Source organism: Nuphar pumila, chromosome 1 (assembly GCF_984573655.1).
Source record: "Nuphar pumila chromosome 1, dmNupPumi1.hap1.1, whole genome shotgun sequence".
Classification (NCBI taxonomy): domain Eukaryota; kingdom Viridiplantae; phylum Streptophyta; class Magnoliopsida; order Nymphaeales; family Nymphaeaceae; genus Nuphar; species Nuphar pumila.
The window spans coordinates 49,907,514-49,979,602 of NC_143249.1; the positions used below are offsets into that span (position 1 = coordinate 49,907,514).

Consider the following 72,089-nt stretch of genomic DNA (forward strand, 5'->3'; position numbering starts at 1 on the left):
GGATCGTAGAGCCAATGAGTTAACCCATTCTTGACCCTGTTGTTCCAGGGTATAGAGCACAATCCCTTATCATCCTCAAAACTTTTTTTGTTTTTTTTTTCAAGTTATTTATTCCTAGATCCTGTTATATTTAGTGTCCGGTGCGTAATCAATCAATTTCAAGGTACGAAACTTGTAGTAGCTCATTTTCACACCTCAGTACATTTGAACAACGATTGGTTGCTAAATTATGTTGTAATATTATGTTATTCTTGTCCCCTTATATTTTTGAATTGGTGATTATGGTTTTATGTTTTGATGGTGCTTAACCATGCTCTACACAATAAAATGCTGTTATTGAGCTACTTTTTTTGTGTTTTAACCATCTGCCTTGGATTGTACCATCTCCTTCTTCAGAATGATCAGACGATTACTATCTTGTTTTTTGATTCTTGTCCCACCGTTACATGACATCTTCTTCTAGTTTCCCTACCTAAGCACATCCTGCTTCTGTGCGTCTGAAAAACAGTTCTAATAATCTTTAACATGATTCAGACCTGTTCATGAAATGCATAGAGCATGTGCACTGTGCAGTGACCAAAATGCAGAGAACCCAATTAATTTCCCCAACTGTAGGTTCTGAATCATTCAGTCTTGTGTTTTAACTGTTGTTTGTACAGAGTGAAGAGCTACCATATGCCTTGAATCTGCCCTTTTTCTTTTGTCCTTTTTCAAAATTATTTCTTGCTGTCAGTATTACACATTTTGATAATTTTATACAAAGTAATGATCGATGAATGTTGGACCAGGCTTATTAGAAGTACTACATGCAACTCAGGAAGTGTTTTTCCTAATGAAGGGACGTGCATCGAAAGCATGCACCTCATTAGAAGAACTATTTGGATAGGAAGCTTTTAACTTTGTGAAAATTTTAATAATAAAATGGTACAATCCATAATTTTTATTAATTGATGAATTGTTCTACAAAACATTTATGAGGGAACTTTAGTAAGAAACTTGTTAAGTCTTGATTCTTAAGATTTATAATTGTACTATTGGTATTCATGTAAGAGTTTAGTAGTATAGTTTGATATGAGCAGAATCATTGTAGTGTTATTTTGTTGTATTTTTGAGCCATTTTTAGCATTTGAAATAAAAAAAAAAACTTTTCTGCTTTTTAGGAATTTCACAATTTTCTTCTTGTTTTTCATTTCGCATGGGCCTAAAAACCACTAGCTTCTGGCTCACAGTTCTGATTGTGCCACCCATCATAGCAACCTTGTATCAGGGTCAACCATTCATCCAGTAGGAAGGAAGCCATTAAAAGTAAGTAGATTATGGTGATGAGTAGCTTATGTGGGCCTCTTGACATACACAATTTGGCTGGTTAGTAGGGGGTACATCCAAATGTATGGTACTTATGGTAAAGAGACTTTTGCAGTATTCACCTATAGATTTTGTCTGGCATATAGCGGTAATGTTATATGGGTATTCTTGTTGGTGTATTATATTAATCTATTCTTCTTTGTTGAGGGTGTTCCTTTTTTCCATTTTTTATGTGTTTACGATGCACATATGGGCTTTTCCCTTCTGTACTCGTTCTAAATAAGAGGCCAGTTTACTATATTCATTGGAGTCAACCTCTCATCTAGAAGGAAGGAAACCATTAAAACTAGTAACTTATATGGACCTGTTTGAGATATACCCTTTTGGTTGGTTAGCAGAGAGTTATCGAAACCTACTTAGATAGGTGGGAAGCACGCTGTCTCAAAAGCTTGTTTTATAAGTGTGGTACTCTCACTTTCAGAAGATTGGAATCTCACTTCTCCCACTCTTCCATACCTGCTTCTCTATATCCTTCTTATGCTTCTCACGTTTTTCATGTGCATCCTCTCATGCTTTTTACTCACTTCACATGTGCTTCCTCTAAATTTGGTAACCGTCATTTTTAGATTTTGTGAAAATTTTAATTCTTACAATAAAAAATTATGAAATTTAAGAATAGTCCTTTTTATTTTATTTTTGAACCAAATAGTATATATTTGGAAGAGAAGGTAAATAGTAGTCTTAATTGAAAAGAATTAAAGCTATTAGAGAATAAAATTAATTTATAGTGTTACATTCTTTCCCCTCTCTTCCTGTTATCTTCTCTGGGCATCCAATTATTTCTGATTCCATTGTCTAATGTGCTCTATCATATCTGCATAAATGCTAATGGTCTAACTTGGTATGATGATTAATTATTTTAGTGATGGCAATGCACTCATCAAGAGAAAAATGAGACACCAAATAGCTATTTGCCATTCAAAAGTCAAATGGTATTGTTATATAGTATTATAGTTGTATACTTTATTTAGTTTTAACTTTTAACTTTTAACTTTTAAGATAACTTTTTTATTTTATATCACAAGAATAACATCAATCATATCTTTTAATAAGTTAAAGAAACATAGTACATATTTCTTTCTCGTTTGATTTTTATTTTTGCATCCAGTTTCTTTCTTATTTTACTTCTAGTTTGATTCTTAATTTCTCATTTGATTTCCTCTTCTCTTCCCATTTGATTCTCATTTTGCTTCACATTAGACTCAGTTTCGGGTGTCCGCACCTAAAGTGCTTCTATTTTTTCATCATCAGCTGGTGGTTCTCCTGGTTTGTCTAATGAGAAATTGTTGTCATCACCATAAAGTTCAGATGCTTCTATGGAGTGCTTAGGGTATGCATGTTTTCGTCTTGCTATATTGTTCTCCTAGGTGTGATTTATTGGCTTTTGAACTTTTGGAGCATCATATATCTTCCTTAGTTTTTCCATCCTTTGTTTCCTTCTGACAGTTCACCTTTAGATGCATGCAGAGCTGGGCCTCTTGCTCCTAAAATTCATGTTCCGTTGTCTGATATTCTAGAGAGTCTTTCATATTTGTAGATGCCGCTCAGTTTCTCAACTGTTCATCATTACTGTAATTTTATGTTTTCTTGGAATTACATATTTGGTTCTAGATCATCCATCTATGAGGTAGATTATGATCGGCCATAGAATTAGAGTTCTCTTCCATAAGATTCTTGCACCTTTTTGTACAACACATTTGTTTTTGTTGGTGCACTCTAGATTGGCCATTCTTCATTAACCAGATTGAAATATTTTGAACTCTTGCAACTTTTTGTATTTAAATTGACAATTTGAGGGAATTTGCATGTGCTAATCCTAAAATGGGGGAGTTGTGTTTCACCTTGCTGATTGAGACTGCTATTTTGTATAAACTATTTCTAAGGCTTCTCTCCTATTTTGTCCAAATGTTGGACCTCTTAACATATAATTTTTGTTTAATGAATTTCACTTTATATGTGTCTTTATAATGACAAATACTGGTTCAACCCTTCATATCTTATTCCCCCGTAATTTTGTTAAGAGCCAATGATGTTTATTTGTGGATTGCATATTTTTTTATCTGTGGGAGCATCTGTTGAATTTTAGACACATTGTTCTAATACGGGGCTGTCCATCAAAGCTTATTTTCTTTCATTTAGCAACAAAATGTTGTTGCTGAAAATTGTGGTCTAACGTTCTCCTTCTTGCTATGTTCTTTTGAAGGTAATCTTGGTAAAAAATATGCTTGTATCTTTTTGCTTTATAATTAGGACGGCACATGCACCTTTTGTAAATTTCTCTTAAAAAAAACTCTTGGATTGATGACTTTATTTTTACGAACCCAATCTTGATGCCCTTCCCAAATCCAAGAATGAATTATTGACTGGCAAGATAGCTAGACTTGTTCTATGAAACTAATAAAAGTTAGTTAGACGTGCCTTGGATGCAGATAATAGGGAAGTGCAGCGGTGCATTTGCATTCTCTCTCTCTCTTGCGCTCATGCCTGCACATGCAATATCCATTTGATTTTCATGTGCCAATTATGTTTTCCTTCTATTCTCATGTTTGCTTTGTATTTGACATTCTTCCTGTTAGATGTTCGCTTCTTTGAGCCATTTTCTATAAATAGGTAACCGTGTAATGTTGAGTGGAATAAACCCATATGTTTTATCATAGTGTTCATTGAGCTCATGCTATCAGATTGACTCTACAAATGACCTCGGATGCCTTGTTGGGACTCTCACTTGAGTGGCATAGAGAAAGACAAAGTTCATCTAGAGCCCTCTTTTGCCAGTGCACCCAAATCTTTCTTTCTTATTCTTTGCTTTTAAGACCTTATCTAGCTTAATCATTCCAAAGAAATTTCAGTTTGAGAGGTTGAGCACCTCAGTGGTTCAGGGCCTTCAGGCTATACATCTTTTGACAAAGCTCTCTTAGATCATCAGTCCAACATTGTGGCAATTCTGTTATATACAGATCTTTTTCACTGAAATTGATGAAGAGGGTGAGATTGATTATGATGGAACATCATACAGTGATTGAGATGACACCTCTTTGGTTCTTTTGTTCTCGAAAGACCATTATTGCATATTCACCGGGCATATCTATTATAACAAATGGGCGGTCTTAGATTTTCTACTCTGAATCATTTTCATGATAAAATTGTTTATAGTTTTTCTTCTGAAAGTCTTGTAACACATTCTGCCAACGAGTCACTTTCATGTCTCATTCTGTACTCTGGAGCACTATAACAATTTTCACAGCCAAATATCTTATATGTTTGTATAGTTAGTTTCAGCCTGCTCCATGTCTGTGCTAGTGTGGACTGTACGTGCATGCATGTGTGTCTGTCTATCTATTGTGTTTCTGTCCGTGTCTGTCATAGAATACTAGTTATTGCAGCAAACAAGTGGTTGCTATCGTGTTTTCCATGAAGATAAAATCAAATCACTTTTATCACTTCTTATCTTGCGATTCTTGACCTTTTTAAGACATTTTAACCCTTTGCACAAGCGAACCTATTGGTGTTTGTGCTGTAATATCTTGTAATTTTTCTTATATTTTTAAGTTTGAAAATACAATTTTTAATTAAATAATTATATTTAATATGACTAAAATTGAAAATAATAATTTATTATATATATGAGATGACATTCATCGACGAGATCTATGAAATGTAACACCTATGAATTTTATTTATTTTAACTTTTAAATTTGAGTAAAATTTAAGTTAAATTCATATTAAAATTAGGTTAAATTCAGGTAAAATTTAAGTGCTTAAGTGAAACTAAGACTCTAGTTAGATCTGTTATGAGAGTCGTAGATCTCATAGGAGATCCAATTTGATGATTTTGGATATGGGTTAGTTTAGAAAATGTATTTTTCAAATTACACCGGCTTCTATTTTGTTTTTTTTTACTTGGATCGACCGACCTATATATAGGTTGACGTCAATATAAATATGGATCTGGTCTAAGATCCATATTGACTAGTACCCATGAATGGGTTGAAATCCAAATATATTTGGATTTGGGTCATAGGTTCAACTCATACCCATAATTCATCCATAAACTTTTAAATTAAAGAGAAATTTAAAAATTTGATTTAAAAGAAATATATATAACGTAGTTAGGATATGATAGAGTTCTATCAAAGGTAGAACTCTCCCAAATAACATACTAGAAGAGAGGGGGGACCCCTATAAAGTTGTTTCTTATATAAAGAGAGGAGAAAGTCATGGAGGAAAAGAGAAAAATAAAGAAAGAGAGAGAAAGGAAAAAAGGAGTGAGAAAGAGAGAGAGGAAGAGGAAAAATAGAGAAAAAAAGAAAAGGATGTCATCTTCTTCTTCTATTCTTTTTGCATATTTTCAGCAAAATAAGGTACGAGTTCTTCTATTTCCTAATGGAACAAAGGTTTAGCATGTCTTAAATCATATTGTTTAAGGACTGAACATGTATACAAATTTTTGCATGTATACATTGTGTATTTTTTTATGTTCTTGATGCTTAAAATTGATTTTATGTATCTCTGAACATGTCTACAAATTTTTGCATGTATATATTATGTATTTTTTATGTTCTTGATGCTTAAAACCGTTTTTCTGCATCCCTGAACTTGTCTGTAAATTTCTGCATGCATATTCTATGTATTTTTTGTTTTCTTTATGCTTAAAATTGATTTTTTGCATCCCTACGTATGACTTGCAAATTTTTTCGTGTTTATACAATATATTTTTTATGTTTTTAATGATTAAAATTGATTTTCTATATCCTTGAACATGTCTAAATTTTTTTGCATATTTATACTATGTAATTTTGGTGTTCTTGATGCTTAAAATTGGTTTTCTGCGTCTCTGAACATGTCTGAAAATTTTTACATGCATACCATAAATTTTTTTAGCGTTCTTGATGCTTAAATCTAAGTTTTTGCACCCATAATCCTATATGAAAATTTTTGCATACATATTATCTATATTTTTACCGTTCTTGATTCTTAAATTCAATTTTCTGCATCCTTGAACGTATCTGCAAATTTCTTTATGTATATTTCATGTGTTATGTATTCTTAATGAGATTCACAGCAATATAGTGTACACACATGTGCTGGCTGTGTTCTTGATGAGATTCACAACATATATTTGCGTACACATATGTTGTCTGCATCATGCATAGATTTGCCGCAACATATATATATGTTGTTTGCATTATAAACAGGCTCACAACAACATATATATACATATATATGTGTTGTTTGCGTTCTGGACAGGTTAACAACAATATATATATATATATATATATATATATATATATATATATATATATATATATATATATATATATATATATATTGTTCGCCTTATGGACAGATTCGCAGCAACATATACATATGTATATATGTTGTCATATATTGTTTACACATGCTGCCTTTGCATGTGTTGTTCGCATATGCATACTGTCTATGCATGTGTTGTTTGCACTTACCGTTTGCACATGCTGTCTGCATACGCCGTTTGAATATGCTATCTATGTTATGTTGTTCGTATATGATATCTACATTATGCTATGTTCTTGATGAGATTCGCAACAACATATATTTGTATATACATATGTTCTCTGCATCATGAACATACACCACTTGAATATGCTATCTATGTTATGTTGTTTGTATATGTTATCTACGTTATGCTGTTTGCATTACTGTTTACGTTAAGTTGTTTGTATTGTGTTGTCTGTGTTCTTGAGCAGATTCACAGCCTAACACACACACACATGTGTGTGTGTGTTGTTTGTATTCGAACATAAAATTTTGATTAATTATGTGTGTTTTTTGTTCACTGAAAAATTTGCAATGCTAATTTATTGTAGTAATGTCCGATTCACTGACGGGTCGTTGAGGACCATGAGCATGTGTTGCTTATGAAATATTAAATTATGATTTTTGCATTGCAAAATTATTTTGTTCAAATTTGATTTTTCTGAATTAATTACACTATTAATTTGACAGGGCAAGAGATCAAATTTGTTATTGCATGTGAATTTGCACAATTGTTTTTGTGTAAAGAAGTCTAAATTAATTAAGATGGTAAAAGAGACTAAAAAATATAATAATTTTCTTCGCTGATATCTCTCTGAAAGGGTGAGAACCTTGGATGACGGTCATGGAAGACCATGATGATATTAAACATCGTGTACATTTGTTGTCCCCAAGAACCTGATGTGTGGTTCGTATTTTCGACCACAGTTATAAAAAACTTTCAGCCACTTTGCCCAGGGGAGGTGTTCTTGATTCAAATGTAGTTATCGATATACCAAGAAAGTTGCGTCAATGGTTTTGGATTTTCAATGATGTTTCAACATTATGTGTAAATTCCTAATGTTCCGATGAATAATGTGGATTTCTGATATTGGCCAGGGAACAAGTGTGTAACCCAGTAATTAAAATACAAATTGTGTGTTAAGTTATGACTGAAAACTACCTTAGACCTGAGAAACTCTACCCGTTTTGAGTATCTGTGGGTTTATAAGAAAGTAAAAATTAAATTTGTGTGCATTAAATAAGGACATACATGCAAAAACAATTCTAATAATTTAACTTAAAAAGTTATTCATTTATGTTGCATTGATTCATGCATTTCTAAATGTTTAGCATTGATTTCATGCATCCCTAAATATTTGATTTGGCATGAAATTGTTGAGTATTGAACTGCTTAGATGGTAAGTTTGTTCTAATAGTATGTTACATGTGACTCTTCTCCTCTTGATTTACTTTATGCTATTTTCTTACTGTTGAAAATTTAGAAAGTTATCATACGAGAACTTCAGTTCTTACTCATTTTCTAAAAATATTTTTTTCAGGTATTGAGACTTCGTGATGATGGGACTAGCTAGCTGGAGGACACAAGGTTTATGGTTTGGTGGCTCGAGTTCTGACGTGCACGAGATTGGCTACATTTGATTTTTAAATTATTTTGAAATATTATTGATAATATTTGATTAAATAAATAAAGTTTATTTCATGGTTTAAATTTATTCTATGTCTGAAATGATTGATAGGTTGTGAATATTAAATTTGTAATTTGCCCCTAGTCTTTGAGAGGTTTTTTGTAATTATTTTAAAAAAAATTATATTTTTTCGAAGGTCAGTTTGAGGTTGTTACAGAGTTGGTATCAGAGCTAGTCAGAACCATCACTATAAAGATCATAAACTTATACTCCAGAGGCGGTCTTTACATCAATGATAAGGGGTATCTTGTGAATTTTTGTCTACTTGCTCTCTTGAAATTATAGAAATTTTTAATTCTGACTGAATGGACAATTATATTTAAATTAGTCTATGATGATTTAAATTGTATGCTTGATATGATGTATTGCTTTAACGAGATCAATCCTAAGGAGGTTGGCTTGATCTTGGGGTATAAATTGATGATTTAAATTGTATGCTTGATATGATTGTATTGCTTTAACGAGATCAATCCTAAGGAGGTAGGCTTGATCTTGGGGTATAAAATTTAACAATAATTTTTGGTTGATTTTATAGATATATACTCGTGGTTGTTCTAGCGCTCCTGAGAACTGGTAGGAGTAGAGAAATTTTCTGACGAATGCCCTCAACAGTCTGGTCGAGACAGTGACTACGCATATTCAAGAATAAACTGCTTAGACTGCACTATGTGCGAACCCTGCATCAATTGCGACTCTTAACGCTGGTGTAGTGACCTGCAAGAAATTTCTAAAGTTGGATTCACTGAATTTCTCTAGGACGGTCGCGGCCCTAAAGCCTCTGAGAACTGGGTTGAAGAGATTGAGCGTGCTTTTCGTGTCCATGTACCAGAGAATAGACTGACTGACTTTGGCATATACCGTCTGAAGGGTGATGCCAAGAAGTGGTGGGACACAGTGCAAAGTAAAGTACGCTACTAAGAAGACCATTCCTTGGGAGACCTTTCGAGAGGAGTTCTTGAAAGCATACTTTCTTTCACCAAGAAAAAAATAGTGCAACAGTTTCTTGAGCTGACGTATGGAAAGATGAGTTTGGTGGACTACACCACCAAATTTCTAAGCCTAGAGAGATACTGCCCCAACATGTTTATTGACGATAATGCGAGGGCAACGAAGTATGTGAGAGGGCTCAAGGGCGGGCTACATGTTTGAGTGATGATTAGCCATCCTACGACATTCAACAATGCCATTGAGTCGACTTCTATCCTGAATTAGGAGTGAGGGTAATTCAAATAAGGACAATCAAAGAATGGTGGCAACAATAATAGTGGAACAAGGAAGAACCCACCTACTGGTGGCAAGGCATAGGGGGCGTAGAGCAAGAAGCAAAAGAACCAACAGGGGAACCACGAGAATCGTCCTCAAAGGCAACAACAGTAGGGGAAGGCACAACAGATGTGCAGGAGATGCAACAAGAGTGTGGGTGGTGAGAGAGAGGAGAAAGAACATCAGAATAGGGAGGAGGCCATGATTGAGATGGAGGAGAGGGTAGAGAAGGGGGAAGATATGCCTCAATCAAATAAATGAGTCAATGTTGAGGTAGATAGTCATCAGAGTGTGTGTAGTGAGAGCACGGAGGAGGAACCCTAGTAAAAGAAGGAGGTCAAAGCTGAGGTGGAGGGGAGGGTGGAGAGAGAGAGGATGGCCGAACGGAGGAGGAAGTGCATGTTCACATAAAGAGGTCGTAGCAGGTAAAAAGATATATTCCACAAATTGGGGCTCGTAGACATGTACTTTCTAAATATGTTGATGTGTATACAATAATTGATCGATTATTTATTGATGCATGTAGTTGTAACTAATATACTATAATGAATTAATTTTTATGTTGATTCAATGATTAAATTCTGATATGTGAATGTATATAAAACATGTTTATAAGAAAATTAATTATATATTGCAATTCATAATCATGTATTTAATGTTTTAAGTGTGTAGTAGTTGACAATTGTTTGTTGATATGTTTAGTTATAACTAATATACTACAATGAATTAATTTTAGTATTGATTCAATGATTAATTTGTGATATGTGAGTGTGTATGAAGCATGCTTGTAAGATAACTAATTATATATTGTAATTTATAATTATGTATTCAATGATTTAAGTGTGCAATAATTGTGACAATTATTTGTTTGTTGATGTGTTATGTTACATAAGTGCGGATGCATGCGGATGTGATGATGCGGCACTTTAAAAAAACTTGGGTGCGGGGAGTATATATATATATATATATATATATATATATATATATATATATATATAAATGGATCTCAGTGTGGTTGACTTAACCTAACACAAAAGAAGCTATGTCCAAGTGTCGCACCCGCCTGGGTGCAAGTACGACGTGGGTGTGATGCCCTATTAGAAGTGTCTGGGTGACATAGTTGATGTGTGTAGTTATAACTAATATATTACAATGAATCAATTTAAATGTTGATTCAATAATTAATTTGTGATATGAGATTGTGTATGAAGCATGTTTGTAAAAGAGCTAGTTATATATTGCAATTCATAATCATGTATTAAATTATTTAGGTATGAAAATCAATTTTGATATTGATTCAATAATTAATTTATGATATATGACTGATTTCACGAAAATTACATTGTCATTATAGGATTTGCAACCACAAATAACAAAGAATCTACGGTTATTAACACATTGATTCTATTGGTTCTAAGGACAGAGGTGGTTTGTAATGAAAGAACCTGACGGGTTCAAATGCACTTTTAACAATTCTTGAAAATTGCACCATGATTTAGTGATCATAGTTTTGTAGATGCCACCGAGTAACCAGTGGCTCATCTCATTTCCTAGCCGTACTTAACATCATCACCGATATAGAGTCAAATGGCCAAACGACAGAAGTAACAAACTAGACGAAAATGCAATTTAATTTAAATAGCTTATTCTGCTAGTGGGTTTTTGTAGGCCTGAGGTTGAACCTTAGATTCATATCCCTTGACCCACGTTTGAGAGAGAGAGAGAGAGAGAGAGAGAGAGTTCATAAGGTCCGGATCATATAACTAAAATATTCTACCAGATGCAAGTACTATTGCCATATGCAAACACCACCTCAAACAAATGATTAGAATTTCAACTTTCCAAATCTTAAATAACCATCAACTTGGTCTCTTCGGCAAGCAATGTTGCAGCAGCTTGCTGACCAATCTAGATTCATTCCTCAACCGACGCCTGCATTTGATCATCATTCTCGTCCTAATCATTGCTTCCCACCACCATTATTAGTATGATACAAAAGATTAGCGTAGAATTGAAAACTTAAGGTTGAACATGTTGACAAAAACCTGCCGATACAGAGAACAATCCAACCATTATACCCGACCCCCTCATGAAAGAATTGCACTAGGCTGAGAAGAGCCCGCAGCACAAGTCTCTTGAGTGCACATGCTCCCATGACAAGTAGATTATATATTTCTTATCCTCCACAGAGAATCAGTTGATGCCATTGGACATATCATGGTGAAATCCCCTTAGTATCTGGAATTCCTTAATACAGGTACCTGGTGACGAGTAGCCATTTCTTCCTTGACTTGGGAAAGCTGAAGTCGTAGACGGCTAATTTCCTGCAAAATGGTTTAGGCTTTAGAATCCAAAAAAGTGACAAGTAGATTATATATTTCTTATCCTCTCTCTCTCCCCTTGAGCTCGAGCTCTCTCCCATCGCCGCCACCCCAGCTCCGCCTCTCGGCTCCTCCTCTCCTTTCGCAGGTATGTACCCTCTCTCACTCTCTTCTTGGGTCGGCAGGGGAGGGGCTGAGCACCCCCCCCCCCCCCCCCCGCTCTCGGTCTCTTGTTGGGTCGGCAAGGGAGGGGCTGAGCCCCCCCTACTCCCTCGTTTTTCGGCACAAGAGGGTTTTTTTTTGGGTCGACAGCCCCCATCTGTTTTTTTTTTGGGTCGACAGGGGAGGGGCCAAGCCCCTCCCCCATCTGTTTTATTTTTTGGGTCGACAGGGGAGGGGCCGAGCCCCTCCCCCATCTGTTTTTTTTTTTGGGGGTCGACAGGGGAGGGGTCGAGCCCCTCCCCCATCTGTTTTTTTTTTGGGTCGACAGGGGAGGGGCCGAGCCCCTCCCCCATCTGTTTTTTTTTTTGGGTCGACAGGGGAGGGGTCGAGCCCCTCCCCCATATGTTTTTTTTTTGGGTCGACAGGGGAGGGGCCGAGCCCCTCCCCCATCTGTTTTTTTTTTGGGTCGACAGGGGAGGGGTCGAGCCCCTCCCCCATATGTTTTTTTTTTGGGTCGATAGGGGAGGGGCCGAGCCCCTCCCCCATCTGTTTTTTTTTTTGGGTCGACAGGGTAGGGGCTGAGCCCCCCCTTCTCCCTGTGTTTTCGAATTGATTTGAAAATTGTAATGTATTTTTTTTTGTGTTTTCAGGATAAAAATGACAGATAAAGGGAAAGGACTTGTGTCATCCTCATCCCATCATATGAGTTCTGCTGCTAGTTTTGCTGATAGTTGCAGTGGGATTGATGATGTGGGGCCACTATGGGTACATGTAGATAAATTTGCAAAAACTGAAGAAAGAGGTGGTGGAAACAAGAGATTTCGATGCAAGCTCTGCGAAAAAGATTTTGTTGGGTCTTACACAAGAGTGAAGACTCATTTGTTGAAGATACCAGAACATGACATTTCAGCTTGCAGAAAAGTTGATGAGGCAATGCGAAGACAATACAAGAAAATACAAGAAGAATATGAGAAGAGAAAGGCAATGGTTGATTCTTCTGCAGTCAGTGTGCCATTTGCAAGCCACCAAGAAGATGCTGAAAAAAAAAAAGTCAATGTAGGAGGTAGAGGAACGATACAAGCAGCATTCAATACATATGGAAGATAAGAATTTGATAGAAAAGTTGGGAGGTATTTTTATTCTGGTTCACTCCCATTTAATGCGGCTAGAAATCCTTATTGGAAGGATTTAGTAACATCCTTGGCAAATTGTAATTTGAGTGGTTATGTGCCTCCAAGTTCAGAAAAAATACGAACCACACTTCTTGCAGAAGAGAGGGCAAATATAGAGAGGTTGCTAGAAATAAAAAAATATTCATGGGAGCAAAATAGAGTTTTCATTGTGTCTGATGGATGGACAAATATTCAAAGGCGTCCATTAATCAATTTCATTGATTGTTCGCTTAGTGGCCCAATATTCTTGAAAGCAGTTGATGCATCTGGGGAATATAAAAATGCAGAGTATTTAAAGAGATTGTTTATAGAAGTGATAAAAGAAGTGGGTGATCAAAAAGTGGTACAAATCATTACAGACAATGCTCCAGTTTGTAAAAGTGCAGCATTGAGATTGGAGAGTGAGTATCCTCATATTTCTTGGACTCCCTGTGTAGCACACAAATTAAATCTAGCCCTAAAGAGCATATGTAACCCCAAAGAAGAAGAAAATTCACAAACATATGCTTTATGTTCATGGATTGAAGATTTAGAAAGAAATGTCAAAAGCATTAAGAATTTTGTTGTTAACCACCATCATGCTAATGCTATATTTAATAGGCACTCTGATTTGAAATTGTTGAAGGTCGCTGAAACACGTTTTGCGTCCATCATTGTGATGATGAAGAGGATTAAAAGAGTGAAGAATGCTTTGATTAACATGGTGACTGATGAAAATTGAACATTCTATCGTGCTGATGATGATATGAAGGCTCAAGAAATTAAGAAATTCATTCTTGATGATGAGTTTTGGGACAGAGTGGTATACTTCCTTCAATTTACGCAACCTATTTGGGAAATGTTAAGAGAAGTTGATAAGGATGAGCCCATGCTTCACAGAGTTTATGAAATGTGGGATAATATGATTGAAAAAATACAAGTTATAGTTTTCATGCATGAAGAAAAAAATCCTGCATTGGATGATTCAGATTTTTTTAATCATATTCATTCAATTTTAATCAGAAGATGGGATAAGAGCAACACTCTTTTGCATTGCATGACACAATCTCTTAATTCAAAATATTATGCAAATAAGTGGCAGACTGGTGGTATTGGTCGTGTCCCTTCAAATTTAGACCCAGAGCTATCAAGACATAGAAATATGTGTATGACAAGACTTTTTTCAGAAGCATATCTTCTACATCAAGTCACATGAGAGTTTGAAAAATTTTCATCTTCGAGATTATATGCACCAACATTATTCGTGAGAGAAGAAGATAATATAGATCCTATCACATGGTGATCAACATTTGGATCAGAAACACCTCTTCTGCAACGTCTTGCATTAAGATTGCTATCGCAGCCTGCTAATTCATCTTGTTGTGAAAGAAATTGGAGCACATATTTTCAAATTCACAACATGAAGAGAAACAAACTCACCAGCAAGCGTGCAGAGGATTTAGTATATGTTCATTCAAATCTTCGATTACTTTCGCGAAGCAATGATGAATACAGGTACTAATTTGCTCTCTTAGTTATTTGATTATTTCTTAGTTTTCATTTAAATATACTTGTATTGTATTTATCATTTTCAAATTGGGTTTATAATGCAGACAAGGAACATCCAAATTTTGGGATGTAAACCCAGAAGAGTGTGACTTCGAGGGAGAACATGAATTCAACGTAACAAACATGGATTTAGCTGAGCCCAGTATTCCTTCTAATGATGCATTTGATGATGAAGAAGAAAATTATTAGCATCCATTACTTCATCAGGATATACTTTGGTATGTAATTTAGTTCTTTTATGCAATACTTATTTGATTGATATTTAGGTCGATTTATGTAATTGCTTTACTTATTTGATTGGTAATTTGATATTTAGGTTGATATACTGCATGAATGATGAATCATATTATGAGTTTATGATAATGTTTACTGTTAAAACTTCAAAATTATATATATATATATATATAAATTTTTTTTTACATTTTTGCCCCTGCCGCACCCCCGCACCCGCACCCGCACCCGCACCCATGTGACATAGCCTTAAATGAGAGAGACTAGTTTTGCACATAATAATGCCCAAGACAGTATATTGCAGAGCCTAAATAGTTTTGGATCCTGTTCAGTTAATTTACAGCTACAAATTCCATCTAGGAGGAGCAAAGAATGAGCTCAGGGAGATTGTTATGCATCTGTTAGGGAACGACTCACCACACTATCGATAGGTCAAAGAAACAAAAAACGAGAAGAGAAAATCAATCACACAAATAACAAGGATTTTTCGTGGTTCGGCAAGAGTTGCCTATGTCCACGGGCGAACTGAGATCCATTATTAAGATTGAGATAAACACACTGATTACAAAAGATGGATTGCCCTCTTTTAATACACACGCTCCTCCAACAGCATCAATGTGGTTACTGAAAAAAGACATAATCAGTTACCAAAGAGTTTTTGAAAAGAAGGGAATTATATATGGTGATAACCTTCAACCGAATCAACAAATAATGTCATTTCTCAAGAGACAGAGACAAGGTACTTATGATGGAGAATTAAAAAACAAAGCCCACTGTCAGAAAGATGAAGCAGCATCTCTATTTATCTCCTTTTACACATTAGGGTTCTGGTAAGATGACCAGAATCCCTTTTTACACAGACAAGGAAAATAAACATTAAATTAGAATTTTGCTTCTGAATGTGAATTTCTAACAGCTTCTCTCAAGCTCTGCATGTTTTCTTATCATGGATAACTTGCCTTTTAAGATCCAAAATCATGACTTTATGCATCCTTTTGCAACTATTTCTGCAACCTAGTTTGGCTGTCAATATCTTCTTATAAAGTGTCGAACTATTTATATATACTTCGTATATAGGTGATACATCATATCCCTCTAAGGATGATCTCCTTTGGCTGCAGTAGTGTTATCATCGCAAAATTTTTCCCCTCCCTTGCGAGAGAGAAACGAATTTGCGAGTCAAACTCGACCAAAGTTTTGAAAATGATTTTGAAAATTTACTCGCCTCCGTTTTTAAAATTTACGGGAAAATTCCGTGGAATGGGATCCGCCTGTCGGTACGAGGTTCAACCGTTCCTGGCGCCTTTACCAGGGGTAATTGAACCAAGGATCAATTACGTGCTTTAATTTGACTCAAATAGCTAAATTATTCTCTATTTTTCCTAGAATGCACAAAGAATCAGGCTTGTGCTATGAAATTTTTAAAAAATGCAAGTTTGAGAAACTATGATGTTTGCTTTGGAAAATTGAAATGCATTTGGAAAAATGATTGGAAAAGTGCTTGAAATTGGAGTTTTTGGGAAAATCATTGAATTTCATTGGAAATCAAAAATTTGCATTGAAAAGTGATTTCTCAGGAAAGCTTGAAAAACTGAGAAAATTGGTTTTGAGATTGGAAACTTGGAATTGCTTTTATGAGAAAATGGATTTGAGAATCTTGAGAAAATCTAAGAAATTTATTGGAAAATGACTTTTGAAATGGAAAATGAATTCTCAGGAAAACTGGAAAATATGAGAAAATCGATTTCTGAAAACTTGGGATTTTGAAATTTGAGAATTTGAAAACATAGGAAAATCTTGATTTGAACTTGGGAAATGCTTTGAAATGTCATTTGAAAACTTAGGATTTTGAGAAAATCAGATCCTGAGAAAGACTTGGAAATTCTTGAGAAAATTGAATTTTCTGAAATTGAAATTGGAAAATGAGTTTGAAAATAATGCAATTTGAATGATATGAATGAATGAATTTGAAAAGGGAATTTCATTGAGGAATTGGAAAATCCTTTTAAAACTTTGAAAAATGCAGTGCATTTTGAAGCTAGCCTAAGTGTGTAGGCTGAATGTGGCTAATACGAAGATCATAAATCTTGGTTTTCTTCGTATTCTGACTATGGCCATAAATATGAATCCCACCGAGTTTATAAACTCCATAAAAGCTTGTGCACGTGCCATTCGTGTAAACCATAGTGGATTTGAAATAAATGCACATGAATCATACATCAAATATCGAAATTTGCACAAATTAAACTATATGCAATGCAGCCCTATTCTAAGCAGAAAAGTAACTCTTATTCCAAATTATTACATTTGAGATTACATTGAATTGAAATAAAAAAAAAAAAATCTAAGTCTTCTTCTTGAATGTTCCTGCAAAACTAGAAAACAAGGTTAGCACAAAAATGTAGGTTTTTCTGAATTTATCCGAAAATATGGGAAATTATCGGATATTATTCAGATATAAACCCAAAATCATACCCCCTTTGATATAAACATGATGAATAATGAATAAATTTCGAAAATAAACTTGAAAATTCGAAATTGGGGTCAAAATGACCAAAATACCCCTGATGACCTTGAAATCAGGGTTTTATGAAAGAATTTTTTGTAAATTTTGGAATTTTGAAAATCAAATGAAATAAATCAAACATAATATGATAAAATATGATAATATGCATGAAATTTTGGAGAATTAGAAATTGAACTTTCGAAATTTAGGTCAAAATGACCAAAATACCCCTGATAACAAGACTATGGCCTTGAAACCAGGGTTTTCTGAAATAAATTTTTCAAAATTGAAAAATATGAAATGCAAATGAGATTAAAATTAACCCTAATATGATTCTACATGCTTATGTACATGATACAAACCCTAACATGGCGAAAATATCATAAAATATCGAATTTAACTTGATTTTCGCTTCTGAATTTAAAGATAAACTAACACATGGAGCAAATGAACTTGGAATTAAACCAAATTTGGCATGGACACCTAAAATAACCCTAGAAACATAATGGATCTCGAAAATCTAATTTTTTTTTGTATTTTTAAATATGGAAATTCAAATAAAAACCCTAAATTTTGTGATTTTTGCCTAAAATATTGATTCTAAAGGGGATTTAGGATATCAAACTTCCATAAAAATTTCCCAAATTTTATGGGATGACAGAGGACAGTAAGGCAAGGATTTTTGCCTTTTATACTTTCTGTTTTTGACCTATGGTCGGAGCTGTACCACTCCGGCAAATCGGATCGGAATCCGGCGACTCTAGTAAATGAAGGAAACAGACAGGTTTCGGTAGAAAATGTGGTAAAAATAGCAGACAGATGGGAAAATGGCTGAAATTATGGGAAAATTTCCCTGACAAACATAGGAATATTTGATATTTTGACACTATTGGGATTCGGGTTACGGTTTGGAAAAGACCACACTGTTATCAGAGACCTAAATCTCTGGAATTTCTGGACATTGGAATCGGTTAGACAGAAAGAGAAAATCCGGAAAAAATAATGAAACAGATCCAAAAATTCCCAAATTTTGGGAAATGACAGGAAATCATGTTAGGAACAACTTTCATGTTTAAAGTTTTTGCAGACGGACTACATATTTGGAGGAGTCGGTGCATTAGAGTCTGTCTATACCCTGACGAAGGAAAATCAAGATTTTCCCAGGCGGCTGGGAAATCTGATTTTTGACAGAGGACAAAACTAACTGGAAAAACTTCAAAATTTCCAGATCATCAGTAGATTCGATTATGAATACACTGTGATTTTTTAAGGATGATTTGAATCTCCCACATGGGTGATTTTGAAGGTTCTTTTCTGCTAAATCAGAAATTGAAATCTCAGAGAGACAGAAAACCCGATTTAGGGTTTGGTTGGTTTAGAAGGGTTCCGAAACCCGAATTGAATAAAATTTTCGGCAGAATATTAAAAACAAACGAAAATGATTACCACAAAAATTTCAAAATTTATGGACGAAAATTCATACATGTAATGACAATGATATTAGGCACATACAAAAAAAAAAAAAAAACCTATAACTGACCATTAGACATTAATAAAACTAAACTACATGAACAATATGACTATAAAACTAAGATATAACTCTAAGTAAAAGAGAGACATGGAATCTATATGATGGTAGTAATAAAACATGAAAAAAAATTAGGGGGTCATGAGCCATTTCGATGTTAGCCTTTGAAATGAGGAAGGAAGTCCGATCCATTCATTGGACGAATCCCTTCCTCTTCATGGCTTCAACATGAACAATAGAGAATTTCCCAACAATACCAACCCAACTCTAAACTGGATTTTACATCGGATCTATCATTCTAAAAGAATAACAATAATGTTTTTTTTTTTTCAAAGAGAATCAGTATAGTAGAAGAGAACCATAGGCTTACCTTGGGTCGGCGGCAAGAGGAGTTGGCGCAAGTGATAGTGGTGCTGTACCAATGGATGTTGGAGGATCTTTGAGGCTGCTGAGATCGACTGTTGGTTGTGGCTGTAGTGCCAGCTGAAGGTGGTTGAAGCTTGCAGCAAGGCGGAGGCTTGGAAGAGATGGTACCAATTGCTATGGTGGCTGAAGAAGGTTGCAGCTGGAGGAGACTTGTTGTAGATGGCTGGAGCAAAGCAGAAGGAGGTTCCACCGGCTAAAGGAAGGTGAAAGTGCAGCTTCTATTGGTGGTGATGAAGGCTGCTGTGTAGAAGAGGTGGCTGTTGAAGTTGTGGAAGGAGCTCTGGAGCTGCTATGCTGTTGTGGAGGTGGCTGCTGTAACAAAGGTAGCTGATTCTAGTGGTAATGGCTGTTACACAAAGGGGGAAGTTGCTGTCAAAGTGGCTGCAGTTGTGCAAGGGGAAGCTGGACCTGTTGCTACAGTGCAGCAATGGAAGGGGCTGCAATGAAAGCGTTGGATGGGCAGCAGCAGGTAACTACTTGGAGTCAGTTGCTGCAGACGTTTGTTGAAGGCGAAGATGGTGGCTGCAGTGTTGAAGCAGATGACAAGGGGAGAAGAGGCTGGCGTGAACTCCTTCTTGGTTGCTTCTTGGGTTGAAGACTTAGGAAAAAATGAAAATTTTCCTAAGTTTTCAATAGGGAATGACTTTAGTGAGAGGGGAGAGAAGGTGAGGGCTGGAGAATACGTCCTTTTTTGGGAATAGGCAAGTGAAGAAGCCATATAGTGGCTGGACAATGGAGAAGGGAAAGAAAGAAAGGAGGGAAAGAAAGAAGGAAAGAAAAGGAAGGGAAGAAAGGAAAGAGAAGGAAGAAGGAAAAGGAAAGAAAAGGGAAGGAAATAGGAAAAGAAGAAGAAGAAGCTGGATAGGGGTACACGTGAATGGCTGGGAGAGGAAAGAAAGAGGAGAAAAAAAAAAAAGAAAGAAAGAAAAAGAAAAAAAAAAGGAAAAATAATAAAATAAAATAAAAAGAAAATGGAGGAAGAAAGAAAGAAAATGGGTTGGAGGTTTGGGTAACCCCCTTGTGGGTCCCACCTTAGGAAGAATAATATAATAAAATAAATAAATAAATAAAATAAAATAAAATAAACAACAAAAAATAAAGAAAAAGATAATTTTTTTTTCTTTTCTTATAAATTAAAACAAGAAAATGCAAATGGATGGGCCATCTCAGAGCGGGTCCAAATTCCACATTTGAAATTCATTTTGACGATTAGAGGGGTAAAATAGTCTTTTTAGAAAGTTTCTAGACGAAACGAGCTATTTTTGGTAGTTTTTTAAACGAGCTCGGATTTTGAAGTTCAATACCCCGTTGCGAAACAAATCCAGAGTAGAATTTAAAAATGTAATTTTGAAAGAAATCCAGATTGTTTTTCTCGAGAAAATGCTTCCAACCGAAACGAGCTATTTTTGGCAGTTTTTTAAACAAGCTCGGATTTTGAAGTTCAATACCCCATTGCGAAGCAAATCCAATGTAGAATTTGAAAATTTGATTTTGAAAGAAATCCAGATTATTTTTCTTGTGAGAAAATATTTCCAAATTTAGACTTCCGGGGGTAAAAATGTTAATTTTGGAAACCCAGGGTTTCAAATTGATTTCTAAAAGCTTTTAAAACTCTATCTGGATTGAAAATTATAAAACTGGAGTTCTGGACTTCGAAAATGGAATGAAATGTGATGAAATGTTATGAAATGCTGAGAAATGATATGAAATGATGAGAAATGACATGAAATGCTATGCGAAATGCTAACTCTGAATGAAGAATTTTGGATGTCAGACCCCGATTGACACTTGTACCAGTTTAAAAAGCATTAAAATTGATAAAATTTGCAAAATAGCTCAAGAAATGGTTTTCGGGACTCTACTGGGTCAGAGTGACATTGAAAATTGGGGTTCGAGCTGGATTGAACTGAAGTGAGCTGGATTGAGCTGGGTTTTAGAGTTTCAGAACTCAAATGAACAGACCAGGCACTGACTCAACTGACCTTTCCGACTGAATTTTCAAGAAAAGCTGCCATTTTTAGAGAAATGGTACGGAATGATCACTAGAGTGAAGTGAATTACGAACCTGAACTGGGTTTGAGCTACAACAAAGGTCAGTAATACTGATATGAACTAAAATCAAAGCTTGAACACTAGCTCAATTGACTGAACTCAGCTCAATTTCAGCTGAAAGAGCTAAAATGGACTAAAATGGGCTCCTAGACACTTGAAAATGGTTTTGAACTGAAACTGGAGCACTTGAACTCCTGGTGAGCTCAAGTTAGACTCTGGGGAACATGACTGACTATGAATGACTGACTTAGAGACAATTGGCTTGGATTCAAGTGAGAAATGAGCTCATTTTTGAAGAAATGATCCCATTTTGGCAGGAATGGTCAGAAATGAAAATGGTCTGTTCATTGTGAGCTCAGATGAGCTTGAGATGACTGATATTCTAACTGTCTTGAACTGACCAATGAGCTTGGTTGACTCCGACTGACTGGGGTCCGGGATGACCTAGGGGTAAAATGGTAATTTTCCTAATGAAAATGGGTAAAATGGTGATTTTCTGAAACTGACTCGGGGTTTGACTCCTACACTGACCTGACAGGGTTGGCATTGCCTGAGGAGGATTGTTTGAGAATGAGTGAGGAAAATTTGGGGTGTTTTACAGATGCCCCTCTTTGCTACTAAGCCGGCTTGAAGACGGGCTTAGTGGCAAAGAAAAACACACCAAATTTGGGCTATAAAAATGCCCCAGTTAGAAGGATCTGACTGGATATGAAAATATTAGCCTTGATGAAAATGGTAGATATGAAATGAAGAATAAAGAAGAAAATTTTACTTCAAAAGAAGTGAGATTCAGGTTTTGCCCTTAACCTGGATGGGACAGGAAATACCTCGTGTAGAAACGAAGCTCAGGTTTAACCCTCAACCTGATCGGGGAATGAAATACCTCATCAAAGGTGGCTCAGGTTTGTACCCTTATCCTGATTGGGAGGAAAAATGAAATACCTCATCAAAGGAGGCTCAGGTTTGTACCCTTATCCTGATTGGGCAGAAAATGAAATACCTCATCAAAGGAGGCTCAGGTTTGTACCCTTATCCTGATTGGGTAGAAAAATGAAATACCTCATCAAAGGAGGCTCAGGTTTGTACCCTTATCCTGATTGGGCAGAAAAATGAAATACCTCATCAAAGGAGGCTCAGGTTTATACCCTTATCCTGATTGGGCGGGAAATGAAATACCTCATCAAAGAAGGCTCAGGTTTATACCCTTATCCTGATTGGGCAGAAAATGAAATACCTCATCAAAGGAGGCTCAGGTTTGTACCCTTATCCTGATTGGGCCGAAAATGAAATACCTCATCAAAGGAGGCTCAGGTTTGTACCCTTATCCTGATTGGGCAGAAAAATGAATAGAATCCTCGAAGGAAGAAACCATGATGGAACCTTCGGATTTCCGCATAATGAATCCGATAGGGGTTTTGCAAAAGGATGAAATTGGGGTCCCTAAAGCTTGAAAAGGGGTTTGATTTTGGGCGCCTCATTGCTGAGACTAAATAACTTTTGAAATTGGTGACCTTTTGCTGGAATTGGTGGCTTAACCTCAAGCCGAAATTGGACTTTCTATGGTGGGACAGTGGGGACACAGGGAAGTGTGCGAATCTGAGAGCCCATGCGCTCAGATTATACCAACAGAAGGGAAGGAATCTTAAAAACTCCCATTATCAAGTCCTTAAAAGGGATAACAACTGATGTCGGGATGCGCCAAAGATGAACCTCAAGCTCTCGCTTCACGCCAGGATAGCTAGAAAATATTGTCAAAATGTTGAAAATTATTGTTGATTCGAAATAATTGAAAGTGATGCACATTGCTTTGAAAATATTCCCTCTTTTCTACCTGAAGTATTATCTCCGATTGGGCTTAACTTCGTAAAATCAATATTCGAATTCAAATTGCTTGCAATTGGCTTTCTTTCAAGGAAGCTATCAATTTCCCTGATATGAGCAGAAAAGAGAGTATTCTTGATATTGTGAAAGCAATTTGTGAAAGAATATTGATAATAGAATTTCACAAAATTTAAAGAGGATTCTTTGGCAGATTTGGCAGTCTGATATCCTGGAATTCTTTCTCATGACGATCTTTCTGCCTACTATTTTTTTTTTTGGCAGAATTAGAGCTCTCTTGGGTTTTTGGAGATTACATCATCCTTCATTTTGGAGATGTCTTGACTTTTCTCTCTTTTTTTTTTTTAGAAGGGTACGTCACAAACTCCTTCATCTCAGAGATGCTCCGATCCTTCTTTTCTCTCAGGGATTATATTGACGGTTATTGGCTCTTTGGTTGGAAATCTCTTGATGATAGCAGAAATTAAATATCCTTTAGGGTTTGTCGGGAGGCTCATCGCAGTCGCCTTCATCTTGACGGTGCTCTAAACTTTCCCTGGAAGGATCCGTCACAAACTCCGTCATCTTGGAGATGATTCAAATCTTCTTTGGCCCCGGGGGTCTACTCGCCTAATTCGCCTTCATCTTGACGACAATTGAGAGATCCCTTTTGCAGATATTTAATTGCAGCTTAGGTGATTGAGGAGATATAGGGATTTAATGGATTTTTCTGTATCACCAAGGATATTTTGACTGCTTTATTTTCCAAGAATGATCTTTAAAAATGTGTCATTGACTGCGATCAATACCGATCACTTATGGCTTTGCAACAACATTGAATTTCCTTTGCTGGCCATATCGAGGATTTATTCTTCATCCTTTTGGTCGGCTAATAGAAAGAATTTGAATTTTGAATCCTTTTTCACGAAAGCTTTAACCTTTCAGAAATAATACTGAAGGTATTCTGAGGTAATGTTTTTGTGCAATAACAATTTTGAAATCAACAAATATTTAATGACAAATTGGCAAGATTTTCTTGAAATCCTTTGTGGAAGCGAGTATTTGAAGCACAACGTAACACATCCATGACAAAAATTTTCTTCTCCTTTCCCCAAAGGAGAAGATTCAGACATTGGAAATAGAAATTACTCCTCTCTTCCCTGAAGAGGAGGTGTTTGCAAAACGAACTTTCGAAGAGAAATTAAGCTTTCGTCAAAACTTCCTAACATTAGACTTCTCTTATGGAAAGGGGGCCGGTAATGATGAGGTCGGTGAATTGGTCATGAAGGAACGAGTCCATCACACTCTCCCTGAAAAGAGGGTCCTTCATGATGAAATGGCCAAGTTTAAAATTGCGGTCACAAGGAAAGCGAGCTTCGGTCGAAGCTCTCCCTGAATTAAGGGTTCCTTGTATGAAATTGGAAATTTGTTTTGCAAACGGTTCACATAGACACGAGTCCCTTCAAACTCTCCCTGAAAAGGGGCTAGGTGAACAAAGGATAGCATGCGAAAAGAACGAGCTCCCTTGAACTCTCCCTGTACAAAGGGTCTCTCGCAAGAGGAAATGATAGGAATTGGTATGAAATTGGAATTTGGAAAATTTGAAATTTTGAAATTTGGAATTTGAAATTGGAAATTTGAAAATTGGGAAATTGATTGGCCCGAAGGTCGAAATTGGAAATTGAGTGACCCGAAGATCGAATTTGAAAATTGGTTGACCCGGAGGTCGAAATTGGAAATTTGGAAATTGGGTGGCTCGAGGGTCGAATTGGTAATTGAAATTTGAACTTTGATGAATGATCAACACAAAGACTGAACCCGAGAGGTTGACTGATACGACCCACTAGTGAGACACTAACACAAGTGCTCAATCTTGAAAGAACACCAACATGAATACCGGGTTTTGAAAATATGTCAACATAGACATTGGATTTTAAAAATATATTAGTTCGAGCACTGGATTTTGGAAGTGTACCAGTTTGAGCACTGGATTTCAAAATTGTACCAGTTCAAGCACTGAGTTTTGAAAATATACCTTGTTTTTAATTTGAAATTTGAATTTTTAAAAGAGACCTATGCTCTTAAAGTATTTGGGAATTGTAACGAGAATGATTGTCGGGGTCTCAGGATTATCCCTTATCCTGAATGGGTAGTTCAGGTTTATCCCTTAACCTGAATGGGTAGCGAACTTGATGCAAATGCATGCCAATGAATGCAGATGTATGCAAATATGAAAATGATATAAATGAATGCACATGCGTGCAAAATGAGAGATTTGTTTATCCTGCCTGCATACAGGATATTTGTAGATAAAAACAAAATTTTAAAAAATACCCCAGTATAACTGGGAAAGGAGAATTTAACCATTATTGAACAAAATTTGGAGGAATTACAAAGAATAAGACATGGTTTAAGTATAGAATTTTTTCAAATGCCGAGCATTGATGGGATCTGGTAATTCCACTCCGTCGGCATTTATGAGTCGATATGAATTACGAGGTAATGCCTCTTTGACAACATAGGGACCTTCCCAATTTGGTGACCACTTGCCACCTGGGCGGTGCTTGAGATAAGCCGTTGATCTGAGCACTAGATCATTGACTCGAAATTTTCTTTCAATGACTGATTTTGCATATTGTTTGGCTATCCTCTGACGATATGATTGAGCGTGCTCTGCTGCTCTGAGTCTTCTTTCATCTAGCAAATCAAGCTGTACTAGCCGCTGTTGCTGATACTGATCAAGAGGTAATTCGAGAAGTGATGCAAATTTCAGAGCAGGTTTCTGAACATGTAGAGGCAATACTACTTCGGTTCCGTAGACAAGTTCTGACGGAGTAGCATTAGTTGGAGTTCGAATGGTGGTTCGATACGCCCACAACGCATCATGAATCTTTTCATGCCAGTCACGGCCTGTTTCCAAAGTTCGCTCCAGGATTCGAATCAGAATCTTATTAGTGGCCTCTGCTTGGCCATTCCCTTGAGGATAATAAGGAGCGGAGAAATGATGATGGATTTTGAACTTCGAAAAGAAAGTCCTCATTCTCTCGTTCTTGAAATGACTGCCATTATCTGACACAATATCATGTGGTATGCCGAAACGACATAGGATATTCTTATGGATGAATGAGACCACATGCCGACCTTCTACTGTGCATAGAGTGACTACTTCTACCCATTTAGTAAAATATTCTGTTGCAGCAAGAAAATATTTATGGCCATTTGAAGCAGAAGGAGTAATGGGACCAACAACATCAAAAGCTCACATAGAAAATGGCCATGGCGAGACGACAGATTGCAAATATGTCGCTGGCGCATGAATGGAAGGTGCATGCATCTGGCATTGAACACACTTTTTTACAAAACGATAACAATCTTGTTGCATAGTTCTCCAGTAATAACCTGCTCGGATAATTTGTTTGACAAGAGTTTGGTAGCCAACATGACCACCGCAGATACCTTCATGTGCTTCTTGCACAACTTCTTTGGCTTCTTCTTCGTCCAAACATCTGGAATATTCAGAGCTGAATCCACGACGATAAAGGACGTCAGCAAGAATAAAATATCAAGCAGACATGCGCTGAATTGCTCGCTGCTCTCTCTTTGATAATTTGGGAGGAAATTCGCCAGTTTTAATGAAATTCTTGATATCATGATACCAAGGCTTCTTCTTTTGCTCAGCCTGGTTTATCTGCTCTACTGAGACGAAAGCAGGTTGATCAAGTCTGCCAATTTCAAAGGAGCGACAAGATTCTTCGTTCTTGAAAGACATGATGGATCCCAGATTGGCTAAACTGTCTGCAATTTGATTGAAGTCTCTCTTGACATGGAAAAGTTGGAATTCTTCGAAATTGCTAACAAGAGCTGAGACGATCTTCTGATAAGGAAGTAACTTCTGATCCTTCACTTGCCATTCAGCTAAGACTTGATTGACGACGAGCAAAGAGTCGCCATAAACATGCACTCTTTTGACATTAAAGTCTTGTAGAATTTTCAGACCTTGTATCAAAGCTTCATACTCGGCCATATTATGAGTGCACTGAAAATCTAATTTGAGAGAAAAGGGGATCATCTCCTTCTCAGGTGTGATCAATAGAATCCCGATTCCTATGCCTGCCATATTCTTGGAACCGTCAAAGAATAAATTCCAAATTGGGGATTGTTGAATATTGCAGATCCGCTCATCGGGGAAATCATCCTCGACTTTAACATCCTCTGCTAAAGGAAAATCTGCTAATTGATCTGCAATTGCTTGGCCCTTGATAGATTGCTGAGAGACATATTCCAAATCGTATTGCATCAATAAAACCTGCCATTTGGCAATCCATCCACTGAGGAAGGGTTGCTCTAGAATATACTTGAGAGGATTTAATTTGGATAGGATCTTGACTTCAGATGTCAACAGATAGTGTCTCAATTTCTGACACATCCAAACCAGAGCTAGACATGTCTTCTCTATCTGAGAGTATTTCTTCTCATAATCAATGAAGGTTTTGCTCACATAGTAAATGGCATGCTCTATCAGACTGCCTTCTTCGTATTGCGCCAAGAATCCGCCACAAGCAACTTGATTAACTGAAATATATAGTAGTAGGGGTTTCTCCAATTCTGGCGGCTTTAAAACAGGAGGATTGAGCAAATATTTCTTGATGCGTTCAAACGATTGCTGACACTCTGGTCCCCATTCAAATTTCACTCCTTTCCTGAGCAAATGATTGAAAGGCTCACATCTCATGGCCAAATTGGATATGAATCGCCGAATTGATTGCATGCGTCCCTGAAGGCTACGCAATTCTTTCAAATTAGTCGGGGGAGACATGTCAATGATAGCTTTGGCCTTAGCGGGATCAACTTCTATCCCCTTTTTGCTGACTAGAAAGCCTAACAATTTTCCAGATTCGACTCCAAAAACACATTTTTGTGGATTGAGTCTTAGCTTGTAAATAATGAGCCGCTTGAAAACTTGATTGAGAGCTTCGATGTGATCTTCCTCTTCTTTGGACTTTACCAGAATATCATCGACATAGGCATCCATGATTTTGTGCATCTGATCATGGAAAATGACGGCCATAGCACGCTGATAAGTGGCTCCAGCATTCTTAAGCCCAAATGGCATGACTGTATAACAAAAAGTGCCCCAAGGAGTAGTGAAAGATGTCTTGGACTGATCACGAGCGGCCAACTTGATCTGATTATATCCGGAATATCCATCCATAAAAGAGAACATAGCGTGACCTGCTGTGCTATCAATCAAAAGATCAATATTAGGAAGTGGATAATCATCCTTAGGAGTCGCTTTATTGAGATCTCTGAAGTCGATGCAAATTCGAACTTTACCATTTTTCTTGGGAACAACAACAATATTTGCTAGCCAATCTGGATAGTCAATGGTTCGAATGAACCCTGCTTTGAGTAGGTCTTCTAGACCTTCCTTAACTTGTTGTTCCACTCGAGGATCCATCTTTCTCAGTTTCTGCTTAACCGGCTTGACATTTGGTTTTAGGATGAGACGATGCTCAACCAATTTGGTATCTAGACCTGGCATGTCCTCATACGTCCACGCGAACACTTCTTCATGTTGCTTGAGAAAACGGGTGAGCCTTTCTTTCTCTTCCGGGCTCAAACTGCTGCCAATCTTGAGAATTTTAGGATCGTCTTCTGATCCAATATTGATATCCTCAGTCGGATCCTGAACTAAGAATGATGGCTCATCTTGTTTCTGAATTGCTGCAAATTCTGGTAATTCTTGAAGAGCTGAATCAAATCCTACAGGTTCTTCTGACTGCTTTGTAATCTGACTACATTCTGCTCTTATTTTAACCTGATGAATCACTGTTGGCTTTGAAAAGGCCTCTGGATTAAGAACGAGCTTCTTGATAGATTGGGAAGACATTCTGAAAATTGGAGAATAAATCGATTCAGGAAAATCTCCTATCATAAAACAAATTACTTTTGTTAAGAAAATAATTTGAAAGATAAAAGAGAAGAATAATGGCAAATTTTCAAAGATTTGATAACGAGAAGTAAAGAGACAAATGGCATCCAGATAGACAAAGGAAATTTGCAACTTTATTAAAAGATTGAATTGAGGACAATGATTGAAATGAAACGGGATATCATCCTAAATGTGAAAACAAAAGAATAGAAATGAAAGACAAGCAGATGCCCTTAGTGCGTCCCTTTGATAAAGATAGTGCCCTTCTGAGATCTTCTGCCACTAAAGCCCAATCCGGCTCTCTGAGGATAGTGCTGAGGAATTACTGGCTCGAGACGACCATTCCCATTTTTTCCCAGGCCTTGAAAAGGCTGATAACCATGCTTTACTAACAGATCGAATCCCTTTTTGGCCTTCATAAATTGGGAGAACAGTGGATGATCTTTGAATGTACTATAGTCAATTCGTCCTCCAATTTTGAAAAACTGTGGGCCTCTCCATCGAGTCATGGCCACTGTATGTGCTGGTTGTTCAGCCGTCTGCAGTATTCCCGAATTTTCTTCAAAGCTGACCTCATCAATGCCCCTAATGCTAGGGATATCAGTAGTGAAAGTGGGCCTAGGAACCATAGGTTGTGCAAGCCTCTTCTCCGGATCCTCGCCCAAGACTGTTGTGATCATTCCACCTTTTGACCACTTGACACACTGATGCAAAGTAGACGGCACCGCGTTCGTGTTGTGAATCCACGGTCGTCCCAACAACAGATTATACGTTGGGGGTACATTGACCACATGAAAGAGGACAGAGTGGACCGAGTAGTCAATGAAAATTTCCAAGAAAATTTTCCCTTTAGCTGTTTGGCCATGATTATCAAACCCGTAGATGGTGATCGGGTCCGGGGTATATTGCTCTTCTCTAATGCCCAAAGCTTTGGCTGTCATTTCTGGGCATATATTGAGGTTGCTGCCTCCATCTATCAGCACATGAGGAACAGTCATTCCTCTGGCTCGAATCACAACATACAAAGCGTTGTTGTGAAACACATGCGGCTTAGAAAGATCTTCATCTGAGAAAGTGATTGGAGCATTTATCATGGCCTGATTGACTATCTGGGCCATGTCTTCAGGAGTTATGCTCGGTTTCACTTTGATTTTCCGCAACAGATCATTCAACACTTGCTGGTGCTTGGCGGAAGCTTGGGCTAAATCCAAGATTGAGACATGGGATAATGCAGTAATCGGCTTTGGTGCCGATGTCTCACCTTTCTCCGGAGCGGGCTTAATAAAGTGCTTGGGGAGCCATGGCATTCTTTTAGCCACCTCAGGAGATACCCCAGCGGGTTTATCAGATACTTTCATTTTACCAAAAGCTGCAATGAGATCCATTTTCTGAGCTTTGGACTGAGCCTGCTGCAGCACAAGGACCTGATGTTGGACTTGCATATCCCTTTTAGAGCATGGCCTAATATGCTCCTGCGGCTGAAAAGGCTGTTCAGAGACGACCGCCGTAGAATGATGGGGAAAGGGTTTCTTTAGAATATCCATATTTTCATCTTCGGCACCCTCTACCAGAAGATTCTTGTCGATGAGATCCTGAACAATATTCTTGAGAACGAAGCAGTTCTCAGTATTGTGCCCCACTGTTCTGTGAAATTTACAAAATTGATCTTTGAATTTCCCCATGGGAATAGGGGGATCAACCAACCTAGGCAGTTTGACCATCTCCTTGGTCAACATATACTCGAGCACAGTCTCGAGGGATTGGTCTAGTGGAGTGAATTTCCTGTCATAACTCCACCCTTCATGCTTTACTTTTTCTCGGGGCTTCGGTCCCTGTTCTAATTGAAGTGGCTTATTGAATTGAGGGACTGACTTGCCTTTTTGATCGTTCTTGTTGGAACTTCCTACCCCATAACAGAAATCTTTGTTCTGCCCCTTACGGTGTTTCCAATTATTATTTCTGACAGAATTAGTGAAGTGAGTCTTCTTCTTCTGCTCAGTTTGGCCGTTGTTCTTAGTAAAGGTGAAACCTTCATAGAAACCATTTTCCATACTCAACTCGAGTCATTCGGCTCGCTCTGTCAGTTCAATGAATGTCCTTGATGGTGCAGTAGAGATGAGACCTCTTAGAGGCTGTGAGAAGTTACTCAGAATTAGGGACAAAGCATGTCCCTCTGATATGGGGTCCCTCATCTTGTTGCAAGCTGACCTCCATCGGTGGATAAAATCTCTGGCCTTCTCATTTTCTCTCTGTTTAAGGCCGCAAAGATGGCTGAGGGTGGGAAGTGCCTCAGCATTGAAGAGAAATCGCTCAATGAACATGTTTACCACTTTGTCAAATTCTTTCAACTCAATTGGATTTACATGCTCCGAGTACCATTTAGCTGCGGTTCCCTCCAGACTGCGAGGGAAACATAGGAAAAGTGCACGGTTGTCTCGCTTGAATCTGGAGCATTCAGCGAAGAACATGGCGAGATGAGCTTTAGGATCGCCAGAACCATCGAATTTGATAAACTTTCTGGGGAGATTCTCGAGATTGTCGTCCCCATCCAAACCATCATAGAAGTCTTCACTGGTGAAGACTTTCTTGCCCTTGTCGCGGGCCTGCAGGTCTCGAAGCATTCTGACCACATCTTTGAACTGCGGCTGGTCAGAGTCATTGACAGACTGTTCTTTGAATTTGTGGGCTGACCCCTGCCCCTGGGTAGACTTGCGGAATGCCCGATGGGTCTCAAACTCTTCATCTGAATCTTCCACTGATTCCTCTTCATCAGTTGCATCAACATGCTGGGCAGGCTTCTTGGATATCTTCAAGGCTTTCTTGACTGCCCGGCCTTTTGTCTTTTGCTTCACCTGTGCTTTCTCTGTACTGGCTTCAGCTTGTTCTGCCAGCATCTTAGTCATCATCTTCTTAAACATGGCATACATTTGAGGATCAATGTCATCCTCAACCTGTTGCCCCTGATTTTTGCCTGAGCGCGGGGAATCCATTTCTTCGTCTGAAGCTGTCGAATATGCGATTCCCTCGACTGGTGCAGTCTTCTTCCCTGACCTTGTTTGAACCATTGACTGTCACGAATGCTCTCTGCAGAGCAAAATCGATGGTTAGGCTTTTGAGAGAGATTTTGATTAGAAGAAAATATTCGCTGAGAATTTTGGTAGACAATTTGAAAGAATATCCCATTACTAGGGATTGAGTCGTCGCTGGAATTACGACAATTGCGTTGTCATTCCTTTGCAAAGAAAATAAACAATTGAAAATTAAGCCTTGTTACCTAGGCGAGGTCGTCAAACCAAGAATTGAAGAATTTGCAAGATTTTTATTTATTGAAAGAAAATATGATTGCATCAATAATAAACTTGAGAAAGAGGGGGCGGACAGACAATTTGCCACCACTCTTTATAACTAGCAGAGACACGAGGACCAGGAAAAAGCGGAAGAGTAACAAAAGAGTCCCAGCCATATCTGGCAGAATGGTATGCTCCGGACCACTGTGCTGATGTAAGGTCGAACTCTGGCACGACTCCTGATAGCAGCCGCATCTCTATGTGCTTTTGTCTCTGAGAAAACTGTCGAACACACCGCTCCGGATGATAGTAAGCACAGAAGAATGGACCAAGCAACTTGAATCTCTTGCCATATGCATAGGTATATCTGGGAGGCGATAATTCTCGATCAAAATAGTCCCACACCACTTCTTCTTCCTGCAGATAGTCGATCAGGAATCGGTACCGCGCAACTGGAAGGAGCTCCTTGCCGTTGTATCTGAATGAACTAGCTCTGGTCGGTACATGCTGAAGGAACCAAGATTGAAGAGCATAAGTACATCCCTCGACTAAGATGGACTCTCCAAGTGTGAAGCGGGTCAGTCCTCTGTATAGAAAAGCAAGCGCGGCCATGGCTATCGAGAGACGGCTGGTCTGTCGACTTCCCCATCTTCTCAAAAGTTGAACTATTCTGACATCCACATAATTTTGTCCATCTGGAAAGAAAGCAAGTCCCATAGTACACAAAACCATCGCATGCTGAATTCTCTCTCGAGCTGTCCTGGACAACGAGCTGACTTCTGCGAATTCTCCATACTGTCGGTAGATCTCGATCAGACTCACGTACTCATTCCCATTTTCTTCAATCAGTGGCCAAGACTTGCGCCCTGTCATGCGAGCTACGGCATCTTTGGGGTCCAGACCCTTGACATTGATCAGAAACTGCTGCTCTAACGGATCTCCAGGCTGACCGGCTGGCTCAGGCAGTCCCATAATCTCTGAAAATTCATCCATCAGTAGTGTCATCTCGCCCCACGGGAACCAGAACGTGCAAGTGCGCGGATTCCACCGCTCTGCCAGTGCATGAATCAGATTGCCGTTGACTGTCAACTTTCCCACTGCAGATGCCAATTCCAACCCACAATCGCTCAAGTGGTCCGGAAACATACGAGAGAAATTTTTGAACCAGACATAGTACCACCGGGGAAAGAAGGGTCCGGTGCTAAGAGATCGATGCTCAGGAAGACTTTGTCGCACCTCATAGGAGATGTGACCCTCAGGAAAAACAGAATCGAGCTGACTGGATGCCATTGGACTGAAAGACAAGAAGACTAAAATTAGACTTTGGAAAAATACAAGAAATTTGAAAATTGCAGGCAGGATAAAATGAAAGCTGGAAATTCGAAGTCCAGAGGAACGAAAGAATGGAAAATCTCCTGAAGTTTTGAAGAAAAGGTGGATGATTTGGAAAAATTGCCCAGGGTTTTTGAGAAAAATGAGATATTTCATAAAAGATGAAAAATGAGGTATTTTGGAAAATTGTTCGGTATTTTGGAAAAACTAAAAAAATAAGGCGAAAATGAATATCATACATTCAATTACAAACAATTATGCACATACAACAATCCCTAAGAAGCCAACTCTAAATGCATTGATTTTGAAAGAGCTTTAGGACCCTAATCCTGACTCTAGGCTCAGATCAACTGTGTCCAATCATGCTATGCCGATATACTCGAGCCGAGGCTCGATGTACGTGGCATAAAACTCATCTCCGGGTCTAGGCTTGTGTTTTCCCAACATCCTTAAGCGCCTGCCGATATACGTTGGACTATGGCCCTTGGTACGTGGCAGGGGGGCGTTAGCCCAAATAAGTGGCCCAGTTGTGAGGCTCTGTCCCGAACTATGGTTCTGGAAGAGAGCCCAGCAACGTGAAGACCGGGTAGACATAGGTGGGGTGGTTTTTGAAATATGATCACATGCAGGCAAACAGAGGGCTCTAAGTCCTAAAGAGATAGAATTTTGAAATTTTTTGAAGAAGCAAACATTGTTTTCATACAAGTCCTAGATTGAGGAGTGTTGTATTTCAGACCTAAGTCTAAGTGAGCATGCATAATTCTCCTCAATATGGTCCTATCAAACCATGCCTAGTCTACATGCAATCCATGTCAGCTGGGTTCAAGTCTAGGCTCCTAGGTTCACATGATATCAAAAATTAAAAGCTGACAGTTCAAAGAGCATGATTTTGATAATTGAGCTAAGTCAAAGCACATAATTGATCAGACGAAGACAGGTCCCATCACGGTCGCCAAACCTGTTATCATCGCAAAATTTTTCCCCTCCCTTGCGAGAGAGAAACGAATTTGCGAGTCAAACTCGACCAAAGTTTTGAAAATGATTTTGAAAATTTACTCGCCTCCGTTTTTAAAATTTACGGGAAAATTCCGTGGAATGGGATCCGCCTGTCGGTACGAGGTTCAACCGTTCCTGGCGCCTTTACCAGGGGTAATTGAACCAAGGATCAATTACGTGCTTTAATTTGACTCAAATAGCTAAATTATTCTCTATTTTTCCTAGAATGCACAAAGAATCAGGCTTGTGCTATGAAATTTTTAAAAAATGCAAGTTTGAGAAACTATGATGTTTGCTTTGGAAAATTGAAATGCATTTGGAAAAATGATTGGAAAAGTGCTTGAAATTGGAGTTTTTGGGAAAATCATTGAATTTCATTGGAAATCAAAAATTTGCATTGAAAAGTGATTTCTCAGGAAAGCTTGAAAAACTGAGAAAATTGGTTTTGAGATTGGAAACTTGGAATTGCTTTTATGAGAAAATGGATTTGAGAATCTTGAGAAAATCTAAGAAATTTATTGGAAAATGACTTTTGAAATGGAAAATGAATTCTCAGGAAAACTGGAAAATATGAGAAAATCGATTTCTGAAAACTTGGGATTTTGAAATTTGAGAATTTGAAAACATAGGAAAATCTTGATTTGAACTTGGGAAATGCTTTGAAATGTCATTTGAAAACTTAGGATTTTGAGAAAATCAGATCCTGAGAAAGACTTGGAAATTCTTGAGAAAATTGAATTTTCTGAAATTGAAATTGGAAAATGAGTTTCAAAATAATGCAATTTGAATGATATGAATGAATGAATTTGAAAAGGGAATTTCATTGAGGAATTGGAAAATCCTTTTAAAACTTTGAAAAATGCAGTGCATTTTGAAGCTAGCCTAAGTGTGTAGGCTGAATGTGGCTAATACGAAGATCATAAATCTTGGTTTTCTTCGTATTCTGACTATGGCCATAAATACGAATCCCACCGAGTTTATAAACTCCATAAAAGCTTGTGCACGTGCCATTCGTGTAAACCATAGTGGATTTGAAATAAATGCACATGAATCATACATCAAATATCGAAATTTGCATAAATTAAACTATATGCAATGCAGCCCTATTCTAAGCAGAAAAGTAACTCTTATTCCAAATTATTACATTTGAGATTACATTGAATTGAAATAAAAAAAAAATCTAAGTCTTCTTCTTGAATGTTCCTGCAAAACTAGAAAACAAGGTTAGCACAAAAATGTAGGTTTTTCTGAATTTATCCGAAAATATGGGAAATTATCGGATATTATTCAGATATAAACCCAAAATCATACCCCCTTTGATATAAACATGATGAATAATGAATAAATTTCGAAAATAAACTTGAAAATTCGAAATTGGGGTCAAAATGACCAAAATACCCCTGATGACCTTGAAATCAGGGTTTTATGAAAGAATTTTTTGTAAATTTTGGAATTTTGAAAATCAAATGAAATAAATCAAACATAATATGATAAAATATGATAATATGCATGAAATTTTGGAGAATTAGAAATTGAACTTTCGAAATTTAGGTCAAAATGACCAAAATACCCCTGATAACAAGACTATGGCCTTGAAACCAGGGTTTTCTGAAATAAATTTTGCAAAATTGAAAAATATGAAATGCAAATGAGATTAAAATTAACCCTAATATGATTCTACATGCTTATGTACATGAGACAAACCCTAACATGGCGAAAATATCATAAAATATCGAATTTAACTTGATTTTCGCTTCTGAATTTAAAGATAAACTAACACATGGAGCAAATGAACTTGGAATTAAACCAAATTTGGCATGGACACCTAAAATAACCCTAGAAACATAATGGATCTCGAAAATCTAATTTTTTTTGTATTTTTAAATATGGAAATTCAAATAAAAACCCTAAATTTTGTGATTTTTGCCTAAAATATTGATTCTAAAGGGGATTTAGGATATCAAACTTCCATAAAAATTTCCCAAATTTTATGGGATGACAGAGGACAGTAAGGCAAGGATTTTTGCCTTTTATACTTTCTGTTTTTGACCTATGGTCGGAGCTGTACCACTCCGGCAAATCGGATCGGAATCCGGCGACTCTAGTAAATGAAGGAAACAGACAGGTTTCGGTAGAAAATGTGGTAAAAATAGCAGACAGATGGGAAAATGGCTGAAATTATGGGAAAATTTCCCTGACAAACATAGGAATATTTGATATTTTGACACTATTGGGATTCGGGTTACGGTTTGGAAAAGACCACACTGTTATCAGAGACCAAAATCTCTGGAATTTCTGGACATTGGAATCGGTTAGACAGAAAGAGAAAATCCGGAAAAAATAATGAAACAGATCCAAAAATTCCCAAATTTTGGGAAATGACAGGAAATCATGTTAGGAACAACTTTCATGTTTAAAGTTTTTGCAGACGGCCTACATATTTGGAGGAGTCGGTGCATTAGGGTCTGTCTATACCCTGACGAAGGAAAATCAAGATTTTCCCAGGCGGCTGGGAAATCTGATTTTTGACAGAGGACAAAACTAACTGGAAAAACTTCAAAATTTCCAGATCATCAGTAGATTCGATTATGAATACACTGTGATTTTTTAAGGATGATTTGAATCTCCCACATGGGTGATTTTGAAGGTTCTTTTCTGCTAAATCAGAAATTGAAATCTCAGAGAGACAGAAAACCCGATTTAGGGTTTGGTTGGTTTAGAAGGGTTCCGAAACCCGAATTGAATAAAATTTTCGGCAGAATATTAAAAACAAACGAAAATGATTACCACAAAAATTTCAAAATTTATAGACGAAAATTCATACATGTAATGACAATGATATTAGGCACATACAAAAAAAAAAAAAAAAACCTATAACTGACCATTAGACATTAATAAAACTAAACTACATGAACAATATGACTATGAAACTAAGATATAACTCTAAGTAAAAGAGAGACATGGAATCTATATGATGGTAGTAATAAAACATGAAAAAAAATTAGGGGGTCATGAGCCATTTCGATGTTAGCCTTTGAAATGAGGAAGGAAGTCCGATCCATTCATTGGACGAATCCCTTCCTCTTCATGGCTTCAACATGAACAATAGAGAATTTCCCAACAATACCAACCCAACTCTAAACTGGATTTTACATCGGATCTATCATTCTAAAAGAATAACAATAATGTTTTTTTTTTTTCAAAGAGAATCAGTATAGTAGAAGAGAACCATAGGCTTACCTTGGGTCGGCGGCAAGAGGAGTTGGCGCAAGTGATAGTGGTGTTGTACCAATGGATGTTGGAGGATCTTTGAGGCTGCTGAGATCGACTGTTGGTTGTGGCTGTAGTGCCAGCTGAAGGTGGTTGAAGCTTGCAGCAAGGCGGAGGCTTGGAAGAGATGGTACCAATTGCTATGGTGGCTGAAGAAGGTTGCAGCTGGAGAAGACTTGTTGTAGATGGCTGGAGCAAAGCAGAAGGAGGTTCCACCGGCTAAAGGAAGGTGAAAGTGCAGCTTCTATTGGTGGTGATGAAGGTTGCTGTGTAGAAGAGGTGGCTGTTGAAGTTGTGGAAGGAGCTCTGGAGCTGCTATGCTGTTGTGGAGGTGGCTGCTGTAACAAAGGTAGCTGATTCTAGTGGTAATGGCTGTTACACAAAGGGGGAAGTTGCTGTCAAAGTGGCTGCAGTTGTGCAAGGGGAAGCTGGACCTGTTGCTACAGTGCAGCAATGGAAGGGGCTGCAATGAAAGCGTTGGATGGGCAGCAGCAGGTAACTACTTGGAGTCAGTTGCTGCAGACGTTTGTTGAAGGCGAAGATGGTGGCTGCAGTGTTGAAGCGGATGACAAGGGGAGAAGAGGCTGGCGTGAACTCCTTCTTGGTTGCTTCTTGGGTTGAAGACTTAGGAAAAAATGAAAATTTTCCTAAGTTTTCAATAGGGAATGACTTTAGTGAGAGGGGAGAGAAGGTGAGGGCTGGAGAATACGTCCTTTTTTGGGAATAGGCAAGTGAAGAAGCCATATAGTGGCTGGACAATGGAGAAGGGAAAGAAAGAAAGGAGGGAAAGAAAGAAGGAAAGAAAAGGAAGGGAAGAAAGGAAAGAGAAGGAAGAAGGAAAAGGAAAGAAAAGGGAAGGAAATAGGAAAAGAAGAAGAAGAAGCTGGATAGGGGTACACGTGAATGGCTGGGAGAGGAAAGAAAGAGGAGAAAAAAAAAAGAAAGAAAGAAAAAGAAAAAAAAAAGGAAAAATAATAAAATAAAATAAAAAGAAAATGGAGGAAGAAAGAAAGAAAATGGGTTGGAGGTTTGGGTGACCCCCTTGTGGGTCCCACCTTAGGAAGAATAATATAATAAAATAAATAAATAAATAAAATAAAATAAAATAAACAACAAAAAATAAAGAAAAAGATAATTTTTTTTCTTTTCTTATAAATTAAAACAAGAAAATGCAAATGGATGGGCCATCTCAGAGCGGGTCCAAATTCCACATTTGAAATTCATTTTGACGATTAGAGGGGTAAAATAGTCTTTTTAGAAAGTTTCTAGACGAAACAAGCTATTTTTGGTAGTTTTTTAAACGAGCTCGGATTTTGAAGTTCAATACCCCATTGCGAAACAAATCCAGAGTAGAATTTAAAAATGTAATTTTGAAAGAAATCCAGATTGTTTTTCTCGAGAAAATGCTTCCAACCGAAACGAGCTATTTTTGGCAGTTTTTGAAACAAGCTCGGATTTTGAAGTTCAATACCCCATTGCGAAGCAAATCCAATGTAGAATTTGAAAATTTGATTTTGAAAGAAATCCAGATTATTTTTCTTGTGAGAAAATATTTCCAAATTTAGACTCCTGGGGGTAAAAATGTTAATTTTGGAAACCCAGGGTTTCAAATTGATTTCTAAAAGCTTTTAAAACTCGATCTGGATTGAAAATTATAAAACTGGAGTTCTGGACTTCGAAAATGGAATGAAATGTGATGAAATGTTATGAAATGCTGAGAAATGATATGAAATGATGAGAAATGACATGAAATGCTATGCGAAATGCTAACTCTGAATGAAGAATTTTGGATGTCAGACCCCGATTGACACTTGTACCAGTTTAAAAAGCATTAAAATTGATAAAATTTGCAAAATAGCTCAAGAAATGGTTTTCGGGACTCTACTGGGTTAGAGTGACATTGAAAATTGGGGTTCGAGCTGGATTGAACTGAAGTGAGCTGGATTGAGCTGGGTTTTAGAGTTTCAGAACTCAAATGAACAGACCAGGCACTGACTCAACTGACATTTCCGACTGAATTTTCAAGAAAAGCTGCCATTTTTAGAGAAATGGTACGGAATGATCACTAGAGTGAAGTGAATTACGAACCTGAACTGGGTTTGAGCTACAACAAAGGTCAGTAATACTGATATGAACTAAAATCAAAGCTTGAACACTAGCTCAATTGACTGAACTCAGCTCAATTTCAGCTGAAAGAGCTAAAATGGACTAAAATGGGCTCCTAGACACTTGGAAATGGTTTTGAACTGAAACTGGAGCACTTGAACTCCTGGTGAGCTCAAGTTAGACTCTGGGGAACATGACTGACTATGAATGACTGACTTAGAGACAATTGGCTTGGATTCAAGTGAGAAATGAGCTCATTTTTGAAGAAATGATCCCATTTTGGCAGGAATGGTCAGAAATGAAAATGGTCTGTTCATTGTGAGCTCAGATGAGCTTGAGATGACTGATATTCTAACTGTCTTGAACTGACCAATGAGCTTGGTTGACTCCGACTGACTGGGGTCCGGGATGACCTAGGGGTAAAATGATAATTTTCCTAATGAAAATGGGTAAAATGGTGATTTTCTGAAACTGACTCGGGGTTTGACTCCTACACTGACCTGACAGGGTTGGCATTGCCTGAGGAGGATTGTTTGAGAATGAGTGAGGAAAATTTGGGGTGTTTACAAGTAGTTTTCTTCTATATGAGATCCTCCTTTGGTGGGATATATGATACATCCAAGCAAAAACTGCTGCTCTAGTGTTAGGATAGGGGCCCAAATTTATCTTTTTTGGGGGAAAGGCACAGCCAAAAACTCTAATAAAGATTGATTATGGGACTTAATTGAGAATGAGCTTGATTGTAATCACCTCCATAGAATAAAATACTCACAATCACTGATTATTTGGCCCATAAGTTCTAGGCTTAGCACCACTTGATCCTCAAATTCTTCCTCTATAAGGCATCTTCTTAGGGTAATGTCCCCACATAAACAACTAACCAGCCAGCTATTTGTAACTGAGATCCCTTGGTTTCTTACTAGGTTGACTGAATTTGCACTAGGCCAAGGATTACCTATTAATCCCACATTTATCTTTTAACATCGACTCCCACCATTTCTTTTAATGACATACAACCCCATTTAATTGTCAGATCTTTGTCCAAAATGCAGAGTCTTCTCATACCTAGAACATCCAACTCAGTAAGTATTGTTGCCTTATGCCAATCAACCAGATGTATTTTCTTCCCATTATCCATGTCTTTCATGAGAAAAGTGGAAAAGATCTTATTCATCTTTCATTAGGATAAAGAAAAAGTGGATAAGATAGGATGCCAATCAGAAAATGTTTTATGGGGATTATTCCATCTGCTACGGACAGAGATCTGCAATCCCACGACTATTACTATAATTTCTTGCCAACTCTTATCTCCCGCCGATACTTATAGTGGCTCTCTAGTTGAACCCCATATGGAAGGTTTCATACTTGGGCACTTCATGGACAGAGATCCCAGGTTGCATCAAAAGATGACAGCAGCCCATGCATTCGGTACTATCTCTACATCTTAAAACTACCAATTCACATTTGCTTTCACTTATTTTCAGGCCAAAAGCTAGTGCAAAGCAATTGAGGATCAGCTACATTTTCCCTTTGATCAAAACCCAGTTTTCCCGAACATGAACATATCGTCTAGAAAAGCAGATGGATTAAGCCAGGGAGCCATATCTGGTAATATGATACTTTTTATGAAGTCTATCTCCACCACCACCTTCATTTTTTAGCCGAAAGCCTTGCAAGCATAGTATTGAATAAGAGAGCTGACAGGGGGGCGTCTTGGTTTCAGATTTCTCTTCATTGGGAAAGTGATTGTTAGATCCATTAATGGACACCCCAGTCAATTCTGAGGAGAAGACCCCCAGTACCAACCATCCACTTCTCGTCCAGCCCTTTAAAAACCATTCAATTGGCGATAGGAAACCCCATCTTACTGAATTGAAAACCCTCTAAAAAGGTCCACTTTAAGCATGAATTTCACATGAAAATTCAAGCAGATACTGTAGGAAACGAACTATCCTGGCCCAGATCTTCTAGGAGAAGTGAGGCGGCTTTTGAACTCACTCATTTTTCTTCTTCTATTGTTTCTCGTTGGCTACTCTCGCCACCATTCTACCTTTTTCTCAGGCGTATATGGTCTAAATGACGGGAAAAGTTTTGCCCTATCGAATTCGGCATATAATGATGTTGAGCTCTTGAGCTTGAAGAACCAATGATGTGGGCAACGAGTTGGTGATATCCTAATAGAAGAACAGGGATTGCTGATTACCAAGTTATTTTATGAAGTAAAATCTGAGACATATCTAAGTGAAATGTGAGTTGGGGGAGTCTCTGTCATCAATTAATCAAGTTCTGTAATCATCAAAATCTCAGTTACAAGAATCATAGAGGCCAAGAGCAATAGACACGATATAACAGACGAACCTGGTCTTTCTCCTTAATCCGAAGGAGGAGGATGGCGTTGCGTTGCCATGCGTTTCGCGATCGACGACGATATCGAAGGACGATAAGCAGCAGCAATCCCAGCATCCCCAAGGTCGAGCCGGTGACGACGATGGAAGGCATCATGGGAACGCGATAGCGCCGCGACCACCAAAATGAAGTCGAATAGAATCCCTTATCAACCTTACACCACAGCGCACGCAACGCCATGGCCAACACCTTCCTGGCCCAGCTGAGTCCTGTTCTCGCTCGTTGGAGGGGAGATCGAGGATCGCCCGAACTATCCTCTCCCGAGTCCCGACACTCCATCTGTGGCTGGTGGTGCGGATGCAGAACAATTATGGGAAGGTCTTCGTGGTCGCTGGGGGGGAAGATGGAGCAGCCGTCGTCGTCTTCGCCAAATGATGGTGCCTGCCTCTGCGGCTGCGGCTGAGGAGACGAAGCTGAAGAGGCAAATAGTGGCGTTCGTGAGACCTCTTCCCAATCGTTGAGCCCGCTTGCCTCCATTCGCTCAAGGGTCAGTAACTGATAGCAAAACTTATTGATTCCACCATGTTCGTGTAAATCATGTCATGGGTAGGCCCCAAGAGGACGAAGAGATTAGGAAAGAGATACTTTAGCAGCAGGTTACATACTGAAGATGGACAACCGCTTGCTCGTGAGATATTTTTTCACTTGTGGAGGATTTTTTGGGGAGATGAAAATGGCAACCGCATTTTTCAAGCAAACGACAAAGCAGGTTATATGTCCCCCCTAACAGGGCCGGTACTGAGATCTCATGTTCGGGGGTTCCAAATAGCGCCACTTATAAGATGCAGACCGACATGTATCCCCATGTGTGTCCGCATCATATTGCATCGTAATTTGGTACCATAACAAAGACTTAAGTACTCTTTACCGCCATTCGCTTTCTCTTCCTCGAACAGACATAAATGACATTTTTCTAGAAAACTGAATCGTCGGTTCGTGAAAAGGACAAAACTGCCCTCCATTGTTATCACGCCAAAATGTTCCGCAAAGTTTGCATATGTAGCAAGCCTTATGTTGTAGGATTTAAATAGTTCAAAACAATTCATTCTCGCTCTAAGCAGAAAACTCTACCGGAGCATACTCTGCTTTCATCTGTTGTCGCCGAAGCATCCTTTCCTTTGTTACAGAGCATCGGTTTCCGTCTTACGTGCAGTCGCAACATCGTTGCCACCTTCTATTGCGTATTAGTTGTTACTGTTGCTTACTCTACAGTTGGAATATCCAAAATTCCATCGTTTTGGTGAGTTTCATGTAAGGTTTCTTTCTTCAATCTGAAGATTGCTTCTTATACAACGATTTGTAAGATTGATAAATCTTACAACGATGTGTACTTATGAACCCAAATATTCCAATAATTTTTAATCATGATGATCGTGTAATGTGTTGTGCAGGTTAGCAATGTCTGCGCCTCATCAGATTAGAGATACCCCGTCGTTCTATGGGTTATCTATTAGAGAAGTGATCTGTCAGTCCCATCTATCTAAGGTTTTTGAAAGATACCAAAATATACTTAAGATTGAGAACGATGAAGACAGGGAAAAAAGCCTTGGAATCGTATTATGCGGAGGATTATCCATCAGATATCGAGATTGCGGACCAAAGGAAGAACTCTGAAGAACGAAAGATGCAGAACAAGGATGACGAAGAAAAGGCAAAGCAAAGAAATATTGATGAGAATATAAATAGAAGGCGGAGGATTAACGCAGAGCAGATGGAAAGGAAGAAGAAGAATGTAGAGGAGTGGGAAATGTATTTTAGCAATATAGTGAAGGAGACTAAGGCGGCATGTGAGAGGAGAGACTTGGAGCGTAGAGCAATGCGAAACAAGGCAAGGCTACTGAAGGATGCGGAGGAGAGGCGAAGGCAAATGAATAAGGAGGAGGAAGAGAAGGAACAAAATATTCCTCAGTATGAGAAAGAAAATAAAAGGCGAAGGAGGGAGAAGGAGTTTGAGGAAGCTAAGGAAATGCAAATGCAAGAGAAGGAGAATGAGGAAAAAAATGAAAGGCAACAGAATGAGAAAGAGGAAGAAGAAAAGGAAAGGGAAAGGAAGAAGCAGGAGAAAGTACAGAAAAGAGAAAGAAAGAAGAAGGAGGAGGAAGTGCAGGAAAGAAGGAAACAAGAATTGGAGGAGATGGAAAGGCGGCGGAAGGAAGAGGATGAGGAAGAAAAGGAAAGAGAAAGGAAGAAGCAGGAGGAGGAAGTGCAGGATAGAAGGAAACAAGAATTGGAAGAGATAGAAAGGCGGTGGAAGGAGGAGGATGAGAAAAAAGAGAGAGAAATGATGGAGAAGGAGGAAGAAAAAAGGAAGGAGAGAGAAAGGAAGGAGGAGGAAGAGAAAAGGGAGAGAGAAAGAAAGCAGGAGCAAAAAAAAAGGGAGAGAGAAAGGAAGGAGAAGGAGGACGAGAATAAGAAGAGAGAAAGGAAGCAGGAGGAGAAAAAAAAGGAGAGAGAAAGGAAGCAGAAGGAGGAGAAGAAAAATGAGAGAGAAAGGAAGGAGAAAGAGGAAGAGGTGAAAAAGGAGAGATAAAGGAAGCAGAAGGAGGAGGAGGCGAAAACAGAGAGAGAAAGGAAGCAGAAGGAGGAAAAGAAACGGGAGAGAGAAATGAAGCAGAAGAAGGAGGACGCGAAAACAGAGAGAGAAAGGAAGCAGAAGGAGGAGGAGAAACGGAGAGAGAGAAAGAAAGCAGAAGAAGGAGGAGGCGAAAAGAGAGAGAGAAAGGAAGCAGAAGGAGGAGGAGGCGAAAAGGGAGAGAGAAAGGAGGCAGAAGGAGGAGGAGAAAAAGGAGGGAGAAAGAAAGGAGAAGGAGGAGAAGGCGAAAAAGGAGAGAGAAAGGATGCAGGAGGAGGAGAAAAGGGAGAGAGAAAGGAAGCAGAAGGAGGATGAGAAAAGGGAGAGAGAAAGGAAGGAGAAGGATGAGGAGAAAAATGAGAGAGAAAGGAAGGAGAAGGAGGAGGAGAAACGGGAGAGAGAAAGGAAGCAGAAGGAGCAGGCGAAAAAGGAGAGAGAAAGGAAGCAGAAGGAGGAGGAGAAACGGGAGAGAGAAAGGAAGAATAAGGAGGATGAGAAAAAGAAGGATAGAGAAAGGATGAAGAAGGTGGGCGAGAAAAGGAAGGCCAGAGAAAGGCACGCGATGGTGGAGCCGGTAGAGATGGAGATTGAAAGGCAGTTGGAGACTGTGGACCCACCAGAAAGTCCCAGGTTGGAGGGAGAACAGGAGAAAATAGCGACCAAGGTAAATATATTTGTCCTGTCTGTGAAGATTTAATAATATGTTTAGCAATTTTGGTATAGCGATTACTGTAATAGTTTGTGTGCAACCAATATTATTTATAGTGATTAGTAGAATACTATTTATAAGTATAAATGAAAGTAATTTACAATTGGTAGGAATAACATGTTATTTTGTGTTACAGGGAGGTCATAGGAGAAGTAGAGCACCAGGTGAAAAGCTCGGAGGTCGGTGTCAATGGCCTATAGTTCTGTCGTGGTATGGTCAGCTGAGTGCATATCAGAAGGACCGATTACGAAATATGCATTTCGGTGGCCTTTTGGACCAGCAATATTTTGAAACTTGCTGGAATACCATGACCCACCTGGTAAATAAGTGAAATGATAAGACGAACACATTCCAGTTTGATTCTTTTGAGATCACCATGACTCTAGAAGATGTGGCGAGGATCACTGGCCTTAAGTGCGATGGCAGTGTTGTCTTATTACGACATTCAAACTATAACACAAGGGAAAAATGCACGACCCTTTTAGGAATGTCGATGGACGAATGAAGTCAATGTATTTCTGGTGGAATCAATTCCACATCAATGAAAGTGTCATTTTTTCGTAATAAATGGGGAGGCCAGTCCGCTACTTGTGCATCTGAAATAGCTGACCAAGAGTTGCGCGGCTTTCTTCTATATTTTTTTGGTCTTACATTATTTTTCGATTGTTCTGGTTCGAGAATAAGTTCCATGTGGCTGCAGTACCTGGCAGACTTAGACGAAGTTGACAACTATGCCTGGGGTGCCGCTATGCTCGCACACTTGTACAGTCAACTCCACCGTGCGAGTAATGGTACAAAAATAGTTGGGGGATTTTGGCCATTTGTTCAGGTATTTGTTTATTACATACTTAGTAATTATAGACAAATCTCATTGCAGGTTGTGGTGTTACTAATAATATTGTTTTTGTTAGGCCTGGGCGTTGGAACATATTATCCCATTGCGTCCACGTTGTGGCTCTCCGATTTGTGGTTTTCCAAAGATCGATCGCTGAGCTAGAATAAACGTCACAGTTCATAATGCTAAGTCCATTTTAGATGGTTGCAACTAAATGAGGTAAGCGTTCTAAAATTGTTTACAATTGCGTCAGCATTTACCATTGAGTATTATAAATCGTTGTAATGTTTAGCATTCTTAAGTATCCATTGCTGCAGGATTGTCTTTCGTAGTACATATCGTTGTCATATCATGCATAAATAAATTGTAATATATTTGTCATTCGTTATTAAAAAGAATTACCAATATACAGGTTTTGTGGAGACCTTATGGAGATGGGGAGGACGATGATCAAGACGTTGTTGCGAAGGCTGCTAGATTGTCTGACCGCGATTTATGGTTGTTTTACAATTTTGAAGCCGAGTTGCAGCAAGGTAGTCGAGTTCTCCTACAATCTGGCTTGGGGCAGTCTATCCCAAATAAGCCTTTGGAAGTGAGAAGGAAGATGAATAGTGGTGGGGGCAGGAACGTGAATTGGCGCGATCGCTACAGGGACAAATTATTAAATTGGAACTCAGGTGGTTTCTCTGCCGTATCGTATGATCATGAAGGACAACAATTTGATCCATTCTATTTCGAAAGGTATTGGGAACCAATGCGGCGAAATCGGAAGATTGAGAAAATTGTGAACCCATGCCTCCCAACTGCCCCTTCTCATGTTGCAGCCCAGCCTCTACAACCAAAACGTCGTCTTTCTCTGGTTACTACGACTAGTCACTCAGTAATAAAGCGCAAGGAAGAGCAAACACTTGCTCCAAAAGAAAACATTGTCTCTGCCGCAAGGTTCGAACTTATGGAGAGGGAGAATAAGAAATTAAGGACAGAAGTAAGCACTATAGGGATTCAATTGAACTCAGTGGTAGAGATGATGACCGGTTTTCTTAATGAGATGGACGCAACCAAGAGGCCACGCAGGATAGACAGTCCACCAATAAAAAGTGAGAGACAAGTCTATGATATTTCATCTGATTCGTCAAGTGCCTCGGAATAAATCCTAGATTTTCATTTTTATCACGCTAGGTTTTGGTTGTAATTGTATAATGAATTGTCGTAACGTGACATTCTTTTATTGTTTAATTCTTTATTATTACATCCTTTCGTCTGTGGATCTCGGTAATAAATAAACTTTAATCGAAAATAGATGTTTGTTAAGAAATCGTGGCATTGCCTAACCTCTTTGGCATCACTAAGATAGAGCATTTCTGTTTAGCAATCATTGTATTTGTCTCCGCCTCGAAAGAATACCACAAAAAGGATTGGCAATGTAAGCCATGAACAAAAATTTAACGAGTTCTGACGGCGTAAATGATAACAGTCAATAGCGATAAGAAAAGGTTGATGCTCCAAAATCTGTATGATACGGTTTTCGGTCAGCAATTGTTCATTTGGTATGGACACCTTCAATGTAAACCGCGATAGTGAACGTTTGTTGTTAAAAAACCGATAAGGAAAGTATGTTGCATGAATATATCGATGTATCCATATACGATAATCAATAGAATAATCGTGAAAGAGTATTCATACCTGAAAAACGGGTATTTTCGGGTCGTGTCAATCTCCCACTGAACGATTGTTATAATGCGACCGACAAACCACGATTTTTTAATTATTTAAAACTCATTCATTTAATTTGCGGGGTGTTTCTGAAAAAGGCCGGCATGTGAAAGGACGTATTTTTAAATATTTAAAATGCAAAGGGTGGCGTGTGGAAGGACATATTTTTAAATACTTCAAACGCAATCATTTAATTTGTCGACGGTTATCGAAAAAGGGCGGCATGCGAAAAGACGTATTTTTATTTATTTAAAACGCAATCATTTAATTAGCGGGATGTTTTTGAAAAAGGGCGGCACGTTAAAGGACTTTACCTTTGTATTTGATTGAGGACGACGTTTCTGTATCTGCGTTGCAAAGGTGTCATCGATATCTCTGTCCATGCATGGCGCCGAAGAAGGGGACAATCGGAGCAGTACGACCAGCCATGGCGGCCAAGAAGAGGACGATTGGAGCAATACGACCCGACACGACGTCAAAGACGATGGGAGCACTACGACCGGACACGGCGGCAATAGAGAGGATGATGGGAGCAAAACGACCAGGCACGACGCCAAAGGAGTGGACGATGGGAGAAAAATGACCAGGCACGGAGCAAACAGAGAGGACGATGAGAGCAAAATGACCAGGCACGATGGCAAAAGAGAGGACGATGGGAGCAAAACGACCAGGCACGGCGCCAAAGGAGTGGACGATGGGAGAAAAATGACCAGGCACGGAGCAAACAGAGAGCACGATGGGAGCAAAACGACCAGGAACGGCGCCAACGGAGAGGACGATGGGAGCAAAACGGCTAGGCACGACGCCAAAGAAGAAGACAATCACATCCACAGTACCAACACTAGCGCTTAAGACGTATATTTTTTGAAACGCCTGAGCGGTTTAGTCAACATTTGCCTTTTTATGTCGTATTTGGACTTGTGTTGTTTACTGTAGACAATAATTTCAATGTCGAATCCTGAATACCACGCTCATGGTGCACTCACTGCAACATCCACAGGCAAGGGTGGGCGGCAACGCCCTGACGAGTTCGTAGATGACATCGAACATATGCAAGATGAATTTGCAGACGGGAACACTATCAGTAATTTTGTAAGTATTTAACCACTATCAATTTCTAGGTCATCGGTTTGTATGTATTGAAGTTCGTAAATTTATGCAACCAGACAATGTGTGATTTTGTCAATTACATTCAGAGCAACCCAACGAGCAATACAGTACGCATCATCAGCCCTTATTTCATGGTATGTCTGGTCCGCTGTTATTTTGTTTGCTTTTATGACGTACTCACGTTTCTTGGTGGTTAAACCTTACTATTTCGTGCAACAGATGTATGTCCGGCAAAAGCCATACGACATTGGATTCACAGATGCACTACCTTGTTGGAACAACGATGATGAGTGCCTAGACATTTCGAAATTTGGAAAGGTAAGTGAACAAACCTCTTCTCCAAGGTTTAGTCGTAACATCCCCATCACGATATGTCTCTGGAATGAAAAATTATTTTATCGATTCATAGATTTTACTTCCTACACTCTGGCAAAATCCGGACCATTGGGTCTTATACGAGATGAATTTTCTGGAAAAACAACTATGGTGCTACAACTCATTGGACTGCCACAGTGGCGTAGAACGCGACGCTATGCATTTGGTAAGCTTCTGCCCATATGTGAATCGCAGCTATTCGAGGTGGACCCGACTGTAATATATTATCCCTTTATCACAGGCGGGATTCCTTAACGGGCTTATGGGTGTCGACATTGTCGAGTGGATGTTGCTCTGTGCTGACAATGCTCCTTTACAAAGTAATGGGGTCGATTGTAGCATATTCGTAATAAAGCATATTGAAGCAATATACAATGGAGAAGAACCTTGTTTCCACGCTGTATGAGCTTTGTATCCGATGTTATTGGGTATTCCTGTTATATATTGGTTTCACATTACATGTTTTGTTGCAAGAACATATGCCGGAAATACGCTACGAAATATGCGAAAAATTGATTGAGTTTAAAAAGAACGGCAAACAAAATATGTAAAGTGAAACCTATCGATTGCTCTGTCTGTACAACCTAACAAGCTCCGCCATCACCGTTCTCGCCCTCCTCCTCGACAGCAACCCAGTCGGTGCAGTCGCGCTGAGGGTGGCCAACATGAGCTCCACCACGTCCTCTTCCTCTCCCTAGCGAGGAGGTCTCAGATGAGCTGTCGTTCTAGTGACAGGGGTTCATCTCGCCACAGTATAATTCGTCTGGTTTTCTGGTATCAACACAATTGGAGAGACAGAGACGGAGAGAGAGAGAGAGAGACACAGAATGAAGATATGTAGGAGGAAGTCTGATAGGCCAATTTTTTAAGACTACAAATTTTGTAAATCTGTCTCCGTTGAAATATAATTCGAAGATTACAAAACACGCTTGCAAATCGTTGTACTGCTTCCTCTACGAAAATTAAATCGTATTCAGAAATAGTTTTTTGTTGTATATGCATAACCAATGCTAGTAAAGTTGTTCTTCTGTAATGAAAAATAATGTACGGTGAAAGATATTTTGGTGCGGTTCCTACGGCGAAAGATATTTTGATGCGGTTTCGAAATCTTTCTAAAAATCGCATTCCGTGAACTTATCAATAAAAAAGGTTTGTTCTTAGAAATCGCTGTATTGCTGAACCTACGATAATGTACACCTAAGGCGATTTCTTGAGACGCGTGTGGACGTACTTGTGGATTGATTTAAGACCCAAAAATTCGGTCCAATCACATTGATTACTATTGAGAATAGCCCTCTGGCATGACATTGTTCAATTTCATTAATGCGAAGTGTATTTTTATTTAAGATTTGCTTTTGGTTTAATGAAACTGACGTATATACTTGAAAACTGACGGAGGGTGATAGGACGTTTCATTAATATTTGAATGACACAACACACAGTTCCACTTTGCTTCACGAATAAGGAACCGACAAATCGACAATTCCTGCATAAACGACTTGTTCTTGAATCGACTATATAGGCGGCCTCGACGCAGTCGTCGTATCCGTCTATACTTTTTTCATATGTCTGCAAGATCATAATTAAAGGAAATGTCGTTTAAAATTCAAGAAATTTTAAAATTCTTACACAAGTTTTCATGGTGGTAGCAGTGTAGTTGACGTTAGACCACCAATTTTGAACATCAAGCATGTCGTATCGCTTTGTCCTATTCGTAATTACAAAAGCGACATTAATGGCTCTTATTCACCACTTTTTTCATATGCCAACAATAAAGCGATGTTTAAGCATCAAACATTTCATAGCGATGTTGAATATTATCATTTCAAACATAAGAAGTCTTTGTTCATTGCATACATCGCAGTCTCATTCTGCGACTGTCAATCACGCGGGTTGAGCACACATCTTTTATCAATTACAAGCCTTTTAGATCCTCGCGACGCCTCTGTCACTTTCTCCTCCACAATTAGAAAGGACGTCAATTTTTTGCAGAGTTCTTCGCGGAATCCGGGTATATCAACCTGCAAGGAGAGATTGTAAAGTAGAACCAATAGACATGCACTTAATCCCTAATAACAGAGGCCAAGAAATGACATACAACGTCGAAATAGGGTTCTGCACCATTGTATATCGCTTTAATGTACTTTATTACAAATACGCCGCAATCAACGCCATTATCTTGTAAAGGAGCATGGTATGCCATGCGATAGATCCACTCGCTAACATCGACTCCCAAAATGGCTTTGAGGAAACCGATCTGAGAATAATGCGACCGACAGTAAATTCATGACCCCAGTACATGACATGATACTCATATAGATGAAATCTTACGAGATGGGAAATGTCTAGCCGTAAACCACTGTCAACTTCCAACGAATTGTAAAACCATAGTTGTTTTTCGTGTAAATTCATCACGTATAAGACCCAATGCTTTTCAGATTGCCAGAGTGTAGGAATCAATATCTGCAAATAGATCGAAAGAATGTTGTTAGCACTGTTATGTTGTAACCTTGCAAGCTAGGTTTGTTTGCTTACCTTTTCACATGACAAAAGATCTCTGCAATGATTACCGTTAACCCAATAAGGTAGGCCATCTTTGAATCCACTGGAGTATGGCAAACGCCGTAAGATCGTCTGCATATCGAAACATTGCTAACATTAACGTTAACATATGAATCAATTGGACTAAATCAATAACCAAAAGCAACATAAAATACAATCGAGATACCATGAAATACGGGCTGACGATGCTTATAGTCTGGCTTGGTGCGTTGCTTTTAATATAACTGACGAAATCGGCTATAGTCTGTTTGCAGCAAATATAGTGTTGTTAACACACCTACACATGGCTTACGAATATAGAAAACTCCTGGTTTCATACAAACAAAATTACTGATCATGTTGTATTGTGAGAATTCATTGCGCATTCGTTTCAGGTCCTCCAGGAGTGATTCACTAAGTTTGCGCCCAACTTCGTCGGTGAATGTTCTACTAAAATGAATAAGGACATTAAAATTACGGGATTGAAAATAAATTATATAGTACACAACACAAATCGCAAAAAACGACATGAAAGAGACGATGTGTAGACAATATACGCATGATTCGCCATTGTTGGTCGTGTAGCTGTCTTCGTCTGCCTCACCGTCCACAATTTTCTATGTGGGAGCGAGGAACTCCAGGTTTATGACGGAACCGTCGGTTTGATTGTTGCTGGTTCACGAAGTATAAAATAATCACATTGCTCAGTACTTGTGCGACTATTTATGACCCAAAAGATCTACTGCTCAACCAACATGATCAATGAATAATGTACGACAACTAAAAATTTTATGGTTATCCGTTGGAACTTCGTAATTCGACTACATATTCGGTGCATAGCGAGTTGTGGGTATCGCGAGAAAGCGATTTGTGCTGTAATACTCGGCCTTTGTAAACGGTGTTAGTCAACACCGAATCGCGCTATCAAACGATAGTAGTATAAAACGCGATTGTTAGAAATTGTGGAGTACCACTCATACTTGCACTTCCACTGTTAAAGCGAACAAAGCTCCCCTTGTAACAGATCAAGAGGTTTACTTACCGCTTAAGAAATGAAGTGAGGAAGAGAAAAGAGACATTGATTAGCCTTTTATTTATAATATATGGCTACATGTTTTCACAAGATAACAATAATGATATCAAGAGGCAAAAGGAGGTGTTGGAGAAGAAGTTGAATCGACGCTACATCATAGCTTTACCAACTAACGTCGGTAAATTGACCGGAATTCCTTCTTTGTTCCATGGTTGAACTCTCTTTGTCCAGGCATGGCGCCGAAGAAGTGTAAGCTTCGATTAGTGCTTATCGCTTGGAGCTGTGTAAGTAGACTTCGTATTCGTTGCATAGCCAATTATGGAAGTTGATTCCTGACATCACTGAAAGGCGATTTGTGGTTATCGTTGAATAGCAATTTGTGGCATCGTAGCATAGTGATTTGAGGGTATTATTCGACTGTCAATCTAAGCGGGATGAGAAACGTTGTTCAAGTAAGGTTTTTTGGGGCATTGATCAAGGTTGCGCTTTATTTTATGATCTAAGCAGGCTATCACCTGCGCGGTGATAGCTTACTTAGATCATAAAATGAATCACAACCTTTATCAATGCCACAAAAAAACTTACTTGAACAACCTTTCTCAGCCCGCTTAGCTTGACATTCGAACAGTACCCTCAAATCACTATGCTGCGATGCCACAAATCGCTATTCAACAATAACCACAAATCACCGTTCAGTGATGTCAGGAATCGACTTCCAGCGGAAGCCACAAATCGCTATCTCTCGATTTAAGCAAACCCAACAACGGACCACAAGTCGTCAATGACAAATCGCTATAAACTCTTAACAAATCCGACATTGTTGACTTCGGGTCATGCAAAGACGCATGACAACTACATTAATAGCCCACACGGGATTCCTGCGTCCCATGCCTATCTGTCGAATGCATCAGAGCCTGTCATGAAAGAGAAAATATAAGACACTGTATTAAGTTTCACAACAAAAGCATACCTCCTCACAACATTGATTACATACCAAAAGACTTGTAAAACTCAAGCGATCGTTGTCGGAAATCTGGTCAGGAGGAATGGAGGTTTCAACGTTTGCTGGTACTTCTGTAGGGTATTGCTGCATGTTGGACATTACCCGAGTTAGATATTGACAAGCTTCACGTAATGGGAAGCAATATAATGTCTTACATACATGTTCATTCGAAGGGCTTTGTTGTTTTTTATTACAGATTGGTTGTTTCTTAGTCCTTTTCTTGCCAACCAATTCTAGTGCACCCTTTGCCCTCCGACGACTGTGATCAGAGGCAGGTTTTCTTTTGATGCCCTTCGCTTCATGAATATGTCCATCATAATCAACAACATTCACTACTGACTTGTTGAAGATAATGTTTACGCTTCAGCGCAACTTCTCGGGAGTGTCAAGAGAAACATGATCTTCACCTACGCTGTTCGTTCCCATTATCTTCGGTTGATATTCACTCGTTGCAACGAACTTAAGGTGAATTAACTCCACGTTTTCAAGTAACTGCATTGCAGCTTTTCTCAAACATACATAGCCTTCTTCACTTCTCGATGCCAAATCTGCAACATGCATGAATGACCTACACAGTTATTGGTAACGAGAGGCTATGCGACACTTCTCGTCAACACTAGATTTGCTCGCATTGTCCATAACGAGCATTTCAATCTTTGCGCATCTCTTCCATCTTCGCATTACGTAAGACTCAGGTATTTCTTGTATCTTCTCTTGATTGAGTGCCTTTAATGCATGACAACATAGAATACCTTTGAATTCATACATTTTGCATGAACATGCAACTCTTTCGTTGTCAACATTGTACGTGACATGTGCTTCTTGCCTTTCGTGATGCTTTTCGCCCTGCCATAAAATATGGTATTTGTGCATATTATCGGTTTGCACGAGTCCTTCTATTTTGCAATTCATGACATGTAACACATCTTTCTTGATTCATTCAAATACAGTTAGTGTATACAGAGCTGCAGGTCGCCTCAATATCTTCATGCCAGAAGTTAGAGGTCGTGTATTGAAGCATTTCACGTCTTGTTCAAGCTCAATCTGTCTTAGACCATCTACAAATAATTCATATTGTTCCATGAAACGAAATATTGTTAAACATGAATACAGGGTTTTCTTCAATGTGGCATGCATAGATTCAGCTCTTTGTGTGCTTATCATACCCGCACAAAAATATTGTCTTCCATATGCTAATGCCCACTTCTCTTTTTCTGCATATAAATTTTGTAACCACAGACAGTCAATAAGGTCGTATGTCTTAATCATTTGCTCCCAATCTGACTTAAAGGTAACCTCGTCTATGCTATGAAGTATACACCTTGTAAACTTTTTGTCAAACCCTGTATTCTGATTAAATATGTGTCCTATGTTCTTTGCTGCATTTTGAAAGATATGCCGCAAACATAGGCGATGATGTGCATCTGGCCACACCTGAAGCACTGCAGCCGCAATTGCGTGATCACCATCTGTAAGTACAGTTTCAGGATGCTTCCCATTCATTGCCTGTGTAAATACTCTGAACAACCACTCAAAGCTTTGCTTGGTCTGGTCATACAAAAATGCACCGCCTAATATACAACTCTGTGCGTGATGGTTCACTCCGACAAATTGCGCAAATGACCACTGTTCAGTATTAATCTTTACTGTGGTATCAAACACAAGCACATCATTGAAGCATTCATAATCTACTCTTGCCTTTGAATCTGCCCAAAACATATTCACAGCATATCCATTTTCGTCCACTTGCATTGCACTAAAAACCATGTTCATTGCTTGATTTATTCTGTAAGTAATGAACCAAAGAACATATTTCTTCGTTCTTCATGTTATTTGTCCTCTTCCTTCTCAAGTGGTTTCTTAGATCCAAAGGTGTGAATGACACATTTTCGCGACCACCATCTATGCGGGTAAACAAATTATATGTCTTCCTTAGTGCAATGCCGGCGCTATCGGCTATTTCAGCCATTGCAGCATGCGCTACATTTACTTTGCGATGTGACCTTAGCATAGGAGTCATAAATGATGCAGATAAATCATGATTATGATCATTGATTAAAGTGCGCATGACAAATTTCCCATTCAGATGTCTTCTCAAAACCATTCTCGCTTGACATCCACATCTTGATTCTGGCATGCTCGTTGTTGGATTTCCCATTGATTTCTTCCAACCTTGCTTGGAACAAACATATGTCTCTCTAACCAAGACACCCTTTGCATTTTTTGACCAAGAAAACCTTCTAACACTGAAGCCAACTTTTAAGGCATAATCATTGTAAAATTTATATGCAGCTTCCCTATTATTAAACTGCATTCCTTCTACGGGAACAAAGTCAAGTGTAATTCCATGTGAATTCCCAGTTCCTACGCTTTTATTGTGTGTAATGACATCAAAATTTACCTCATTATTGACTTGCATTTCTTCTGTTGGAACATTCAAGTCAAGTGTACTTCCATATACATTACCGGTGCCTAAACTGGAATAATCGTAGTCTACCTCACTATTGACTTGCATTTCTTCTACTGGAACATTCAAGTCAATAGTGGGTCTAATGCCTGCACCATTCTTTTCATGTGCATCGTTAGTGCAGATGTTCAATTCTTCAGTTGCGTCATTAGTATAGATATTCAATTCTCCAGATCTTTCCATTGATTGAGCTACATCATCTTCATTATAACCTGATGATAAGCTCAACAATGTTTTAAGCAATATATCAATTTGTGTTTGCAGCAAAATAGCAAATAAATCGATATTAACTAGCAAAAATGTGTCTCACAAAAATGGGAGTTTGTTACTAATACAGGGGTTTGACATACAATGCATATAATGAGTGAATGTAGGATACCTGATGGGGTAGAGGCCCTTCCTAGCATTTGTAAACAAGCATTCTTGTCAACAGGTCCCAGCGTCTTACAAATATCGATAAGTTTCCAACCATCGTAAGGAGAAGATCTACCTGCAATAAACAAACAATGCCTTAATGGCACACAACACGACATGCCTTCTTCCTCGATAGCATGATGAGATGGAAAGCTACTCACGCCGCCTTAATGGCACTGGTTGGAATGTTTGTGCATCATTGCTTTCTTCCATAATGCCTAACAACAACGAAAAAGAAAAGATAGTGGAATGTTTTGTAACCAATATAAAAATTTGCGTTAGCAAGCACATACGTTTACTACGATTTAATCAGGATGCATGTAACAACGGATACCGATAAGGTTAAGCAAGTCAAAGCAACGATTTAATGAATGACAGTATGCGATTTGATGTTTGCTTATAATGAGCATCGAGTTGTCGCTTACCATGCCAATAGAATACTCATGTCATACATGTGTGTTGACAATAACGCTCTCATTATATCCACGAGGCTATAACGCGAGTTCAATAGAAGTCGCTGAGAGAGCAGCAATATGCATGCGAAAATCACCCCCCAATGCGTGTAACGATGTGTTTCTGCACACACACGTTTTCAAAGTCTATGTACAAATATCTTACAAATACATATTACAAAACATATAATATCGAATAAATCGATATACTAATCGATTTGTAAGATATTGAAAATCAATACGGCAGTTCAGCATAATAATTTACAACTCGACAATACAAAACCATACTGTCTAAAAGGTGGATAAATATATCGCACAATAAATTACAAATCGATAAGGAAGAAATTGAGCATAATAGCAAACAAATCGATATTAACTAACAAAAATGTGTCTTACAAAAATGGGAGTATGTTACTAATACAGGGGTTTGACATACAATGTAGGATATCTGATGGGGTAGAGACCCTTCCTAGCATTTGTAAACAAGCATTCTTGTCAACAGGTCCCAGCGTCTTACAAATATCGATACGTTTCCAACCATCCTAAGGAGAAGATCTACCTGCAATAAACAAACAATGCCTTAATGGCACACAACACGATATGCCTTCTTCATCGATAGCATGATGAGATGAAAAGCTACTCACGCTGCCTTAATGGCACTGGTTGGAATGTTTGTGCATCATTGCTTTCTTCCATGATGCCTAACGACAACAAAAATGAAGAGAAGACACAGGAATGTTTTGTAACACAAGGCAGGCACGAGAAGGCAACAATGTGTTGTAAAACAGGGTAAAAAGCAAGGCAGAAAACTCGACTGGAGAAGAATGAAAAGTTTGGGTTGATAATGGGAGCTACTGTTACAGCAGATGGCGCAGGAGTTTAATGAATAGGGAACGTCTCCACTTTAAATAGTTAACATCAAACTTTCTGGATGGAGGACTTTTTTGTCCGCTTCTCGAACCGTCGTTTGACAACTTTTGAATGGAGGATATTTTTGTCATTTCCTCGAACCGTCGTTTCAGGGCATGAAAAGCAAGTAAGGGTGATTAGGTCTTTGCAACAGCACCAGAGTCCGATGCAAAGTTATGTTAACTTACACGGGAATACGAGACCCATGTGCATGAATATGTGGCGCTCATTCGACCCCCCGAACACAGACGTGGGATTTAGTGAATCATCGGGGGCGAACATACACCACCCTCCCAGCAAACGAGGTGGGTATATGCCATTTAGCTCACCACGTTCACGTCTAAAGTCTTGATTTTTTTTTGAAAGAATGCCCCTTATTTTGCCCTTTTTTATTTAAAAAAATAAAAATTTAAAAAAACATTTTCTCTCTCTTGATTCAGTTCAATGGCTGGACTGGTTCCCTGTCAGCTGGTATTTCAGCAGCAACTGAGCGAGAAAACATTGTTTCACAACATTCTCTCTATTCAGCTCAACCAGCCAGACTGGTTCTCTGCCGGTCGGTATTCCGGCAGCAACCGAGCGAGAAACGTTCTCTCACACATATTCTCTCTCTGTTGATTCATCTCAACCGGTCCCTGCTGGCCGGTATTACGACATCAACCGAGAGAGTAAAATGTTCTCTCACACACATTCTCTCTCTCTACGTTGATTATGCTCAACCAACCGAACTGGTTACCTGTCGACCGGTATTCATAGGGTTAATGAGTCATTTTCCTCATTGTTAGGAAGTATTTTAGTAATTGGTTTTTTTGACATTAGAGAAAATGTAAATCATCACATGGACATTCTAATATATAAATTGAACAAGTTGGATGTCAAAACTTTAATCAATGATAGTATTGTTTACTGCCAAGTACATGACATTGATCAAAACTAGCAAGAAAATAATTTGGCTTCAGAGCTTGATGAATGTAATTGGCTTGCATTTTAAACTCATGATTTTTGTTTGTTGACAATATAAAACAATATGTTTTGTTAAGATTTTGGTCTATCATAAAAAGACAAAGCATTTTGCAATTCATGGAAATAAAGCAAAGTAAATGCACTAAAAGTTGAAACAAGAAAAAAAATTGGAAGATATATTACCATGGCGGTTCAAGAAGGGAACTTAGAGTGGGGCTTGATTTCTTTATTTGTTAAGGCAATGTGAGTTTTATGGTTTGGAAATGGCAAGTGGGTGGAGATTGTTTATTCAAGTGATCTAAAATCGCCCCCTTTTGCACTATATGTTAATAGGTATTTTCTCTATTTATTAATGACATTTTTTTTTAAAGAATTTTATTAATGACATTTTAGAAATTAAGTTCTTTTTGACATTAAAGGAAAAAAAGTGAGTTACCCTCACGTATAAGGGTAAGTTTTTTTCATTGTAATAGAGAGAAAACGAGAGTTTTCTCTTGTGAACCCCTCACATTCAAGCTTGAGATTCAAATGTGTTCATGACACATTTTTTTTTTCGACAGCTAAGGGGTTAGGCAGACCCCAACCAGGTATACAACCATACCATTTGGGGTTCGAACTTGCAACGTCTCAACATAAAGTGACGTGCACTAACTGCTCCTGCCAGACAAGTGGAGCCCCGTTGGTGTTCATGACGCATTTGTCATCACAGTGCTTCTTCAGGTCTTATATGTGAAGGTGAAAATAAGCTATAGCATTTTCTATTTGTTGGGCTTTGGTTTCAAAGGTGTAAAATCCACTTTAAAAAAATTGTGTCGGTCACGTGTCGGATGCGTGCCTATGTTGGTCCATCATGTCGGATCTGAGCCCGATCTGGACCCAGATCTGAGCCCAATCCAGACCCAGATTCGAGCTCGATCCGAACTCGGATTCGATCCCGACCCGGACCCATCTTCTTGAAGGATCGAGAGCCTGCATCTTTAAAAGACGCAGGCGGACTGGCGAAGGGCAAAAGCCATTGCCCTTTTCTCTCTCCTCATAGCCTCTCGTCGTCTCCTATTCTCCGAGCAACCGTCGGGCATCCCCCCGAGCTCCACCACCACCTTCTCCCTTTTCTATGCTGCCATCGATGACCACCGACCACTGGTGACCCCTCTATCACCACCTCTCTCTCAACCCCCACCCCCCCCCCTCCCCCCCACCCCCTCCCCCCTCCCCCCCCCCCCCCCCCCTTTTCTGAGCTCTCTGACAACGCCGTCGACCGCTCGACTCTGTTGCCCTCTCCCTCTACTTCTACGTTTTTCGGTGATGCAGGAGATGTCATCACCAGCCTCCTCCTCAGGTAACCTTTCTCTATATCTCTCTTCTTCTTCTCGTCGTCGTTCAGTCGGCAGGGGGCGGAGCCCCTTGCCATCGTCTCTTGTCGGTAGGGAGACTCTACCCCCTGCCTCTTTGTTCGTCTAGCCGGCAGGGGGCGGAGCCCCCTACCGTCGTCTCTTGTCGGCAAGGGGGACACTACCTCATGCCTCTCTTTTCGTCTGATAGGCAGGGAGCGGAGCCCCTGCCTTTCTTTTCGCTCGGCCGACAGGGGGCTACACCCCCTACCATTGTTTCTTCTCGGCAGGGGGTAGAGTCCTTGCCTTTGCTTTCGTTCGGCCAGCAGGGGGCTCCACCCCCTACCACTGTTTCTTTTCGGCATGGAGGCAGAGCCCCTGCCCTTGTTTTCTCTAACCGGTCGTTGTCTCTTCTAGTCAGGTAGGGAGGGCGGATCCTTTGCCTGTGTTTTTCTCCAGCCGGCAGGCTCCGCCCCCGATCGTGGTTCTTTTCGTCAGGCAGGAAGGGGTAGAACCCCCTGCCTGTGTCTTTTGCTTTGGTCGGCAAGAGGCTTCACCCCCTGCCATTGTGTTTGCTTTTGGCCGGCAGGGGGGTTTCGCCCCCTGCCTCTATCCCTTTTTGTCGAGCAGGCAGGAGGGAGCCCTTGCCTCTTCGTTTTTCATTCCGGCGGGGGGGGGGAGCAATGCCCCCTTCCTGTCTTTCTCTTTTCGCCCTGTGGGTGCAGTGGAAGGGCTGGGTCCCTCCCTGTTCTTGTAGGGGAAGGGTTGAGCCCTTCCTGTTTCCTTCTGTTGCAGGGTAGGGGCCGAGTCCCTCCCTGTATTCTGCCCCTACAGGGAAGGGGTCGAGTTCCTCTCCTTTTTCCTTTTTGTTTTGCCTAGCAGACTCGGGCAGAGCCCCTATCTCTGTTTTTCTTGCAGACCGAGATGAAGCTTTTGCATCTGTGCCTTCTGTGGGGCTGGCAGGAGGCTGAGCCCCCTAGCCCTCTCTGTTGTTTGGACATGCAGGGAGCAAGGCTCCCTACCTCTGCCACTGCTTGCCGTTTGTAGTCAGCAAGGCCCTAACAGGGGCCTTTGTTGTTCCAACAGGCAGGGAACCTAGAGCTCCATGCCTTGATGCCTATGTTGTTCTTCTACAGGGAGCTAAGCTCCTTGCCTACCCTCGTATTGGAGTCTGGTACTACTGCAGGTCTTACCGGACCTGCTTCTTGTTCTTATTTTTGCATACTAATAGCTTTACACTTGCGGGTTACAAAATGGAGCGTGCTTGTGCCCCGTGGCTCAAGGACATTCACACCTACGTCCGTAGGAGTACGTGAACCCGCAACCCCCCAATGTAGGGGAAAGTTGTGTGAAAGGACCTTGAATGAACAAAACTAAAATAAAGAAAAGATAATTAAAGTAAAGAACAGTTATATATGTATACGTATAAATATATACGTATGTCTTTTAACTCAAGGACGCGGTTTCGTGATCCTTGTCCTCTTTACTTTTTTTTCACTTTCTTTTATGTTGCTGCCACGTGCCCAGTCTTTTAATTTCTATCTTTACTTTTTCTGTACTTTCCTTACTGTTGTCCCGCGCTTTATGCGCCATGGCTATTTACTTTTCACTTCTAATTTTTGTATTGTTCTTTTTGTTGACCCGCGCTTTATGCATCATAGCTATTTACTTTTCGCTTTTAATTTCAATACTTTTCTTTCTGTTGCCCCACACTTTATGCACCATGGATATTTACTTTCTGCTTCTAATTTCTATACTTTCCTTTCTATTGCCCCGCGCTTTATGCGCCATGGCTATTTACTTTCTGCTTTTAATTTCAGTACTTTCCTTTTTGTTGCCCCGCGCTTTATGTGCCATGGCTATTTACTTTTTACTTTTCACTTTTAATTTCAATACTTTCATTTCTGTTGCCCCACACTTTATCCACCATGGCTATTTACTTCCTGCTTTTAATTTTGACACTTCCTTTTTGTTGCCCCGCGCTTTATGCGCCTAGGCCTTTCTTTTTCTGTTTTATTGTCCTTCACTTTACTTTTCTGTTGCCATTGCGCTTTATGTGCCCAGGCTTTGTTTTATGTCTTGCTTATATTTATGCTCATGTCTTTAATTACTATTGTACTTCTTGCTTTCGTTGTATATTGCTATTACATCTTTGCGTTGGCTACTTTTAGGCATTGATGCGAGGATTCTGCCTCTTATGATTGCTTACAGGATAAACCTCACAAAGTGTAACTGCATGCATACAAAGGTTTGCTCCTTTTGAGAAGATGCAGAATTGGGTATCGGTGATCTGATCTCGAGAAAATGTGTCCTACAGGGACTTGGGATTTTTTTAAGAATGCTTATATGATTGGACTTGTTTTGGGTGCTTTTGAGTAGCCCTTGGCTACCACCGTAGTCACGTCCTTTGGCAGTGACGTTGTGTGGTACTACGATGAGTAGCGAAAGAGGTTGATAAACCTTATGGTGTACAATAAGGCATAATTGTTGAAATTCATTAAATGGTGACTATGCACCTTCACAGGCAAGATGCTCGAGTGACTCTAATGGAGCAGAGCATGTAGAATGGGGCAGCGGTTAAGAAACACCCGTTGTGCCCGTTCGACATGGTTCATCAAGCGAGAGAATTGATGGTACAAAAACTCTGATAGACAAACCATTAATGGCTATTTCAAGCTAATGACACGGCTTCCTCAGTCATCAGAGTTATGGGAAATGGGCTACCATAATTATCCTAGGTGGTAGTCGCCTGACACTTCGAAAGAAGTTGGATGCATCCATAGGTCTTTTTATGCCTTTAGGGACTTACTCTCTTGGTCACTGGCCATCCCCTTAGGAGCGGACTCAGTCAGTCATTTGGGGTAACATAAAATACATAGAATAATAGACCCCCGGATCGATCTCGGATGTTTCTATGTTTCGTGCCTTATGCGTACCCACAATGATGAGCTAATAATCAAAACAAAATATAATCTGCTCACACTACAATTAAACTTGCACTTTGATGATGTTATGATAGTTCATTGCTCTTGAGCTTGGTTACTTGCTTTACCTTACTACTTGTGTTAGTTAGGGGTATGCATGGTTAGTTTTGTTAAAATTGCATGGTTAACCTTGTTATAACTGCTTGTGGCTAGTTACTTGCTCTTCACCTGTAGAAATCAATTTAGCATGATATCTGCCTACTTAGTTATGAGCATGCTTTATATTAGTTGTTATTCTTTCTGGCCCTTTTGAGCACCTACCATTTTTTTGCGAAACTGACTCATTTTATGGGTGCAGGTGACGAGTAGGTTCTCCATATAGCCGGTGGCGTGGTGCAACATGGATTGAGGATTCACTCTTCTTTCTGACATCCTGGATGCTTGTTTTGAGCTTTATACTTTTGCTTTCAGGGAAAAGAAACCCCTAACTTTGTACACATTGAAATGTTATCAGTAAAATATACCTTTTGCTCACTAACTATTTTGCTACAAATGTTTTCGCTGGATTTTTTATGCTAATGCGCTTAGAAGTATCAACTTGTTTTCTTTTTAAAAGAAAGTCCGCTTTCGTCAAATTTTTTATTTAATAACTTTGAATTTTGAAAAGATTTCATTAAATATTTTCGTAATTACAAGTTAAAATTTTGGGGCGTTACAACTTTTGGTATCAGATCGAGGTCAAGAAGAGTTGAGCCTTGACCATCGAGCATCCCATTGTGCTGTAAGTAGACCTCTTTTGTTTTTAAGTATTTAATATTTGCAACCTAAAATAATTCATGTTGCTTTGTCAGTGCTTTTGATTGATGGATCCGTCGATTGATCCTAGTGGCAGTCACGGCAGGGGTGCACGTAGGATGTGTGCTCATTCTGTTAGGGAGAGGGGCCTGTTCATAGAAATGGGAGGACATAGAATATTCTGGATGGGTTACTGGGCTAACCGCCCACCCCTACCCACCTTTACAGACAAGTTGGGCACTCCACTACCGATAGAATATCAGATACCGTTGGTAGCAACTTGGGTCTCAGTATATGCCAGGACGGATGAGTGTGTGCCTTCGTATGTTCAGGTGAACCAACAAGCTATGCTAGAAGAGTCAGGAGGAGATGATCTCTTAGAGGTTCAGTTTGAGTGTGTCTTCTGTGGAGACTTAGGGCACACTCTAGGCATTTGTCTCCCTAAGAGCAGAGCACGATGAGGCTATTGCAGCTCAGAGACTTGCGGAAACTGCCATTCCAGACCTGAACATGCCGAACCTACCACTATCGGTTGTCGAGTAACCATTGTTCTCAGTGGCCACTGAAGGCCATGTATCACCAATACATATTGACTATAAACACCCCCAAATTTTCCACCTTCACTCATAAACCCTTTCTTCTTACCATTGGGGCCCGCTCTGTGAAGCCTTCAGGGAATTAACTGGTCGACACCTGAGTCGGGTCCATTCAGATCCCAAATTTTGCCCCAATGTCTAAATATTTCATTTTGTAATCAAGATTCAATCTCCATATTTGGCTTAATTCCAAATATCTATTTTTTCCTCAAATGAGAATTCTCAATTCCTTCTCTTCCAGGGGTCTGGGACTTCAAATCCCTTGCTCTGGGTTTACATTTTCATATCATTTCGAGTCATTTCATCACATTGCATCTCATTGCATGTCATTTTCAAGATCCATAACTCTTGTTTTTCAAAATCTCAAATCCAGATTCGAGTTTTAAAAAATTATGTCGAAATTAGTTTTAAAAACCTGGGTTTTAAATCAACATTTGTCATTTGGCCAACTCCTAGGGCTTTGCATTTCTTATTTCAAAAACATTTTCTTCAGAGAAACAATCTAGATTCATTTTAAACTCAATTTTCAACTGATTTCAATTCTTGGATGAGACCCATCTAGGTGGTGCTGCTTCTGGATTTCTCAATTTTGGTTATTTCAGAGTTTTAGTTGATTTAGGACTCTGTTTTTTTCACCTTTTAAAACATTTTTCAAAATTTCATTTTGATTTTAAATCAGAGGTAGCCTTACCCCTTGTTTATTTTCTCCATTTTAGCCAAAATCTCAGAGTTTCAGTCAGACCAGGACTCTATCATAGAGTTTTAGTCGAATTAGGACTCTATCTTTTGTTTCTGTTTTTACCTATTTTTGAGCTAACCTTTCAAAATCTTTTAAAAAAAACCAAAATTTTAGGGTTTTAGTCGGACTGAGACTCTGTCCCAGAGTTTCAGTCAGATTAGAGCTTTATCTTTCATCTCCATTTTTACATATTTTCAAGAAAATCTTTTAAAACCTTTTAAAAGAAGTCAAAATCCTGGAGTTTTAGTCAGATCAAGACTCTATTTCAGAGTTTCAGTTGGATTATGACTCTAACCCTGACTTCCCTTTTTTAGAAAATCTTTCAAAAACTTCTCCATTTATCTTTCAAAAAACCAAAATTTAAAATTTTAGGACTTTATCAAAGAGTTTCAAAATTTCAGAACTCTACTCCAATTTCAATTTTTACTTTTTCTTTTACTTGTTTTTTGAAAACAGATCAAAATTCTCAAAGTTTCAAAATTTTAGGACTCTATTTTAGAATTTCAAAATTTCAGGACTCCAACCCTGATTACATCTTTTTGTTTATTTTCACTAATCTCTGAAAAAGATCTTTCAAAACCTCTTCGTTTGTCTTTCAAAAACCCAAATTTTAGAGTTTCAAAATCTTAGGACTCTAGTCAGGTGTTTCAATTGGTTTAGGACTCTAATTTTCTCAAATTTACTCTTTGCTTTCATTTTCATCTGTTTTAAAAACTCTTTTTAAATCTTTATTCTAACCTTTTCGAAAACTCAGAAGGGAGGCCCACAATAGGTGGCACCACATTTAAAGAAGTTTATGTTAGTTCAAGTTTAGTTAGTGTTTTAGTTAGATTAGAAGTTTTGGAAAAGTCAAAATCGATTTTAAAACCCCATTTTCATTTTAATATTTTTAAACCTTGTTTTTAGCTTTTATTTAAAGTTTTAAAAACCAAATGTGGGCCCACAGAGGTGGCGCCACATTTGATGTTATTTCAAATCAATTAGGATTCAATTAGGTTAGTTAGTTAGCACTTTAGTTAGATTAGAAGTCCACCAAAAATCGCCCCTCTTAATTGATTTAATTAGAAAGAGTTTTAAAAAATAAAAACTCCTTAATTAACCCTAATTAAGGAGGTTTTGAAAAACTATAAAAATGGCATCAAAGGGGGGGGGGGGGTCAACCTATCTTTTCTCACCTTTTCTCTCTCTCACAACCGTAGCCCTCTCTCTCCTCCATTGCTGCAGCCCCCAAGGTGAGTCATCCTCTTCTTTTTATTTATTTCATTTATTTTTTTATATTTTTGCCATTGTTGCCCCTTTTAACATGCTTTTCTCTTTCTTTTTGCCTCAAGAAATCATGTGAAGGCTTCATGTTGATGATCAGCTGAGTGTTTAAGGCCATTTATATGATTTTGATCCATTAATAATGTTTGAATTTAATTTATTTTGTTGAACGCCCAAAAAAGATCGAGATTCGACCGTTCGATGGGTCAAATCCCTCTTTTAATGGCTAAATCAATTCTTGACCATGCTTCCCTAATTTTTTTTTTGTTTATTTCATCATGTCTATGTTTATTTTATTTGTTCAAGCATCAAATCATGATTCATTATATTATTTACATTTTTTTATGATTTTACATGCTTAAATTGGGGTTCTTAATATGCTTTATTGATAATATACATATATTGATTCCAGGCATGCGGGAACAATGTTATTTCATGTATATTTTTTTGTTAATAAATTTTTATTTTTTTAGGGTTGAATCATATATTTGTCAGTGACTTTTCATAAAAAAATTGGATTATTTTGAGTTCTGTAACCCTGCTAAAAAAATCAGAAAACGAACCCTGATTCTTGCACCGTGAAAACGCTACGTGGAATCGAGGATGAATTGTCGAAGTGATGTCTACCTCATTCGAGATCCGATCGATGATCCATAAAAAGCAGTGTATTTGTCAGGTTGTCTAGTATATTATGTAGATTTTTCAGATTTTTATATGGACGTTTTCTATTTTTCGTCATAAATGAGAATCTGTTTCTTAGAGGTCGTTATACATTATTTAAGCCCTAGGCCAATGTGTGCGGATCATATCTCTCTAACTGGGTATCTGATCGATAATCTGTAAAAAGGAATATCTTAGTCTGTATGTCTACTATCCTCTACAAAATTTTTATAAATTTTGAACACTGTTTGCTATATTTCTCTGCATCTGAAACCAAATCTGTTTATTTCAACTCGTTACGTATAAGTCAGAATCAAACATATACTGCCGGAATGATATCTCCCTAACCGAAGATGCTTTTACCGATCTGTAAAAAAGATTTTTTTTTTCAGATGTCTAGTTTCTCCATGTAAAATTTTATAGTTTTTCATTACTGTTTGATACCTGATTCGGTTCTGACACCGTGACAGCTATGTACTTGCAGGTAAAAGTGCATATTTTGCTTTCTTTATTTAATTTTCATATCAAAATAATGTCAAAAATTCTATTTTTTGATTTCATGTTAATTTTAGGGTTATTATAAGTGTTCATGCCAATTTTCATGAATTTTGGAATCCATTTGATATATTATTTAGTTAAATCATGAAAATAGGATGCTCATAGGGTCCTAATTAAACTGAAATACGAGCAAAAGTTGATATTTTTAGAATATTTCGATCTTTTTGTGAAAAGTTTTATATTTTTAGGGTTTGATCATATTCATAATCATGCTAGGGTGATCCAAACCCGATATGGTGTTGATTTGAATCAGTTTGGTCCCTAAATTAAAAGTTTTACAAAAATCTTTTTTAAAAACCTTGATTTCAAGGCCATAGTCTTGTTTTCAGGGGCATTTTGGCCAATTTTTCCAAAATTCCAAATTTCAAAGTTATTTATTTTCATTATTTATTCAATTTTACATCAGATTTTATTATGTTTATTTCAGGAAAACATAGAAAAAGGCTTATATCTGGATAAATCCATCAATTTTCAGATATTGTTGGATAAATCTAGAAAAGCCGACATATCTCTACTAATGAGTTTGCTAATTTTGCAGGGACACTCAAGACTGTATTTTATTTATTTATTTTTTTATTTCAATTTATTATTGATGTAAATTATAAAAATTTGGAATAAGAATGTAATTTCCTGCTTAGATTAGAGTTGCATTGTATATAGTATATTTTTCAATAACGTTAATGTGTGATGGATGATGATTCATGCATATTTTAAGTCTATCATGGTCTACACGAATAACATGTGTACCAGTTTCTAAGAAGTTGACAAACTCGATTGAGTTCATATTTGTGGTCATAGTCAGAATACGGACAATATCCAGATTTATCATCTTCTTTTAAGCCACAAACAATCTACACTCTTAGGCTTTTTCAGAAATCATTGCATATTTCAAAGTTTTCCTAAGTATTTTCTCCTTTTAGAATTAAATGAAATATATTCAATACGTATTCGTGGCCATAGTCAGGGATATGTAAAGAATTTATTTCGTCTAAATTCTATAAGGCACAAAAATTCTTTTATTAAAGATTTTCCATAAATTCTTCAGAAAATATTTTTGCAAATTGCATTCATTCATCTAGCTTAGACTGTATCATGAAAGGACTTTCACAGAGCTACACGCCCATCCCTCTTGATATTTTTTAATTCAATCTCAATAAAAATCGATTTCCTCTAAGTCTTTTTCCTTAAAATCGATTTTCTCAAGACATAAGGATTTCTTTAGAAATTGATTTTCCTTTTCTTTAAAATACTTTCTCAATGTGATTCACAATTTTCAAAGTGTCATTTTTTCAAGTATTTTCCAATCTTTGAAGCATACATCATGTTTTCAGTCAAAAATTTTCTAAGTCATAGCACATGTCTGATTCTTTGTGCATTTAGGAATAAAACATCGATTTAGACAAGTTGAGCAAAGCAAATCACATGATTGATCCTTGGTTTGATTACCCCTGGTTATGGTGCTAGGAACAGTTGGACCTCGTACTGACAGGCGAGTCCCATTCCTCAGAATTTTCTCGCATTTTAAAAGAGAGGCGAGTTATTTTCAGAATCTTTTTCAAAGGTTTGTTTGATTTGCAAAAGTAAAATTTTGTAATGATAACATTGACTCTCCAATCTGTTGAGAAACAATATTTTGATGATGAATATGTGATGTGATATGATATGCTTATGCCTAACATAATGATATGTGAAATGTTATATTATGACTTAATATGATTTGTTGTGTATCTAACGTGTATTTGATGCAAGGTTCTTTCACTAAAAGAATAATGAAGACTATGTGATCACGTGCAACATTTGAAGCAATCATACTTGGATCCAGAAGGAAAAGCTTGATTGGCCAAATCTTCATAAAGACTCTCAAAGATGGAGATGATCAGCTACCTCAAGATAATTTTTTCTTCTTTAGAGTCATAATTAACAAAACCTTCATAAACATGCATATTTCATATTACAGTATATGTTTTAAATTCACTCAATAAACATATAAGTCATTCATATACAAAAAGACAAGTTTTCATAAAAGTAACTGTTGAGTATGAGTTGTGTTATTTCAAAAAGACCTTGTAGAGCAATCATTGCACTTCTTAAAGCATTTATGAAAAAGATGAATTGACAAGATATAAAAAGCTCATGATTTCTAAAGCATTTATAAACGAAACAACTATTGATAAGACATAATAGCTCATGATTCTAAAATCATTAATTGTACTTCCTACAAGCATTTATGAAAAAGACAAGTTGACAAGATATAAAAGCTCATGATTTCAAAAGCATTTATGTAAGAAAAAATAAATTATGAAAAAATGTATTGGTTCATAATACACAAACATTTGCGTAAGAAATTTTGGTTCATACTTCAAAGCATTTATTCAAGAAATGACTATTTAAAAAGCAATCATTACTTTAAATCACTCAAGCATTAATTGTATTTCAAAACAAGAAATGACTCTTTTTATTTATATATTACTTAAAGCATTAAATGTAATTTAAAAAACACTCACTCAAGAAGTGATGACTTCTATTTGAAAACATTATTTATTACTCAAGCATTAATGGTATCTTAAAGCATTTACTCAAGAAATGACTATTTGAAATATAATCATTACTTTAAAATCACTCAAGCATTAAATGTACTTCATAGCATTTATTCAAGAAATGTCGATTTATAAAAAGAATCATTATTTTAAATACTCAAGCATTTAGTATACTACAAATCATTTATTTGAGAAATGACAAATTACAATATAATTCTCATTTCAAAATACTTAAACATTTAATGTACCTCAAATCATTTTATTTGAGAAATGACGATTTGAGAAAATAAATATTATAATACACAAACATTAATTGTTTTCCAAAGCATTTATTTAAGAATGACAATTTATAAAAGAGTGAAATGGTACACAAAAAATTATTATATTCTAAAGTACATAAGTTTTTCATAAAAGAAAGGATGTCTTGAAAAGACAAGGTGTCTCATATAAAAAAGTACTCTCATTTGAAATAGTCTTTCAAAAAGGCACGTCTTTCTGTATACCTATATATACAAACAAAAAGATGTCAAAAACAAGATTTTCAAGAAAACACACAGAGCATTGAAAAGAAAGAGAAAGAAAAAGAAAAAGAGAGAGAAAAAGACAAGAAAAGCTCTGACAAAAATAGAGTGTGTTGAGAAAAAGCAAAACGAATTATTTATTCTCCTAAGAGATAATTCTGCCTATTTTTTGAAAGAGAGAACATTCTGTGAGAATCTTCAAAACAATGATATTTCTAACGTGCATTCATCTTTTGCATATCATTCTGAAGGTTCTATACGAAAGTGTTGTAACTTTTTGTTGTAATATTGTTGCCTTCTTGTAATTAAGAAGACCTCTACAGGGTTGTCTGTACGAGAGTGTTGTTGCCTTCTCGGGTTTGAGA

At 38.2% G+C, this 72,089-nt stretch overlaps 1 protein-coding gene and 1 long non-coding RNA gene across 2 annotated transcripts in view; one reads left to right on the forward strand and one right to left on the reverse strand.

The window, feature by feature from the left end:
* The window catches only part of LOC149848905 (putative xyloglucan 6-xylosyltransferase 5), a 2,019-nt gene extending 1,760 nt beyond the window's left edge, over window positions 1–259 (forward strand). The window contains exon 2 of the mRNA XM_090012852.1: window positions 1–259. This exon is cut by the window's left edge and continues 1,395 nt beyond it. Within this exon, the coding sequence (XP_089868978.1) occupies window positions 1–9 (9 nt within the window). The 3' untranslated portion in view covers window positions 10–259.
* Window positions 260–11,374: 11,115 nt separating this feature from the next.
* Window positions 11,375–42,929, reverse strand: LOC149848906 (uncharacterized). The gene is made up of 2 exons (XR_016433174.1): window positions 42,657–42,929; window positions 11,375–11,935 (listed from the first exon to the last, which is right to left on the reverse strand). It is a non-coding gene; the product is annotated as an uncharacterized LOC149848906 (long non-coding RNA).
* Between the last annotated feature and the right edge of the window lie 29,160 nt (window positions 42,930–72,089).